This window comes from Lissotriton helveticus, chromosome 7, assembly GCF_964261635.1.
Source record: "Lissotriton helveticus chromosome 7, aLisHel1.1, whole genome shotgun sequence".
Lineage (NCBI taxonomy): Eukaryota > Metazoa > Chordata > Amphibia > Caudata > Salamandridae > Lissotriton > Lissotriton helveticus.
This window is the reverse complement of record NC_136068.1, coordinates 802500173-802572261: the sequence shown is the minus strand read 5'-3', so window position 1 is coordinate 802572261 and position 72089 is coordinate 802500173.

Genomic DNA, 72089 nt, shown 5'->3' with positions numbered 1-72089 from the left:
CAAGCATCCAGGCATCAAAACATTCCACTTAAGACGATCACACCAACATTACATGCCTCACATCCACACTGCTGAGCAGCTAGGGAGAAAGTAAAAGAAAGTAACCAGATGAAAATATAATACAGGTATTAATGATTTTATTTTACATGGAACTATGGAAAACATTTTAATAACAGTGTCCCATCTTCCCAGACTCAAATATTTTGTATAAGAGCTATTTTATATGCTGCAATAATCAGAAATTAAGCCTACATGTTCACACATCTTTTAATAAAAGGTGTGTCTCTTTTATTCTGAGTATCTTAGTTATGTTCCAGAAGTGGTCTTCAGTTTTGGGTTTAATCTGCGCTCACATTACCTACATTTTCAGGAGGCTATTTACATTAAGCAACAGGAGCTTGCAGTCCACCTCAAAGAGAACTGATGTCTTTTTATGATTTGTTTTTATGATGTTGTGTTCTCCTGATGTCTTTTCCTTACGGATTCATGTCTGCCTCAACTCAATTTTATTAGCTATTAGTTAAAGAGCATAATTTCCTCTGCTCACTAGGGTTACGCCTAACTTCATTGCACATAATGTTATCTGATTTTGTGTATCTATATTCTCTTCCTCCATGATTTAGTGGATTGTACAGTTTATTTATTTTTCAGAGATGCAATGTATAGATGTTTTTAACTTCATCATAATATTGTCTTTGTGTATTTTCCAACAGGAGAACAGTTGGGGAAAGTGGCCCAGGCAAGGCACTCACTTTCACAGGCAGATTTCGTCTTTCTCACTTCGAATATTCGTTTCACTGAGCACGCCTTCTGATGGGAATCTATGGCAAGTACCATGACATTACGGCAGTCCTTTGGGCTTTCTCAAGTAAGGATATTTCTCTATTTAACTGTGGACTCAAGTATTTTACTTGGTAACTGCATGTGCACTTTGGAGCACACGCGTCACTCGACAGAACAGTGTGTAAATTGAACAGCATCGACTCTCAACACACAGTTGCACCCAGTATTTTGCCATTTACTGCACTGTCCATTTGAGACTATCTGGCCTTGTCTGACATCGCAGACTATGACTAGTGGGGACTTTTTACCCTCGAGTTCAACCCTGGAGCCAGCTCATACATTTCGGCGGTTCCTCAGGATGATTATTTTTCAGGATGCAATAACTTTATTTAAACAGAAACTGTTGTCTTTGGTATGTGTGTTCATTCAACGCACACAATATCACTTAAGCAGCTATTTGGTATGCAGTAACTCCAGAACCTGTGTGATTATCAAAATGAACCAAGATGTCATCCATTAATTGCTGTTTAGTTATTTACTGGGTTCCTTAGCACAGCATGTGTTTCTTGTTTTGTTGCTGATGTTGCTCACTTGCGCCCAATTTTTAACCTCCTTACAAGATTGTTACATATGTATGCACCAATACGAACAATGACATTTTATTTCAGCCCTTGATAGTATGTGCCATTATACTTTTCCGAGATGTTGGCCATTTGGAGGTCGATATGTTGGTCCTCTGTCTATGTTCATGGCCTGCCTTAAACTTTATTAACACTGTTTATGCACACATTCACTTACGTGATCAAGGCTGTCATAGCCGAAACATGTTGTAGCTGTAAATAAACACCCTTGGACTTTGACTTTTGGCGTGGTGTTTGGTGGCTGAGAGCGTTGCGGATATTGGGATTTGTGCAACTTTTGTGGTTCTGGCGGTGCATATACCCTGTTGCAGTCTCCAATAAAAAGATGCAAAGGATTTCACCCGTGTGGGCCCCATCTCTTGAGGCAACTCTGTGTGGCAATGTTTAGAGGCGAGCCCAGCCGCGATGGAAGCCCTGCCACTGATGTGGACCCGGTTCATGCCATTGAGTGTGTACTGATGGGACGAGGTGTTGCCTTGGGGACTGGCTGAACCAACATCGTGTACTGCACCGAAAAGACAGCCACCCACTTGGGATTTGATTTATTTCACTGCATGAACTCACGCATATCTAATTGAAGGGCTCACTCACATGAGGAATATTCGGTAAAACTACCAGTACCAGGAAGCTGCAGGCGCGGCAACGCCCACTGGGGCCGGTACTTTAACTAAACGAGTGCTTACAGACAGCGTGTGCTCATTTGAGAAGTCAGCCTGAGACGAAGGGCGGGAGCCCGAAACGTGTCGGCGTTTTGACTTTTAAAAACGTTTGTGCTGCTGGCAGTGCATATACCCTGTTGCAGTCTCCAATAAAAAGATGCAAAGGATTTCACCCGTGTGGGCTCCATCTCTTGAGGCAACTCTGTGTGGCAATATATATATATATATATATATATATATATATATATATATATATATATATATATCCAGAAAGCTCCAATTTCCTGATGAAGTAATCTCCCAGGCAAAGAAGCGGATACGGACCACAGAATCGGTGCAGGTAAATTTATTTGGTGCAATAAGTCGCCATGACGCGTTTCGCGCTACAGAGAGCGCTTGATCACATGACACAGTGAAAAGTTTTTGCATTGGTTTAAATATACTGCAAGTTACTGACGTTTGCAAGTCACATGGTATAGCATACAAGTTGAACTGACATAGAAGAAATACTGCATGTATTGGAACTACAAATATGTCTTAAATTGTGTTTCATCCGATTAGACTATTTACAACAATTGCAATAAATAAACGCAGATTATATCACAGTTCACTCGACATAAAACCAAGTCACGATATAATTTTTCGTCAGTATAAAAAACCAATGACTCAAATAATTAATGTGCAAAAAAGTGCAAAATAGTGCAAAATTAAAATATTGAATTTAAGGGATAGCAGCAGTAAATTTACAATACATATATTCCTTCATTGGCAGATAACTGTCTGAATACATTCAAATAGCTGTATGGGGCCAAGAGTGAGATCAGTATCATAAAGACAACATTCGAGCCCCAATGTTGTCCAATTCAAGTTCTCTAATAGAGAGTAAAGTGCAAGTACTTGGTGGATCCATTGTTATGTTTTGTAACTAAGTAGACTGGATCTCATAGTTTGTAAGACTTTTGATTAATATATTGGTTTAAATACCCTGATAACATAAGAAGGGGAGACATAGTATTTACTATTGAAATATGATTATTGATGGCTGACAAGAAAGGGTCCCCTATCTGTCAAAGATGTATCTCAAGAAAGCTATTATATGTATAGTCAGCTATACATCTTAATTGTTACACAATAAATATAAATGAGCTATAAAATAAGATCGTATATTGGATATAATATTAGCTAAAAATATTATCATATAAAATTCTTCTGGTATAAAATTTGTACACAGAAAAGGTTACTTGATTCTTATAAATAATCAATAAATATAATATAAATAACATGTATAAAAAACATACAAAAAGTCCATTGTGTTTAACACCTATTGCTATTTGGTACTCATGTATAAAGGATCCCGCTAGAATTACAGAATACACCTCATTTTTGTTTGTATTTGTATATTGTTAGAGGCATGTAAACAGATCTTCTGTGACATTGAGACCTGACGGCTGTTTGGTATTTAATTCTAAAATATATCTGGTCTCAAGACGGTGTAGTTTCTCTTCTCTATTTCCGCCTCTCCTGCTTGCAGGGACACAATCAATGACAAAATATTTCAAGTCGCGGCTTTTGGAGTCATATTTGGATTTAAAATGTCTCGCCACAGTATATGTGTTGTCCTGAATATTTATTGCCCTGAGATGTTGCAATATTCTTTTGTGGACTTGGAGCTTAGTGCTCCCTACGTAAAGTAGATTGCAGGGGTAAGACAAGACATAAACCGCATATTCGGTTTTACATTTGAGCAGTCTGCCAATCTTGATCTCCCTTTGGTCAAATGGTGAAAAATATGTATTTTTGTTTTCACCCTGTTGGCAGGCTTTGCACGACTTACAATTAAAAAAGCCAGTATGCGTTTGTAGCCAGTTAGATGACTCAATAACTTCTGGGCTGGTTTTAACTAGCTCATCTTTCATTGATTGTCCTCTGCTGTAAGTTATTGATGGTCTTTTAGGTAGTTCTGAACCTATTACGGGATCACTTAGAACTAAGGGCCAGTTCTTCTTAATAATGGATTCAATCTATTTGTGTTGCTTACTGTATTGGACAATGATCCTGAATTCCTTATTAGTCTCAATAGTATTTGTTTCCATAGCCATGTTATTGGTATCTCCTCCAATGCCTAATTGATCTAACCTATTCTTTTGCATAGATTTGGTGATGGCAGCATTAATAATCTTGTCACAGTAACCCCTTTCTTGAAACCTCTTTTTACTCTCTTCTTGGGCTGTTATTAAATCACATTCTGTGCTGTGAATGTGTTTTAGCCTTAACATTTCCCCGTAGGGGATACTGCCTACCAAATGTTTTACATGTGAGCTATTGGCATGGAGTGTTGAGTTTCCTGCAGTTCATTTACGATGGAGTTTTGTTTCAATTTTGTTTTTCTCAATGAAAACTTCCGTATCTAAAAAGGTCACTGTTGTGGAGCTTATGCTAGTAGTGAAATGCAAGTTAAGACTGTTAACATTAGCCCCTTCGATGCTCATGACGGAACGGTTCCGTCATGAGCATCGGTCGAGCTGTGCTTATGACGGAACTGTTCCGTCATGACCACGCCCGTTTTAATCAGGGCTCAGCACCGGGGGGGAATCGGCGCCGCACGGATGCGGTTAATTGCCTGTACAAATTCCTCTGCTGTCTCCAAACTCCCGTCCCATATCACAAATAAATCATCTATGAAACGTAGGTATGTTTTGACCTTGGTAGTCATTGCCTCCATGTGTTCCGTCATAAGGACCAGCTCCTACCACCAACCCATGTGAAGACATGCGTAGCTGGGGAGAAGCTGGCCCCCATGGCAACACCTCGCAACTGCCTATACAAAGATTGTTAAACATAAACATGTTATTTTTTAAACAAAAATCAGCCATTTCCAACAGCATATGTTTATGTTTTGGCATATTGCCCAAAGACCTTTCCAAGTAGAAATCAAGCGCTCTTAGACCATCAGAATGTACAATACTATTATATAGTGAACTTACATCCAAGGCTATTATTAAGAAATTAGATTCCTAATTAATGTCCTTTATCTTGCGCAAAAAGTCACTTGTATCACTCACATTTGATGGGAGAGCTTTTACATGGTTTTGGAGAAATAAATCCACATATTGGGACGTGTGTTCAAGGCATCCATTTCTTGCAGAAATAACGGGCCGGCCCGGTGGATTTCTCAAGTCTTTGTTTATCTTTGGTAAAAAATAGATTGTTTGTACCACTGGAAAATTATTTTTAAGGAATTTGAATTCTTGTCCAGGAATAAGACCCTCCGATTTCCAATTTGATCGTTTTTGTTGAAATTTGAGTACATTGTTTTTAACTTATTCCCAGTACATTCTATAATTTAGCTGATTGTAGGCTTCCTTAGTGTACATATCCCTGTTCATTAAAACAACGATACCACCCTTGACTGAGGCTCGAATTATGACTTTGTTGTTTTTCTTCAATTTAGATATTAAGGTATTATAGTCAGTCTTATCTTTGTCATATTAAGATCTGCCTCTGCGGTGCTTAATATTGAGTTCCTTAAGTTGAATCGTCCCTTGATCATGGAAAAGATCAATCGAATCCTTTAGCATGACTGGGTTGAAAGTTGATGGGTTTAAATCCAGTTAGTGGGCAGGTAGTTAGGGTTAGTGGTGAACTGGAATCCATGTTTGATGCGGTTGTTTGTCCAGGTTGTGACCCAGAATTATTGTCAATTGAACCTGCGTCCCATAACTCTTGTATCTCATTAATGAGGGCTACTGTGGTTATGTGGGTATTTCCAATAGTGTTTTTACTCTCATTCATCCTTGATGGTATATGGTCATTTGGATTGTTGTTCAGTGCATAATATTTTTTCAATTTTAGTTTTTGCGTACTTTTAAATATGTCCAGTCTAGTTTTTACATAATTGAAGTCATGTGTAGGGCAGTATGTTAAGCCCAAGCTCAATATTTCAATGTCTCTATTGTTTAGTGTCACATGCAATAAGTTTACAATTGTTTTGTTTGGCTCTGGGGAGGTATTTATTTTCCTTTTCTCCAACATCCTCTCTTTTTGCGAGTTGCACCTGTTTCGTTTGGCCTTCCGCCGCTGTCCTCATTTCCAGTTTTTGTTTGGCCATAGTTTGTTCTTTGTGTGCGGGGGCGGAGAGTTTGTCTTCTGTCCTCACATAAAAAAGCCAGCTCCTCATCCAAGGTGTGTTTGGGCATTGTTTGTCGAGCAATTCCTTCCCAGTCAGAATCACTATCTGGGACGGAGCTCAGGTTAGATTGTGAGGTGCCTGATGAAACTGCATCTGTCCTCGCACCCTTAGTTTTTATGGTTACTGTTATACGATTGTCCTTATTTGCTCTGAACACTTCATATTTTTCAGAGAATGTAAAGATTTGGCCCATTTCATAGTCTGTTTTATCGCAAAAAAACGTATAGGTCTTACGTTCTTTAATTTTGTCTTCCTCCTTTTTCAGTCTTGCAATCATTTCCTGACGTAATTTTTGTTTTTCCTCCTCTTGGTCAATTGCATCTATTTCCTCATTTACTTTAGCAATTTCCTCCAATAGTGCTGCCCTATGAATGTCAGCATACTTTATTAAAATTTGCATTAGGCGTTTGGAGGAGTCCAAGTTGCACTCAGCCCATTCACGCATCATTAAAGGATTTGGTGCCTCATAGCTCGGTGCAAGGAGAATACGGAGTCCACGAGGGACTCTTTCTACATTTAAGTACATTTGTAAAGAGCGTGATTCTCACCGCTTACTTTGTTCTGCCCGACTTTTCTTCTCCAATAATCTGAACTTGTCCTTTAATGTAGTATTAGTGTCTTTGGTTTTGGTGTTGGTGTTATTCTCTTTGTTTAGTTCCACTCTGGCCCCTTTAAACATTAATAAAGCTGACGATTCCCGCTCTTTCACTATGTCAGACAACATTGCACTGCGTTTGTAAAGGAGGCTTAAACACACGAGACACTGCAGTCAGTTCCCAGATATCTTTTGCTTGCACACCACTCACCCTTTGATTCCCGCTGTTAAACACGTATCTGAGCAAACAACAGGATTGACCGCTTCCTCCGAATCAGTCGCGTCCCGGTCCGCTCTGGGCTCAGTGATTTCTCCGCGGTAATAGGGGGTTCCACAGCACTGCTCCTTCCGGAACACCTTGAAGTTTTCCTTTGGCTGAAAACGTGTCTCTCCAAGTGCCGTGGCCCAAAACGAGAGGGGGTCCATAGAATGACGGAGAGGGACTTGCGCCAAATTTTACAATATCCAGAAAGCTGCGATTTCCTGATGAAAAAATCTCCCAGGCAAAGAAGCGGATATGGACCACAGAATCGGTGCAGGTAAATTTATTTGGTGCAATAAGTCGCCATGACGCGTTTCGCACTACAGAGAGCGCTTGATCACATGACACAGTGAAAAGTTTTTGCATTGGTTTAAATATACTGCAAGTTACTGACATTTTCAAGTCACATGGTATAGCATACAAATTGAACTGACATAGAAGAAATACTGCATGTATTGGAACTCCAAATATGTCTTAAATTATGTTTCATCCGATTAGACTATTTACAACAATTGCAATAAATAAATGCAGATTATATCATAGTTCACTCGACATAAAATCAAGTCACAGTATAAAAAACCAATGACTCAAATAATTAATGTGCGAAAAAGGGCAAAATAGTGCAAAATTAAAAAATTGAATTTAAGGGATAGCAGCAGTAAATTTACAGTACATATATTCCTTCATTGGCAGATAACTGTCTGAATACATTCAAATATTTGTATGGGGCCAAGAGTGAGATCAGTATCATGAAAACAACATTGGAGCCCCAATGTTGTCTTATTCAAGTGGACAAGTTCACTAATAAAGAGTAAAGTGCAAGTACTTGGTGGATCCATAGTTATGTTTTGTAACTAAGTAGAATGGATCTCATATATATATATATTCACTGAAAAAACCATAGGTTATAGACCATATATAGTTAGGAATTAGCATTTAAAAAACCTTATTTTACTCACACAAAACCAATGAAATTCCATATATAGTTAGTTGCACTAACTATATATCGCGCACCCGCAATCCACTGCTGATCATGTCACATATTACATCATTCATGACATGGTCAGTGACATCACTGATGACATCACTGATGACAACATCCAGTGATTATGTGTTTCTGTAAAGTTTAAATATGTTTTACATATTGAAGAATGAGTGGATGTATAAGTGTCTGAATAAAGGTTTTAGTAGGTGCGTGATTGACTGTATGAGTGAGTGATTAAATGCGTCTTACTGAATGCACGGGTTAGTGACTAAACTGTCTAAAAGTGTGCATCAGTATGTCTGTTGTTGTGCAAGCTGCTGCACGTGTTAATCAGTAGCTATATAAGTAGCTATATGGGTTATTGATTGGTTGCACAAGTATTTGTATGGGAGACTGAGTGTGTGTATGGCTGGCTGGGAGGTGTGTGACTCTGTGCAGATCAATGTGTACTTGTATCAGTGATTCTATAAGAGAGTAACTATGTGTTAGTATATGTTTCAAAAATGTAAGGTGTTCTGTGTTTAACTGTATAGATGAGAAAATGGAAGTGTGATTGATTCTTTTCAGGACTGACTAGGTGTGTGAGTAACTCCATGGATGAGTGGCAGAGTGTGAGTGTCTGTATAGGTGTATGAGTGCATATGATAGTGTTGTAAAGATGAGTGATTGTATGTATGAATGATTGTATGAGTGAATGTGTGTGTAGACATAGGAATCAGTGAGTGCGTATGTAGTAACTAGTATTGGTGTGTCAATGGTTTCAAAAATGATACTCTCTATTTAACACTGGGTGTAACGGAGGTTATATTAGAGTGTGAGGAGATGCATTGTATTATCACATGAATGATATCATCAGTGATGTGATCATTGATGTCAAGTGAGATGTCATCAGTGATGTCATTTGAGATGTCATCAGTGATGTCATCAGTGATGTCACTGACCATGTCATGAATGATGTAATATGTGACATGATCAGCAGTGGATTGCGGGTGCGCGATATATAGTTAGTGCAACTAACTATATATGGAATTTCAATGGTTTTGTGTGAGTAAAATAAGGTTTTTTAAATGCTAATTCCTAACTATATATGGTCTATAACCTATGGTTTTTTCAGTGAATTTCATTGGTTTTTTAACAGCTAATATCTGTAGCTGTAAAATGTATTCTTCTTTAAATCCAAAAATATATTTTATATGTTTATTAATAACTTTTTTTTAAAATATTTTTTTTCTTCGTTCCCGCTTCGCGAATCGGGAAGCTTCCCGTTAGCTGACCTTGATGCCGCGAAATAGACCGCGAGCCGGTAAACGTTTCTTTACCGCAACTGCCGCGTTAGAAAACAACATCGTGACGCCTCCCGTCCGCATGACGTTTCGCGTTGTCGCGTGATACGTCATATGACGTGCTACGTTAGCGAACTCGTACGCTTACCGAGTCGCAAAGCACAGGTTTCTGGAAGCAAGGTCATGTGCCTTGGTAATAACACTTTTCATTGGTTCATTTCACTTTCGGTTTCCTAATGATGTAAGACTAGGTCATATGATCTAAAATGAACACTTTTCATTGGTTGAGAACTATTTTTTTTCCCAAATGGTGAAAATCCCTCCTTCTTTCCTCACTCTGACTTTCATCATTGTGAGAGAAAGACCCTTTGTTACCAGTGAGCAATGGCTTCTTTACTAGCTTCAGCTGGTGCTTCCCCACCACCTCCACCACATCCAAGGAAGAGTGGACCACCTGCTAAAGTTATAATTCAGCAAGAAGAGGAAGAAGAGGAACAGGACGACCTAGATAATCTCCCTATTATGGCCAGAAGATCTGTTGTACCGGAAGTAACGGGACCAGAGGGCAGGGAGATGGTGCCAAATATACAATCGAGATTTCGTGAAGTAAAACAAGTCTGCGTACATTGCAGTGGATTCATTTGCTACGCAGAAAGTAGCATCACTCTGATCAACAGAGCTATTGACAATCATGCTCATGTTTGTCCGAAACTCCCCAAACAATAAATTCTTTTTTTTTGTTTTCTTGCTCCTGTTGAGCCCTTTACAATGAATCGTTTTCGTTGCCCCCTCCGAAAAAAAAACAAAAAAAATATAAAACTGTTCAGAAAAATTCAAAAAAAGTAAAAAAATGTTCAGAAAAATAATAAAAAAAATATAAAACAACAAAAACAATTTAAAAAAAAGTTCTTTTCAGAACTACCTCCCCGTTATTAAAAAATTGGTACAATATTTGCAACTGTGCCAACCTCTATTTCTCTTAGTTCGCTTCCCAGTTCGCTCCCCGGTACGCGAACCGGAAGCGAACCCAACATTTTTTTTTTTTTAAAAAGAACAGTAAGTATAAGGGAAGGAAACAGACACTTATGTTAAAAGAAAGACAGCTATAAGGGAGTAAACTAGAGATACTATTACCCGTAATCCACTGCTGATGATGTCACATATTACATCATTCATGACATGCTCAGTGACATCATCAGCAGAGGATTGCGGGTAACAGTATCCCTAGTTTATTCCCTATAGCTGTGTTTCTTTTAACATAACTGTCTGTTTCCTTCCCTTATACTTACTGTTCTTTTAAAAAAAAATTTTTTAGATCAGTCAGAAACAGTGAAAGTAATGAAATATAAAAGACTACGTAGAATATGAGCACTGTATGCAACAACTTTGACACTTACAGAAGCCTCACCTTCTCCATGCCTCCTACACAGTTCTACATGTATATCATAAATGCAAACAGAACAGAATTAATTATACATGTTAAATGGTTTATTTTTGCTGTTCTCAGAATGTATCAAATTTCACTAAAACAGTGACTTGAAGGTATTCATCATATAACAGCGGGGAAAAAAAAACACAATCAAAATGATTGTGTTTAAAAAACCCATACAACATTAGAAATCAGAATTCAGAACTCCTTAAAGTTAACTTACTTTCCATGACGGCCAAGGATGTCCTATGAACAGCTTACACTCTGTTGTGCTGTTATTACTTTCAACCCGCCACTTTCTGAAAGAAAACCTCCATCGTTTTCAAAAACATGTTACATACAATAAATGACTTCTTGCTCTCTACCACAAGATTCCACAAGGCCAAATCTTGTCAGAGCCATGTATAACTCTTGGATTTCTTGTTAGCCAATCCCGTCTTTTCGCATTTCCACAACTTTCAGAATTAAAATGTTGAAGATCATTTACACAATCCTGGACTAGTAATATCTTCCCCTTCTTGCTCAATCATGTTCTACATTTCCTATCACACTGATACTGCTTACTATGAAGCAGACTTACACTACCTTTATGACTAGTACAATTATTTAATTCTCTACATCACTTTTAATCACAAAGCAATGTAAAACAGTAGACAGCATTGCAGACTTACATTCCCTCTACTCCATGTTTTGATTCGCTGCTTCAATTAGCTTATAAAAAGAAATAGTTTTTCTGAACTCATTCAAAGTGCACATATTTCTCAATAACGTCCAGTGTTATGGTAAAAAGTTATGTCTCTGTACTACACTTATCTTCAAGGCCAAATAGTGTAGGAGCCATGAGAACTTCTTGAAATTCCTCAGAGCACATCCCGAGATTCTTTCCCTAAAATTTTGGTTTTAAAAACACCAGGTAAGAGTTTTTAAGGTCATATGGCAATTTTTTTTTGAAAATTAAAACAGAATCATTGCAGAATGACCAGCCATTTCTACACTTTAAATAAGCTGTATAATGTCCTGATGTTATTGAAGAACCATCATGATATATAATTGCTACAGTTACAAAAGTCCTTCCTGATATTGACAACTGTGAAGCCACAAAATTTTTAATTAAAGTTGTCAATTTTGTTCCATCAGGCCTACATCGTTGGAACATTAAAATGACATACTGGCCATATGTTCGTATAAATAATGTGGACATCATTTCAGATTTACATTGCCTACACTCCATATTGTGATCAGCTGCTTTTACTAGCTTATTAAAAGAGACTGATTTACTGTCTGGCAAAGTTAAATATATAAATCTTTCTGAGTCTACACTAGTACTACTTGATACCCTACAGTTCTCCCAGTCATGCTGCCATTGATAAGAAAGCCCAAACAGATGATCTACATCTACACCTTCAGCATACAATACATCAAGCATATACATTAAAAACTCCTGACAATCTTGCTGACTATTTTGAGAGAATTGTGTTTGGCCTGAACATCTGTCTAACAGATTTCGAATTTCAGACACACTTTCTATGTTTGTTCTATCAGTGCTACATTTCTCTAACACAGAATTTAACAAACTGCAAAATCTTTGATCAGAATTGACCACAATCTCTTCTTTTACATTTTGTAGAGAAAACAAAACATTAATCACTACATTAGCATAGCAGTTGACACCAGAACTGTTTTCAAATTGAAAACCAACAACATCTTCAACAGAATCCTTTTTGTTTCTGCTTATAATTTCAGGTTCATCGACTTTTCGTCTTTTTGCTACAACCTCCCCAGTATTGGTCACATTTCTTCGTTTCCGGCCTACCACACGTTTCTCAAACAAAGGATACTGAGGCAAATGTGGCGCATACTCTCTTCTCAACCTATTGTATTCCCTAACACAATCTAGATCCGCACAAATGTTTGTGACATCACACTCAATCAAGTACAATCCCGATAAAGTCCTAACTCGTGACAATGCCACATATGCCATACCCTCCTTGAACACAGAACTGCCAATATTCACCAATGCACAGTCTACACTTAAACCTTGCGATTTATGGATTGTCACCGCATATGCCAAGCAAACAGGAAACTGCTTACGACGAACATATAAGTCTTTTACAAGCAAAAATCTAGCAGAACAACGAGCAATTAGCTGTACTTCCTCAATGCCATCAAATTTAATTTTTAAAAATTCAATTCCATCTCTATTTCTGTATTTCACAAAATCAACAACATTACCCATTGATCCATTTACCAGACCTCTTTCAACATGTAAATTCCTTCTTAAAATTATACGGCAGTTCAAGCACACATTCAGAGTCTTTTCAAAACCCGCAGTTTTAGATATACTCTTCTCTAATGAATCCAATTTTGTTTTCAGATTCTCAGACAAAATAATTGTTGATCCCATATGCTCTACTCTGTCAATAGCTTCCAATTTCACAATCTCTTGCTTTTCTAAATGCAACATTTTGTTGTTGAATTTGGCACATTCTGCAAGAGTTGGCATCAAACATATTCCAGATTTTTTCTCAGTAACTTTCTGAAAAATATTCTCAGGCACAACATCTTCGTCTGGATATAAATTTGTCAGTAATCGTGCATGTAAAGCTTCTTTCCCATGCTCGGTCACTTTTCCAATTCTAACATCTTGTAGAATAGTCTTGTAAACTTCATCCTTTGCCTGACGCATATTTTCATGCAGTTCAGCATAATTGAAGTTTAACCATATATTGACATTGCCAATACTCCCTAAGCACTTCCTGGTATCTTCATGCGTGAGCATTTTGAACACAGGTTGCCCTTTCACTGGTGTCAGCTGCAGAAGATCTCCGAAAACAATGATGTGTTTGCCACCAAATAACACATCATACTCTGTTTTGAGAACTTCTTGCATTCTCAAATGCACAAAGGCAAGCATGACATTGGAAACCATGCTTACTTCGTCAATGATAAGAAGTTTCATTTTCCTCAAGACTCTTGAAACTTCAAAACAAGCATCTCCAGATAGCTTGTGATATTCTTATTTGTTGTCATGCTCCACTGGCAGCATCAGTAAACGATGTAAATAATCCCTTTAATGTTATGTGCTGCCAGTCCAGTTGGAGCGGTGACAACACAAGACAGCGATGACTCTGTCCTTTCCTGCAAATAACATGAAATTGCTTTAATAAGGAAACTTTTTCCAGTTCCCGCTTCTCCACTCACGTACAGTCGGACAGGCTTCAACGACGTACATGAGCACTCTTTCTTGTCATGACTTAATCCATGATCAATTTGCATGGTAAGTTCGTCATATATTTTCCTCTGCTCAACGTTGAGTTGTCTTTCCAACTCTTCTAAGTTAACCGCATCCTCCTGAGCATGTGCCATGGCTCTTTCCACTTCATTCATAGCAGTGGCAGCTTCATTTTCGATAAGAGGTCCTCCTAGTGGATCCTGACTCAATGAAGCAGAACTCTGACTGTCCTGAGAACTGTCTCTGGCAATCTCGGCTGCAATCGTTGCTTCCTGCTCAATTTCCACATTCAACATTTCTACATATTTGGGAAAAGCAGGACATTCTATGGTCTCCTTGGCAGCATTGAATGAGTCTTCGTAACAAAGGAAATCTCCAAGCAGTTCCTCTTCTGCACGCCAAGGCTTAAAAAGTTGCAAAAGTGCTAAATAGAAAAACTCCTTTTTTTCAGGAGATTCGCCACTCAATTTTCGATGGTTTATCAAGTGGCATTTTCTTTGCTTGACCAGACATCCCTCACTTCCTATTACAGCATACACTCCTTTCTCAGTATCTTCTTTGATGTTCCTCTTGAATATGTAATTTTGCAGAACCTCATACAGACAAACATTCTCGAGGTGACTGCTTCGATTTGGATAATATGTATCCAACATGTTGCTCTTCAAAATGTCGGTACTGTTTGGCTCCTTTTCCGCCAAATACTCAATTTCCCGCACAGGTTTCAGAACTCGATTACGCGTTGCAGCAAGACCAACACTCGCCCAAACGATACTCCTGGACTTGGCATAGAGACTTGCTGAAGACAACCGGTCAGAACATTCGTAAGCTCCGATTTCTCGATGCGACAACATCTTCAGACTGAAACTGTACAACTTCTTGCTGAGGCTCTTTTCATGGGAAATGTCCTCCCACATATCCTTCAATTCTGTCTTCTCTTTTTGGTGATGTAAGATGTCACATACCGAGCCACAGCCATACAGTTATCAGCCACAAACTGTATATCCATGTTAGCATTCCACATGGACAAAATCACCGGGTTGTAGTCGTTAATGTACTTAGACTCTTCGTTCCTCTTCAAATTGTATGTGTTTTTAGGTGATTTCTTCATCACATTATGTCGCAGCAAAGACATCAAACTGTTCACTCTTCCTTTAGAAATCACCGATCGTGGAAAGCCGAAACGACATTTGGTGTAGAACTTGTCTTTGTTCCGGAATTTACGACGACAGTACTTTCCACATCGATGGCTTTGGAAACGTAGAACTTTTTCTCTTAGGCTTTTTTTCTCCTTTGCGTTTGGAACAGCACACGTAGAATACTGTTCTATGAAACTCATCACTGAGTCGTCTGCATCCGTTCCAAATTTAGGTGCATCCTTGATCCACAGCAACATATGTATATGAGGAGCACCTCTTGCTTGGTACTCCTTCCTCCAGAAGAAATCCAACACCTCTCCAAGAGGTGGATTCTTCTTATTCATGATGAAAGACATCATACCTTCAAATCTATGATTGAAGTACCTACATACATTGACTGGATCCAAAGAGCACAGTTCTCCGGGTGTCTTGAATTCGATGTTTTCTACGTTAGCATTTGCCTCTCGTAGAAATTCAAGTAAGTCTTCCCAGCCATACTCAGCACAGCTCAAAGTGAGGAACCATGTGGGAGTTCCTAAGTTCCTTAGCATACATTTTAAATCACCATGACGACGGTACCAGTACTCATTAGTACCACGCTGACACGCCATGAGATTAATCAGGTGAGAATCCAAAATACTGTCTTGGACATTGACTTTATCCATAAAGTCACTTGCCGAGATGTTTTGCATGTGTATACCACTTTTCAAGATGTGGTTCACTGCATATGACAGTCCAGACAGATCGCTTTCAAACAGGAGATGAAACAAATAAGGAATGCATTGTCGAAACCTAGGATCTCCTGCATACAATCGCAAAGTCCGGTATTCAGAAGCAGGAATTTGATGAGGTCGCTCATCATATCTTCCTCCCTGACCTGTTGGAAAAAGCTGTGGGAAACACCGAGCTTCCAAACTTTCCTCCCAAACACTAATGGGACTCCCTTTCGCTTGTTTCATTTGAAACAACTCAATAGCATTCCCCATGACTTCCTTGGAATGCAAAGGATGAACACTATAATGTTCATATATTTCTTCACTAGTACAGGGTTCTACTTTCTCAATTTGACCAGCACACAAATCGTTATCCTCTTCCTCACTTACTTCCTCTTCTGCAACATATACATTTTTATAGTACTTATTATATTTTTTCAAATACAATGTTGCCCTTTTGACTTTCCTAACATCTACTAAATCTTGCCATATTTTCTTATTCTATGTCGGAACCCCATTAACTAAGATAACAAGAGGTTCCTCTTCCACTTTTTCTACTCCAATTGTGTTAATGTTTTTCTTCAAATCTAGAGGCAAATAAACAACTCTTCCCTTTAATCCTCTCTGTAAATCTGATGGAGGCAATTTCCCTGTCTTTGGCTCCATTCTTACAATAGCCTGAAAGGGATGGATACTTTTAATCAAAATAGATTCATAAGTATTTAAATCCTTCAATTCAGAAGGAATCTCAACCAATTCCAGATTATTATGAACTGCTCTAGCAGGCATCTGGTTTTGATTTAATTTGTTACAACAATAAGTACACACACGTTGATCCAATCCCAAATCAAAACAATTTTCTACCATCAAGTATGTTGTAAAATCCTTCCATTCACTATTATTTTCCCTTTCACTTTTTCCATATAAATCCACTAACTTAGTCTGATTCTTATAATAAGTGCGTCGACAACACACACAAGTGAAATTTGGCCTCTCACTTGATTTCACCTCAAACGTCGCAATTTCCCTCTGGAAATTATCTGTACTGGAAACCTGTACACTATCTTCCACATTACTCTCTTCTTCTTGATCAATTTCAACATTCTCCTCTTTACTTCCAAAGTAACAAAACTCAATTTCTTCACATATATTCTTCACATCTATTTCAGAACCATGCAAAAGAGCAGCGCATAATTGTTTAAGCATAATTGCTGGACTCTTAGCATAATACAACATTCTAACTAATTTCCTCACTTTATTATGATGCACTGCTAGCATCCTGAAATGATGAAAAACACTCTGGCATACTCTCCTGGAAAGACAAGCCAGTGAATGACCATGCAAACCTATCACTTCTCTCACTCTGCAAGGATCTAATTCTTGCAACAACTTCATTTTCTGCTTCAAACTGTTCTTACTAAATGACCGTATAAAATCACAAAGCAAATTGATGGAATCCTGTCGTACACTGCAAATACTACTACACTTCCAGGTGTACACAGGACCCTTAGGACGTCTCCCTAAAACCTCATTACCTAACACCTCTTCTATCTCTGTTCTCACAAGTTTTTCTTGTTCAACTGGACAACCATCTTTCACTTCATAAGCTCGACCACTGGTGTCAACTGCATGCACCAAATCATTATCCTGGAAATAACTCTCCTCATTAAAAAATGCCTCAGAGCTTGAACTATGCATCCATTCTCCAGAAAAAACTTCACAAAAATTACTACGATTAACTATTCTCTTCCATCTACTATTTCTTTTGAAATCATAAATTACCTTGTTTAGCTTCCTAATTCTATTGATTGTCAAAATAAATAACTTACGTTTAATTTCAAATGCCTGATCAATAACTTTCTCAACTATTTTTTTTCTCTTATAAAAAACCACTTTCTGCTGACCTTTCTTAATATTTTTTAACAAATTCCCAATTATCCTGTTGCGGAACATTCGTTTACGAATATCCCTAAACTCTTGTTTCCTTCTACTTTCATGCATAGAGTTATCTCTTACTCTAGCAGTAACATTTCTCATTGGCCTTTCCTTACCATTTGAATTCTTTCTCCTTCTCTGGACTGAAACATTTTCTGTAGTAATATTTTTTTTACTACACATATTTCTTATGACTGTTTTTCGACTCTTACCCGGTGCTTTCTTGGTGACTTGACAAATCTTTTTGTTAGAGGACTGCTGCATTATTCCATTGTCCTGCTGTCTTTGACGTTTTGCAGCCTTTCTTACTCTTTCTTTGCTAGGCATCCTAAAATCTTGAAATAATCTGCAGTTGAATCTGTGGTAAAATATAATAAAAAATGTTATTAACCACTATTACCCAACAGTAAATTAATAACAGTCATCAAAAACTTAACACACTACTTAAGTATATAATATACTGAAGCCTATCTCCAATTTTTCACTGAACAAGACTCATCTCTTCTTAACCTTGGATAAACCTCACCTACTCTGTGTCCCCTGCACATAATTAAATGTAAAGGGGCAGATTTATATTAACTAGCACATCCCCAGGGATGCACCAGTTAACGTGCACCACTGCTCTGCCACCCACGGTGTGCCGCATTTACAATCAGATAGGACAAAGCTACATCAAAACCCTGCGCCTGCTTGAAGCAGGCATAGATCTTGACGCAGGTAGGCTGAAAGCTAAAGCAACAACTAAGTATCGTGTGCAGAAGTTACAAAAAAGGAAAAATGGCGTTTAAACCAGTAATGAGCCCATGCTAACGTAACACAGAGTAAAAATATCCAGGATCTACATCAGTTTGGGGTTCACGAACCTGGCAGGTACAAGGTACTGAGGCTTTCCACCGTGCATGTCTCATCCCAAATCATATGTTGTTTGTGAATGAAACAATTTCCCAGACCAAATGCTTTGGATTGGCTACTTCTAAAAAATTAAACACCCCTACTATCCCGGAGTTAGAGGAATATGATGGTTGGAGTAATTTTACTCGTTGTCCATTAAAGATTTACAGGCCCTACTCCGTAATTCTTCCTTTAACATTTCCAGTATAAATCCAAAAGGTTGACTGCTTTGGCAACGTGCCTTATCCACGGTTTAATAACGCTGCCTTTTCCTTTATATAAGTTTTCAAATTGTATGAAATATATACCAATAGGTCGTTATTAACCTTTAGGTAGTGGTTTTCTTCATGAGGTCTGATCGCTTCCATACACATACAGATTTTCAAAGATGATCAAGAACTTTATCTGAATGGAGAGGAATGCACTGAGACGCCAGATCATTCACTAATGTGTAGGCACATACAGTTACACGGTTCATGCAACAAACACCGACCAAATATGGCTTGCGTGTTGCAAGGCACACCAGTTCCTGCTATCATCCCCACATTCAAGTTCTTGGAAAATGGTAGTTATTTGATGCTCAATAATGAAGATTGTTCTGGGTTAATTAAAAGTATTCATTTTATCGTAACAGTAAATGAACGGGTTATTTGCTGCAGAAATGTTCTATTTCCTCCCACACATGAACATAGGGAGTTTTCAATCTGGCCACAAATACCAACCTTGGGAGCACATTTCAACGGCATGGCAAGAATAAGAGCTCTTTTGTCTTAGAGAGAGGTGGCCTTGAGTTCGGCCCGTGAAACTTTCGTGCTTCACATAGCGAACACCCGTACAGAGGTGCAGACCCTTTTAAATACAGATTCGACTTTGCATTTCAGCAAGATTACCCATTCATTTCCATGCAGCAGGAGGCCCATAGGAATGAAGGTGCAATTTGCGATTAGCAATTACCTCATCGCAAATTACGAATTTTTCCGACGGTGCAGGGGTGTCTCAAGAACACCCTGCTGCACCCCTGAAAAAGAAATTTGGGGTCATATGGCGCACATAAATTTTGAAAACATTCCTTTACCTCAAAAACGATTTTCAACTCATAATTTGAAAACACTGCACATGGGGAAATGACTTAAAATGTCCTTAAGACACATAAAAGCATTTTTTGATTGCCTTTGCAGCATATTTCAGTCACCTTTAACATGCCTATGTAACGGAAACTTTCAAAATCTAAATTTGCCATGCACAGGTGGGAGCATATTTACAAGCAATTTGCTCCACAGACAAACTTCTTACATTGAAATGGGAAAAATAACATCAGAGACTCTCAATTACCTTATAAAGAAGCAGACACCATTATGTCCTTCTCATCAATATTAAAACCATTGCTTTTTCTCAAAAACGATTTACAAGTCATAATTTGAAAACACTCCACAACTCCTATGCACATAAAAGCCCTGTCAGTACTAATACTTCACATTTTATCCAATTACAATTTCTCAAAGAAAAAAAATCTATTTGTGAAACACTTGAGACAAAGCAACATTTGAAAAACACAACTTTCTTCATAATTTTCTCCTTAAAGCACACTATTTTCTATCTAAATTAAAGAAATTTTTTCTCACCTTAGCAAATACTTTGAGTTTCAAAACAGTCTCAGAAACACACCAATTTGTCTTCAGCAGAGCAAAAGGTATGCACTCCAGAGTCTGCAGCTATCAAAAGCACAGAAATGCTGTAATTCCTCACACAGATCTCTCATGTCACCCAATCAAAACTCTTCCCTCACTTTTTTTCAAAGCAAAACCCTTCCCCCCTCTGCCCCCTCTCTGCTTTTTCTGCATAGCAACCACCTCTTGCAAGACCTCTCACACAACAATGTTGCAATTGAACTCTGAACTCTCAGTGCACCTGCATATCCAGAGCATTCTTTCATTTAATGATTTTTTCTTCGCCACTCAAAATACATCTTTCAACGAACTCATCCATGCACACTAACTTTCTGTTTTCAGCAATCAAAATCCACCAATCACTCTTACTGCTTCATTAACACAGAAACTCCTCAGTTTTTTTCATTTTACACTCTCATTTTTTCAACTGCCATTTCATTGCCACACTTCATCTGACTGCAGGAGAACCTTCTCTCGCCATGTTTTCTGTCTGGATTGTTGGACATAGCTACATCTATTGGGCTCAAAGGTACGCTGAAAACAGGAATTTACCTAACCTCAATTTACAAGATGTGGAAATTAAGTGGTTTGGCCACAGAGGATTAAAATGTCACCAATTGATACCATTGGTGAAAACCTTTATGCATTTGCCAAAACCTGACCTGTTAATTGTGCACTGTGGAGGTAATGATTTGGGCACTTTGACTGGGGTAGGTCTGGAAATGCTTTTAAAGGACACCTTTGAGCAATTGATGGCACTTTTTCCTCAGACTGCCTTGGTATATTCAAATATATGCCAAAGACAGAAATGGAGGTGGTCGAACCAATTTTGTCCACAAATTGAGAAATCGAGGAAGCATGTAAACAAATCTGTTTCAGCTTACTTGAGAGACCATGGAATGGGCTCCCTGTACAACAATAACTTGCGTTACTACATGCAAGATATCTACAGAGCAGATGGAGTTCACTTCTCAGATGAGGGCAACAGAGTTTTCACTCTGAATTTAAGACTGTGCATTGGTACCTACTTATAAGTACCTAAATGTACCATAAACCCAAAAGCTCTTCTCAGAGCTACCCTACATCTGATCACTCACAATTATTATTTTACTCTAACTTTTTTCACTAATTTTCAAGAAAGTACGCTCCCCAGACCGCTTCCCGGTTCGCGAACCGGGCGCACTCCACGCAAAAAAACTAAAAACTAAAAAAACGGTATATTTTTTTTTTGCCCTGCGAGACCCTTTCAAAGCCTCCACATCAAACCTAGGGGGTCAGGGAGGATCTACTATGCCCCCTTATGGTCATTTGCCCCTTCGCTTTGGCCTCCTCTTGTCTCTCGATCCTACCGAGAGACAAGATGGCGGCCGCTACGGACTGTTTGGAATGTTGACAGACGCCGGAGAACCAATCAGCTTCGCAAACCTCCGTAACGCGAAAAGTACGCGAAGCGGAGCGCTGTTACAGATATATATCTTTTTTTGAACGTTAATTTCTCAAAATCCACTAGAGCACATATATTGAGACCTAGCAAAGGCACATCGGGCTACCAGTCCCTACAATTTTACCAAGTTTCGTGCAAATCCATTCAGCCGTTCGATTATTATTGTTTTATTTTTTTTTGCCCCGCGGGGCCCTTTTAAAACCTCCACATCAAACGTAGGGGGTCACCGAGGATCTACTATTCCCCCTTATGGTCATTTGCCCCTTCGCTTTGGCCTCCTCTTGTCTCTCGATCCTACCGAGAGACAAGATGGCGGCCGCTACGGACTGTTTGGAATGTTGACAGACGCCGGAGAACCAATCAGCTTCGCTTCACAAAGCTCCGTTGCGCGAAAAGTACGCGTCCTGGGCCGCTGCCAGGTCCGCTGTTACAGATATATATCTTTTTTTAAACGTTAATTTCTCAAAATCCACTGGAGCACATATATTGAGACCTACAAAAGGCACATCGGGCTACCAGTCCCTACAATTTTGCCAAGTTTCGTGCAAATCCATTCAGCCGTTCGGGCTAAAAGTGAGGCCAACCGCCCTATGGAAATTAACATGGGAAAAACGCGTTTTGGGACCCCCCTTTTTTCTCGGCCCCCCCTTGACGAACCCCCCCAAAATTTTCAGGGGCTGCTCAGAAACAAAATGTGCCATTTTCCTGAAAATTTCAGCCAATTCCGTCCACAAACGCCAAAGTTATTAGACATAGAATTTTCAAAAATCCCATAGAGAAAAAATCCTAACTATATATACCTACTGGCGACCGCCAGTAGGTAATATATAATAACATATATATCTATATATATCTATATATCTATATATATATATATTCACTGAAAATAGGTTATAGACCATATATAGGGGCCGATTAGGATGGCGGTTTTTCCGCATCCTCCGGGCCGGCGGAAGTGTCCGCCGGCCTGGAGGATGCGGAAAAACCGCGGCGGAGACTCCAAAGACCCACCGCCAAATTAGGATGGCTGGTGGGTCTGATAATCTGTCCGCCGCTTTTCCGCCGCGGTCGGAAGGCGACCGCGGCGGAAAAGCACTAACATGTCTGGTGGTGTCTATCAGACACCGCCAGGCATATTAGGATGTCTGAAAATATATGCTTTTCCGCGGCGGCTTTACCGCCGTGGAAAAGCATACGGACCTTCACTTCGGGGGCCCGTTGCGGGCCCCCTGGGTGAAGGTGGGGTGGGGGGTGCACATGGGGGGTACCTATGGTACCCCCCTGCATTTGCGTGCACAATGCAGCAGGCACCGCGCGGTGCCTGCCGCTTTGTGCACGCAAATGCTGTGCATGGATTTTTTACATTGCGGCGGGTGCAGCTTGAAGCTGCACCCGCCGCAATGTTAGAGATAGAGGATTTGACCGCCACCCTGGCGGTCACATCCTAATTTGATCGGAGGGAACGCCGCAGCCCATGCGGACGTTCCCTCCTCCTCAGGGGTTGCGGACGGACTCAAGTCCGTCCGCGATCCTAATCGACCCCTTAGTTAGGAATTAGCATTTACAAAACCTTGAAAATTCACTGAAAATACCATAGGTTGTAGACCATATATAGTTAGGAATTAGCATTTACAAAACCTTATTTAACTCACACAAAACCATTGAAATTCCATATATAGTTAGTTGCACTAACTATATATCGCGCACCCGCAATCCACTGCTGATGATGTCACATATTACATCATTCATGACATGGTCAGTGACATCACTGATGACATCACTGATGACATCATCCATTGACTGTGTGTTTCTGTAAAGTTTAAATATGTTTTACATATTGAAGAATGAGTAGATGTATAAGTGTCTGGATGAAGGATTTAGTAGGTGCGTGACTGACTGTATGAGTGAGTGATTAAATGTGTCTCACTGAGTGCATGGGTTAGTGACTAAACTGTCTTAATTTGTGCATCATTATGTCTGTTGTTCTGTAAACTGCTGCATGTGTTGATCAGTAGCTATATGAGTAACTATATGGGTTATTGATTGATTGTCCAAGTATTTGTATGGGAGACTGAGTGTGTGTGTGGCTGGCTGGGAGATGTGTGACTCTGTGCAGATCAATGTGTACTTGTATCAATGATTGTATAAGAGAGTAAGTATGTGTTAGTATATGTTTGAAAATGTAAGGTACTCTATGTTTAAATGGAAAATGGAAAAAATAGAAAATGGAAGTGTGATTGATTCTTTACAGGACTGACTAGGTGTGTGAGTAACTCCATGGATGAGTGGCAGAGTGTGAGTGTCTGTATAGGTGTATGAGTGCATATGATAGTGTTGTAAAGATGAGTGATTGTATGTATGAATGATTGTATGGGTGAATGAGTGAATGTGTGTGTAGACGTAGGAATCAGTGAGTGCGTATGTAGTAACTAGTATTGGTGTGTCAATGGTTTCAAAAATTATACTCTGTATTTAACACTGGGTGTAACAGAGGTTATATTAAAATGTGAGGAGATGCATTGTATTGTCACATGAATGATATCATCAGTGATGTGGTCATTGATGTCAAATGAGATGTCATCAGTGATGTCATCAGTGATGTCATTTGAGATGTCATCAGTGATGTCATCAGTGATGTCACTGACCATGTCATGAATGATGTAATATGTGACATCATCAGCAGTGGATTGCGGGTGCGCGATATATAGTTAGTGCAACTAACTATATATGGAATTTCAATGGTTTTGCGTGAGTTAAATAAGGTTTTGTAAATGCTAATTCCCAACTATATATGGTCTATAACCTATGGTTTTTTCAGTGAATTTTCAAGGTTTTGTAAATGCTAATTCCTAACTATATATGGTCTATAACCTATGGTTTTTTCAGTGAATTTCAATGGTTTTTTAATAGCAAATATCAAAAGCTTTAAAATGTTTCCTCCTTTAATCGTAAAATTTATTTTATATGTTTTTAAAACAATTTTTTTATGTATTTTTTTAAAATATTTTTTTTGTTTCGCTCCCGATCCGCGAACCGGGTAGCTTCCCGTTAGCTCAATTTGGTGCCGCGACTCGTTCCGCGAACCGATAAACGTTCTGTTTGCGCAACTGCCGCGTTAGAAAACAACATCGTGACGCGTAATATGACGCGCCGCGTTAGCGCACCCGGAAGTGCTCCGGTGCACGAAGCGAGGCGCGAAGCGCAGCTTCCCGGAAGTGATCCGGGGCGCGGCGCCGAGCGCGTAACGTAAGCATAACAGGTCATGTGACTTGTTAATAAAACGTTTCATTGGTTCATTTCACTTTTGGGTTCCTAATGATGTAAGGCTAGGTCATGTGACCTAAAAATAACACTTTTCATTGGTTTAGAACTATTTCTTTTCCCAAATGATGAAAACCCCTCCTTGTTTCCTCACTCGGACTTTCATCTTTGTGAGAGGAAGACCTTTTTTCATCACTGAGCAATGGCAAGTGTTGTAGCTTCAGCTGGTGCATCCCCACCACCACCACCACCTTCTTGTTGCCTGATCCGGCCAGCTCAAACCCAGGGCCGTCCCGAAGTGCAGCAGGTCCGCGGCTACGCCCATCCGGAAGACGAGGCCCCCGGCACGTATAGGGCGGGGCCTTGCTGGCAGCCATCGGCCGAAAAGGTCGTTGGGTGGATGGCCCAGAAGCACCACGGCCACGATGTTGTTGTACTGGCCTTCCCATTCGTCCACCCTGAGGTGGCATCCAGCGAGCCACGGGTGGGGGGGTTGAATGCCTTGCTGATGACCCCCCCTCTTATTGCCTGGTCCGACCATCACATATACCTGCGCCAGGAGACGGCGTGGGGTGCACTGGGAGGGAGAGGCGGCGCGAACGAGCCTCCCCCACCTCCCCAGGTGGAGGTTCCTCAGCTGCACCCCAGCGCTTCACTCGGCCAGCTGAGTTGCGCCCGCTCTTGCGGCACAGTGCCTCGCTCGGCCAGCTGAGTTGCGCCCGCTCTTGCGGCACAGTGCCTCGCTCGGCCAGCTGAGTTGCGCCCGCTCTTGCGGCACAGTGCCTCACTCATCCGGTTGAGTTTCGCCTGCTCTTGCGGCTACAGCGTCTCACCCGCCATCCGGCTGAATTGCACCCACTCTTGCGGTACAGCGACAGGCGGCTGCCACGGAGCTCACGAAATGGCGGACGGCTCCACAGACTTGGGCCTGGCCTGCAAGGATGGCTCTGGGCAACCCTGGAACTCGGACGCTTGACTGCTAGGGCATGGGCCCCATTCCCGAAAGCGTCCCCTCAGCCTTGAAGATTCTACAAGAGTCACCGGGGCCCCCGACTCCCGCAGGCTTCCGGTGGGGAGCGACTGCCATGATTGCTCGCGGAATAGCCACGACGTAGCCACGGGATGGTGGTGCTCTCATGCTGACGCCAGCTTCAGTCTGAAACATTCAGAAACACTGTAGACTACCAATTCGATCAGTTCCGGTGGAGCCCCAACGTGACCCGGTAGGGAAGAACTTGCCCTCCCCTCTTTGACTGATGGTTCTTGTTGCCTGTCCCTTCTGTTGTCATTTTACGGAACTTTTTGGACTGCTGAAAGGGGTTCTGGTCCGACCGCTGGTTGGTGGAGACATTTTGACTATATTCTGGACCTGCCCGCCTCGCCCAAAATGGCGCCGGTATAAATGAGACTCGCAACTCCTTGATGTGTACTGGTTGCTCAGCCTTGATATCACGAGATATGTATGCAGTTTTGGAGCACATGGCGGGCGGGGACGGGTACTGATTGAACATTTGGACATCCCTATTGATATTAAGTTCTGATGTATTATTGATTACTGTACTATTGAAAGTTCGAATTAACTTGTTTTCTAGTGCTCGTAAAGCCAGGACTGTGGCAGAGCGTCCAAAATCTACAAAAAACACCACTGCCAACTATTCAATAACTTCCATCACCCAGCACCGCATTTCCAAAGAAACAGCATAGCAAGCTTTCGTGGCCTTTAGAGTTTTCGGAAGCAGTTTCCCAAGACCATCACTGCAGCCATTACAATCCAACAGAGGAACTTTTTCCAAGATCGGCATATTAACAGGGCTGCTGGTGTAATCTGAGCTCTTGCAGCCATTCAACTTAATTGAGGCTTTCACAATGACAGACCGCCCACTGAACTTCGTGCCATGACATTTACTTATAACATTCTGCTGGGTCTTCGCCAAACTGAAGTCTACAAATGCAAAGCATTTCATTCCGCTTTGACATTTCTTGACATGTAGTGAGTTGAAGTCTTTAAAGAGGTCCACAATTTGCTCCTCAGTCACATCACTTGAAAGATTCCCCAAGCCAGGCAAGTCCCACACCACTTGAAACGACCTGCCTGGCCTCGACTAAAATGGCGCCAGTATGGGAGCGACTTGCAACTCCTTAAGACGTTCTAGTTACTTAGCCTTGACGTTATGGGGGATGTATGCGGTCTTTGTGCACATGGCGGGCGGGGAAGGGTACTGACTGGGCATACGGACAACCCTATTGATGTCGGTTTTTCATTATTGATTATTGTATTATTAAAGCTTCGAAGTAATGTTACCCATGATACTCGCCCATGGTGTGCGTATGGACGATTTTATTGTAACTGATCCTGTTATACTTTCAATTATAAAATCAACCTTCACTGATCCTGCAACCGTTTGTCACGTTTATTTTTTTCAATTAAATGGCTCGCTTGTTACATACTGCTATACCCCTGGCTTTTGACCCTTTCCTACGCGCGGTCTGTACTACCGCCCTCGGGCGATCTATGTAATGAACAGACTACCATTGCTGAAACACAAGGGAATGCATCCCAGAGAGATAAGTCAAGTACGTGGTTGATAAAAACATTTTCGTGTTTATGCACGCTGATGTGCTTTGAACGCTGCCCCCCCCCCTCATCATTTAGATTACCACCGCCCATTGCACAAAAGCGTACCGGGCGCTCCCCACGCGGGGCCCTTTTAAAGCCTCCACATCAAACCTAGGGGGCCCCCTTATGGTCATTTCCCCCTTTGTTTTGGCCTCCTCTTGTCTCTCGATCCTACCGAGAGACAAGATGGCGGCCGCTCCGGACTGTTTAGAATGTTGACAGACACCGGAGAGCCAATCAGCTTCGCTTCGCGAAGTTCCGTTACGCGTCAAGTACGCGAACCGGAGCGCTACCCGGAGCGCTGTTACAGATATATATATTTTTTTGAACGTTAATTTATCAAAATCCACTGGAGCACATATATTGAGACCTAGCAAAGGCACATCGGGCTAACAGTCCCTACAATTTTGCCAAGTTTCATGCAAATCCATTCAGCCGTTCGGGCTAAAAGTGAGGCTAACCGCCCTATGGAAATTAACATGGGAAAAACGCGTTTTGGGACCCCCCTTTTTTCTCGGCCCCCCCTTGACGAAACCCCCCCAACTTTTCAGGGGCTGCTCGGAAACAAAATGTTCCATTTTCCTGAAAATTTCAGCCAATTCCGCCCACAAACGCCAAAGTTATTAGACATAGAATTTTTAAAAATCCCATAGAGAAAAAATCCTAACTATATATACCTACTGGCGACCGCCAGTAGGTAATATCTATATATATATATATATATATATATATTCACTGAAAAACCATAGGTTTCACACCAGTTATAGTTAGCTGAACATTTTACTCATACAAACCATTGAAATTCCCACGTTATAGTTACTTGGACTCACTATAACTCGCGCGCCCGCAATCCACTGCTGATGATGTCGCATATTACATCATTCATGACATGGTCAGTGACATCACTGATGACATCACTGATGACATCACTAATGACATCTCAAATGACATCACTGATGACATCATCCAGTAAATGTGTGTTCCTGTAAATTTAAAATTAAAAATGTGTTTAACATATTGTAGAATGAGTGTATGTATGAGTGATTGGATAATGGATTTAGTAGGTGCGTGACTGACTGTATGAGTGGGAGATTAAATGTGTCTTACTGAATTCATGGGTTATTGACTAAACTGTTAGAATGTGTGCGGCATTATGTCTGTTGTTGTGTAACCTGCTGCATGTATTGATTAGTAGCTATATGACTGGCTATATGGGTTAATGATTGATAACCCAAGTATTTGTATGTGAGGGTGAGTGTGAGTGGAGGTGGCAGGGAGGTGTGTGACTCTGTGGATAGATGTGTGAGCAGTTGATTCACTTGGTGTGTGGGTTCAAGAGTGCATGAGGAAATAGCTGTATAGGCGGTTTACTGTGTGCATGGGTGTGTTGGTGACTGAATGGATATCTCAGTGCTACATGTCCAAGTAAGTACATATGTAAAACACAGTGCATGTGAGAGTTGTCATATATAAATGACTATATATAACAGCCTGTGATTGCATAAGTGACTGTATCTATCAAGATGTACTTGTATCAGTGATTGTAAAAGACAGTAAGTATGTGTTAGTCTATGTTTAAATAAGCAAGGTTTTGTGTGTATAACTGTATAGTTGTGGAAATGGGAGTGTGATTGATTCTTTACATGACTGACTAGGTGTGTGAGTAACTCCATGGATGAGTGGCAGTGTGTGAGTCTCTGTATAGGTGTATGAGTGCATATGTTGGTCTTGTATTGATGAGTGACTGTATGTATGAAAGATTGTATGGGTGAATGAGTGGATGTGTGTTTGTAGACCTAGAAATCAGTGAGTGCGTATGTGGTAAGTGGTTTTACTGTGTCAATGGTTTCAGGAATGGTAGTTTGCATTTAACACTAGGTGTATCATAGGTTAGATTAGAGTGTGAGGAGGTGTATTGTATTATCACATGGATGATGTAATCAGTGATGTCATCAGTGATGTCATCAGTGATGTCATTCGAGATGTCATAAGTGATGTCATCAGTGATGTCACTGACCATGTCATGAATGATGTAATATGTGACATCATCAGCAGTGGATTGCGGGCGCGCGAGTTATAGTGAGTCCAACTAACTATAACGTGGGAATTTCAATGGTTTTGTATGAGTAAAATGTTCAGCTAACTATAACTGGTGTGAAACCTATGGTTTTTTCAGTGAATTTCAAAGGTTTTTTAAATGCTAATTCCTAACTATAACGATTGTGAAACCTATGGTTTTTTCAGTGAATTTTAAAGGTTTTTTTTAAAAACTAATTCCTTTATATATCGAGTTTGTAACCTACGATTTTTAAACAGTTTTTTTTTATTAGCTGTTTTTTATAACTATTAATTATTATTATTATTATTTTTTTAAATTATTTTTTCAATGTATTTTTCATGTTTTTTTTATCATTTTGTCCTTGGGCGCTCAGGGTGCGCGCACCGGTAAGCTCTCCCGAGAGCGCAGCGAGGGCGCTATTTCTGCGTTTGTAAAAAAAAATATCTAAGAAAACTAAATATTAATGCAAGACATTCAGTACCCTACTTATTAAAGTAGTATTTTTGATTTTTCGAATGAAAATAATTTTGCATTTCCGTAAAGCTACCAAAACGTCATTCAGGTGTGCCGCGTAAGCGCCCCCGTAAGCGCCTACGTTCGGGCCGCATAAGCGCCCCCGGAAGCGCTCCGGTGCGCGCAGCGTAAGTGTGTCAAGTCATGTGACCTTAAAATAACTCTTTTCATTGGTTGTTAACAGTTTTTTTTACAACTAATGAAAACCCCACCCTTTTCCTTCACTTCTTCTTTCACTTTGGAGACAGCAAGACCTGTTTTTTTCTGTCCTACCATTTTGTGTAAAGAATGGCTGCCAGAGCACCCAGCAGCAGTGAGGAGTCAGATGGTTTCATTGATGAAGAGCCTCCTCAGCCCAAGGTCAAGGAACATTTTATTTGGAAGTTTTTTCCAATACCTGAAGGATTAAAAAAGGTGAATGCTGCCAAAGTTGAATGCAAAATCTGCAAAACTGTGCTTTCCCGAGGAGACCCCAGAAGGAAGTACAGTTTTGGAAATTCAACAATGATTCGCCACGTTGAACGCAGGCATCCTCAGAACTATGCCCGGGAGAGTGTCCGAGACCTGGCACCTAATCCCCCAAGGGATGGTGCCTCTACATCTACAGGAGGAGCCACAACATCAGGGAGAGGACGTGCAGCGGAATTAGAGATGATTCCGAACATTCAACCTGTTTTTAGTGACCTTACTATAAAATGCAAGCAATGCGATGAATTGCTTTGCTATGGTGAGCACAGCATCAAGCTCATTGCACGCAAGAGGGAAGAACACCGCTGCCCTCCCCAACCCTAATTTTCCCCCTTTTTTTTGCCCCTGTTGAGCAGTTTTGCATTCCCTGTTTTTGTTTTTGTTGAGAAAAAACGTAAAAAAGAAGAAAAAAAACAGTTCTTTTTAGAACTACCTCCAATTCTCAAAAAAGAGCTGTATTCTTAACAAATTCAAAAGGAGTAACTGAAGTGGAGTGCAATGATAGAGGAAAGGAAAATGAGTGAGAAAGCAAAGAAAGGGACGAGAGGGGAAGGGAAGTGAAGTAGGGGGACTGAAAGAAGGTGAGTGTGGGAGGTGAGTGAGGAGAAGGGGAGTGAACAAGGGGAATGAGGATAAGTTAAGAAAATGTAGTAAAGGAACGGGGGGGTGGAAGGGTAAGAAAAGAGCAGTGATGTTGAGGAGATACAGACTGGATAAAGGCAAGTGAGTGTGAGACATGGGGAGTAAGGGAGTGAAGAGACAGAAAGTGAAAGAAAAAGTGAGAGTGGAGGACTGAGTGAATGAGGAAAGAAACATAAGTGAGGGAGTGTGGCTGAGTTATAGGTAGTGAGCGTGATAGAAGAGGAGTGACAGACTAAGGGGTCAGAGAGAATGAGGCTAACAGAGAGAATGAGGGAAGGGGAGTGTAGAACAAAGAGGACAGAGGAAGAAAGAGAAGGAGTTAGTGAAGTGGAGTAAGGAGAGTAAGAGAAGAGAAAAGAGTGAAGGAGCAAAAGAAGGAAAGAGGCAGGAAGGAAAGTAAAGGTTAAGGTCTGAAAGAAGGTGAGTGTGGGAGTATGGCTGAGTTATAGGGAGTGAGTGTAACAGAAGAGGTGTGAGGGACTAAGGGGCGGAGAGAATGAGGCTAACAGAGAAAGAATGAGGGAAGGGGAGTGTAGAAGTAAGAGGACAGAGGTAGTTAAAGAAGGAGTTAGTGAAGTGGACTAAGGAGAGTAGGGTAAATGAAAAGAGTAAAGGAATGAAGTAAGGGAAGAGAGAGGAAGGAAAGTAAAGGAGAAGGTTAGAAAAAAGGTGAGTGTGGGAGTATGGCTGAGTTAAACTGAGTGAGCGTGATAGAAGAGAAATGAGAGATTAAGGGGATGGAGAGAATGAGGCAAACAGAGAGAGAATGAGGGAAGTAGAGTGTAGAACTAAGAGGACAGAGGGAGTAAGAGAAGGAGTTAGTGAAGTGGAGTAACGAGAGTAAGGGAAGGGAAAAGAGTAAAGGAATGAAGTAAGCAAAGAGAGAGGACGGAAAGTAAAGGATAAGGTCTGAAAGAAGGTGAGTGTGGGAGTATGGCTGAGGTATTGGGAGTGAGTGTGACAGAAGAGGAGTGAGAGACTAAGGGGACGGAGAGAATGAGGCTAACAGAGAGAGAATGAAGGAAGGGGAGTGTAGAACTAAGAGGACAGAGGGAGTAAGAGAAGGAGTTAGTGAAGTGGAGTAAGGAAAGTAAGGGAAGGGAAAAGAGTGAAGGAACGAAAGAAGGGAAGGGACAGGAAGGAAAGTAAATGAGAAGGTCTGTAAGAAGGTGAGTGTTGGAGTGTTGCTGAGTTATAGGGAGTGAGCGTGATAGAAGAGGAGTGACAGACTAAGGGGACGGAGAGAATGAGGCTAACAGAGAGAAAATGAGGAGAAGGGGAGTGTAGAAGTAAGAGCACAGAGGGAGTAAGAGAAGGAGTTAGTGAAATGAAGTTAGGAGAGTAAGGGAAGGGAAAAGAGTGAAGGAGCCAAGGAAGGGAAGAGAGAGGAAGGAAAGTAAAGGAGAAGGTCTGAAAGAAGGTGAGTGTGGGAGTGTAGCTGAGTTATAGGGAGTGAATGAGACTAACAGAGAGAGAATGAGGGAAGAAGAATGTAGAAGAAAGAGGATACAGAGAGTTTGAGAAAGAGTTAGTGAAGTGGAGTAAGGAGAGTAAGGGAAGGAAAAAGAGTAAAGGAGCGAAGGAAGTGAAGAGAGAGGAGGGAAAGTAAAGGATAAGGTCTGAAAGAAGGTGAGTGTGGGAGTATGGCTGAGTTATAGGGAGTGAGTGTGACAGAAGAGGAGTGATAGACTAAGGGGACAGAGATAATGAGGCTAACAGAGAGAGAATGAGGGAAGGGGAGTGTAGAAGTAAGAGGTCAGAGGGAGTAAGAAAAGGAGTTAATGAAATGGAGTAAGAAGAGTAAGGGAAGGGAAAAGAGTGGAGGAGCGAAAGAAGGGAAAAGAGAGGAAAGAAAGTAAAGGAGAAGGTCTGAAAGAAGGTGAGTGTGAGATAGGAGTGAGGAAAAGGGGAGTAAACGTGGGGATTCAGAATAAGTGAGGCAAGGGCAATAAGGGAACAGAGGTGTGGGAGCATGAGAGAAGAGTAGTGAGGTTAAGGAAAAGAGTGTTGAGAAAGTACATTTTGTACATCAAACTTACTTTATAAGTAATGTAAACTTTATTACATATTTTCAGTAAATTTAATATCTGTGAAAGAGAAAAAAAGTAAGTTATAACATTTATAATATATATTTCAAACTACAAGAGACAAAGTAGGAGATTAAAAGTCATAAAAGGTGAGTAAGAGATGAAGTAGGAGTGAAGGACTCAGAAAGGAAAACAAAGGAATGGTGAAGGTCAGAGAGAGTTAAAAAGAAATAGAGGGAGAGCAATTTACTAAAAGGATAATGACATGAATACATTCAGTGACAGAGAAGAAGAGCAGGAGAGAGAAATGAAGTGAAGGTGAGTAAGATACTAAAGGCATGTGCATTAGGAAAAATAAAGGAAGAAAGGGGAGTGAGTGACAGAGAAGCAGGAGTGAATAACGGTGGATTAATGACAATGAGGCATGGAAGGTGAGTGAGGGTGAATGTAGGGTCGTAAGACAGTGAGGAGACAATGGGAGTGAAGGTAACAGAGAGGGAGTGAGGGAAGACAAGTGAGAATATGAGAGAACAGAGGGAGTGAGAGAAAGAGTGAGTAAAGGGCAGTAAGGCGAGTAAGGGAAGGAGAATGACTGAGGGAGCAAAGGAAGGAAAGAAAGGGAAGAGAAGTAAAGCAAAGGGACTGGGAAAAGGTGAGTGCATGAGGAGAGAAAGAGGAAGGGGACTTAAGGATGATGAATGAGGATAACTGAGGGAACCGGAGTAAGGGAACAAGGGTGAGGGAGGGTGAGTGAAGGGCAGTGAGGTTGAGGAAAAAGGGAAGATAGAGAGAGGATAATAACAAGGAAGTGAAGGAGTGAGAACATAGAGGTAGTGTAGGAAAGAGTGGCAGAAAGGAACTGAGTAAGAGAGCAAACAAAGGTAAGTAAGGGAGTGTGGGTGAGTTTTAGGGAGTAAGCATCACGGAAGAGGAGTGAGAGAGTGAGAGGATCAGGAGACTGAAGATAAGAGACAGGGAGTGAGGGAAAGGGAGTGAGGATGTGAGAGGACAGAGGAAGTGAGAGAAGGAGTGAGTGAAGTGTAATAAGGTGAGTGAGAGAAGGGGAATTATTGAGGGAACAAAGAAAGGATACAAGGGGAAGGGGAGTGAAGTAGAGTGACTGACAGCTGGAAAGTAGTGGATGGGAGAGAGGGAAAGGGCCGTGAAGGAGTGGTTAATGAGAATAAGTAAGGAAAGTGGAATAAGGGCAGGGAGGTGAGGGAGAGTGAAAAAAGGCCAGTGAGGGTGAGTTAAGAGGAGTGATAGAAGGTGGAAATAGGTAAGTGAGCATAAGAGAATGGGAAAACAATATATATTTGATAATAGAAAATACAAAATAATTTCAACAACATGTTACATGGTTTATTTTTGCTGTTCTCAGAATATATTGAATTTCACTTAAAACAGTGACTCCAATAGTACTCATCATATAACAGCGGGCAAAAAAAAACACAATCAAAATGATTGTGTTTAAAAAACCCATACAATCTTTTCTTAAATAATGTAAAATTTTGAAAAAACATGTCTAAACTCACTTTTGATCCATCCACTTTTCCACGAGGCCAAATAGTATATGGAAAGTCCTTTTGTTTGGAAATTAGTCCAGAGTATTCTTAATTTCTCATTTACCCGACTTTCTGAAAGAAAAGCTCCAACATCTTTTACATTATGAATCAAGAGTTTTTTTTCCACCTCTAGCTTACTTTTTATAAATATTTTGTATAATACTCACAGCACACACTATATGATATACATATACTATCTCTATGAGAACTACATGTTTTCTATTATCTTCATCACTCTCATTCAGAAAGTAATTTTGAACAGCAAACTAAGTTATATTAACTGCTGCAATATTCATAGGCCAATTACCCTTCCCTAAAATTTCGGTTGTAAGAACACTAGGTAAGACTTTTGTATGTCAGAAGGCAAACGTTGTTTGAAAGTCAATTGAGTATCATTACAGTGATTCCAGTGAAGTGAAGTGAAGTAGTGTGGCTCACTGGTGAGAGGCGGCAGACCCGAGAGCAGAGGACGGCCCGGGACCAGGGTTCGATTCCCGGCGCGGCAGGTTTCTGGACCAGGGTCAGCGGACTCGATAATTCTCTCGCCTCGGCGCCCACTCTGATCAGCGTTCACACTCGGCAACTCTGGGCATTAGCTTGCCTCATCTTCACTAACGGCCCCACCAGACCGCCGGGGATGCCTGGTCTCACCCTGGAGATACCCATTAAGGGACCATCTCTCAGGGAAGCCAGGAAGGGTTTCGCAGCGGTCGAAGCGCCTTGGGACCCTACGGGTAAGTAGTGCGCTATATAAATGCCTACACATTTACATTTACATCCTTTATGACACTTTAAATAAGTTGTGTAATGTCCTGATGTTGTTGAAGGACCATCATGGTAAATAATTGCTGCAGTTGTAAAGGTTCTTCCTGAAATTGATAATTGAGAAGCCACAATTTTTTTTATTAAAGTTGTCAATTTAGTTCCATCAGGTCTACATCGTTGGAACATTAAAATTACATACTGTCCATATCTTTGTATGAATAATGTTGATAGCATTGCAGATTTACATTGAGTACAGACCATGCTTTGATTTGCTTGTCTAACTAGATTATTAAATGACACTGATTTGCAGTCTGGTAAAGTCAAATATATAAATCTTTAAGTGTCTATTGTAGTACTACTTGAAAAGGAGCAATTGTCACAGTCATGCTGCCATTTATAAGAAAGGCCAAAAAGATTTTCTACATCTACACCTTCATCTTGTAAAACAACCAGCATATACATTAGAAATTCCTGACAATCTTGATGAATATTCTGTGAAAATTGTTTTTGACCAGAACATATGTCTAAAACATTTTGAATTTCAAAAACACTTTGTATTTTTGTTCTATCGCTGCTACATTTGTCAAACACAGCATTTAATAAACAACAAAATGTTTTATCACGATTTTCAGCAATCTGTTCTTGTACATTTTGGAGAAAAAAAACAACGTTAACCACTGCATTAGCATAGCAGTTGACACCAGAACTGTTTTCAAACTGAAATCCAGCAACATCTTTACCTGAATCCTTTTCCTCCTCCGTTTACAATTACTGGTTCATCTACTTTTTTTCTTTTTGGTACAACTTCACTTCAATTTTTATCATTTCTTCTTTTTAGGCCTACCACACGCTTTTCAAATAGAGGGTATTGAGGTCAATTTGGAGCATACTCTCTTCTTAACCTATTATATTCTTTTACACAATTTAGATCTGCATTTATCTTTGTCTCATCAAAATCAATCAAGTACAATCCAGATAAAGTTCTGACTCGAGATAAAGCAACATATGCCATACCCTCCTTGAACACAGAACTTCCAATATTCACCAAAGCAGTATCCACACTTAAACCTTGAGATTTATGAATAGTTACTGCATATGCCAAAGAAACAGGAAACTATTTTCGGCGAACATATAAATCTTTCACAAGCAAAAATCGAGCAGAACAATGACTGATTTGTTGTACTTCTTCAATACCATCAAATTTAATTTTTATAAATTCAATTCCATCTCTATTTTGGTAATTCACAAAATCAACAACATGACCCATTGCTCCATTTACTAAACCTCTTTCCACATGTAAATGATGTCGTAAAATTATACGACAATTTAAAGATGCATACAGAGTCTTTTCTAATCCAGCAGTTTTAGATATTGTCTTCTCTAAAGAATCCAATTTTGATTTCAACTTTTCAGACAAAACAATAGTTGCTCCTTCATGTTCTATTTTATCAATAGCTTCCAGTTTCACAATCTCTTGATTTTCCAACTTTAACATTTTGTTGTTGAAGATTGAACATTATTTTAGAGTTGGCATCAAGCATATAACAGATTTGTTTTCAGGAATTTTCATAAAAATATTCTCTGGGAGAATGTTTTCTTTTGGAAACAAATTTGAAATTAATCATCAATGTAAAGCTTCTTTGCCATGCTCAGTTAGTTTTCCAATTCTTACATCTTGTAGAATATTTTTATAATCTTCATCCTTTGCCTGTCGCATATTTTGAAGCAGTTCTGCATATTTGAAATGTAACCATATGTTAACATTTCCAATGCTTCCTAGGCACTTCCTGGTATCTTCATGCGTAAGCATTTTAAACACTGGCTGTCCTTTCACTGGAGTAAGTTGCAGTAAATCTCCAAAAACGATGATGTGTTTGCCTCCAAATAACACATCATACTCTGTATTAAGAATTTCTTGCATTCTTAAATACACAAAAGCAAGCATTACATTTGATACCATACTTACTTCTTCAATGATAAGAAGTTTCATTTTATTTAGGACTCTTGAAACTTCACAACAAGCTTCTCCAGATAGCTTGTGGTATTGTAATTTGTTATCATGCTCCACTGGCAGCATCAATAAGCGATGTAAAGTAATCCCTTTAATGTTGTGTGCTGCCAACCCAGTTGGAGCAGTAACAACACAAGAGAGCGATGACTCCGTTGTTTTCTGCAAATATGTTGCAATTGCTTTAATTAGGAAACTTTTTCCAGTTCCTGCTTCTCCACTCACATACAGTCGGACAGGTATAAATGATGTACATGAGCACTCTTTTTTGTCATGAGATAAACCATGCTCAATGTGTTTTGTGACTTCCTCATATATTTGTCTCTGCTCAACGTTTAGTTCTTTTTCCAAATCTTCTAAGTGAACTCCATCCTCCTGAGCTTGTTTCATGGCTCTTTCAACTTCATCCATGGCAGTGGCAGCTTCAATTTATATAATTGGTCCTCCTAGTGGATCCTGACTCAATGAAGCAGAACTCTGACTATCTTGAGAACTGTCTCTAGCAATCTCTGCTGCAATTGTAGCTTCTTGCTGTATTTCCTCGTTCAACATTTGCAGATAATTTGAAAAAAACAGGACATTCTATGGTATCCTTGGTTGCATTGAACGAATCTTCATAAGTAAGAAAATCTCCAAGTAGTTCCTCTTCTGTACGCCAAGGCTTAAAGAGTTGCAAAAGAGCTAAGTAATAAAATTCCCTTTTGCCTGGAGATTCACAACTCAATTTTCGATGATTAATCAAATGGCCTTTTCTTTGTTTCACTAGACAGCCTTCACGACCAATTACTGCATATACAGTATGTCGCAGAGAAGACATAAAATTGTTGACTCTTCCTTTCGATGTTACTGGACGTGGAAATGCAAAACGACATTTCGTGTAGAACTTGTCCTTGGATTTGTATTTTTGACGACAGTATTTCCCACATCGATGGGTTTGAAAGCATAAAACTTGATGTCTTAAATTGTTTTCTTCTGTACTTTTCGGAACAGCACATGTAGAATACTGCTCAATGAAACTCATCACTTTCTCATCTGAATCTGTTCCACATTTTGGTGCATCTTTAATCCATAGCAGCATATGTATATGAGGAGCACCTCTTGCTTGATACTCCTTTCTCCAAAAGAAATCCAACACCTCTCCAAGCGGAGGATTTTTTTTGTTTGTAATAAAATACATCATAGCTTCAAACCTATGATTGAAATACCTGCATACATTACCTGGATCCAAAGAGCACAGTTCTCCAGGTGTCTTGTATTCAATATTTTTTTTTTTTTTTAAAGATTTTTTAACCCATTTTTACAATGTACACCAATATAGCACATAAGACAATCCGTATACGGAGAGAAAAGAAGAGTAATAAACAAAAAGAAGGAGAAAAAACAATGCAGAGCAACCTCATAAAATATTAAGCGAAAAAAGAACCAAAAGTAATACAAATAATCATATTCATATGTGTTTTGATATTATCTACATACCATAATACAACTTGGAGCAAACCTATCGTAACCATTATTTTCTGGCTTCTTACCCATTTCTACTCGCTCCCGCCATGAGTCTTACTCTGCTTCCAGCGAGTTAGTGGTTGCCAAATTCTTTCCCCCATCACTCTCGCCCTCCTACCCTTTCTTTCATAAATAGCTTTTTCCAGATTGTAAGTAGAAATCAGCCTTGCTATCCAGAGTTCAAAAGTGGGGGGAGCCTTGTCAAGCCATGCTCTCGCGATTCCAATTCGATACACCGCCGTTACCATAAACATAAATTCTATGTGGTACTCCTCTGTTTCGCCCGCGATTCCTAAGATTATAATATCATCTGTCAATTTTCGTGTGATTCCCAACGAGTTTGCCAAGAAGTTCTCAATTGCCCCTTTTAATGTATGTAGTTGTGGACATTGGGCAAACATGTGGACAATATCCGCCTCTGATGAGTTGCATCGTGGGCATGTGATTCCATTGCCCCCCCCCCATTGTGCAATTCTTGCTGGCGTGTGGTATAAAGAGTATATTGTTTTGTAGTGCTGCGATTGTAGTGTTGCAGAAGATAAAACTGTATGGCCTAACTTCAAAGATGTCTGTAAGTCCTCCATGGAGGCACCCACCTTTTCCACCCATTTCGTGGCAAACTTATCTATATCGTCGGTTTTTAATGTATACAATTCGGCATAAAGCTGTCTAATTGTGCATCTATCCGCCTTCTCTATGTACTCCATAATCGTACTGAATTCGAACCCTATTGGTCCTCCTCTTTTATCTGCTAGATAACTTCTTAGCTGTAAGTATTTAAAAAAATTGTTCCCTCTTATGTCATATTTCCTCCGTAAGTCCTGAAATTGTCTAATTGTCCCCTCCATGTCCATAAGATCTCCTATCTTTCTAATCCCCTTGTTATCCCATTCCTTCATAATTGAATCGCTGAATATTTCTCCTGGTAATGAATGATTGTTATATAGTCGTGTGTAATGATTACATCGGCAGAACCCCAGCTTCTTTGCCACCCCTCTCCAAACTTTATAAGCCGCTTGTAAAGTCTTAAACTTAGTATGTTTAAAATAGTTATAATCCACTGTTTTCAGCAGGCCATTCTCGGCTTCATCCCCAATAAGTGCTCTATATACATTTGTATCCTGTTCCTCAATACTCCCACCACCTAACAACCCTTGTGCGTATTGCAATGTTGCTGCCCAATAGTAAAGTCTAAAATCCGGGGCTCCCCAACCTCCCTTCTCCCTTGGGAGAACCATGTACCGATACGCTCTTCTCGTCTTCCCTTGGGCCCAGATTAGCCTATTAAGTATTACTTCCAGTTTCCGGAACCATGATTGTTCAAAAAATAATGGGATCGCTCTGAAAATGTATCAGAATTTTGGGAAGGTAATCATCTTAATGACGTTTATTGTCCCCATTAGCGTCAGGTGTAGGTTGTGAATCCTTTCGGTGTTCCTTTTAACTTTATCTAGTAATGGGGTCATATTAATTTCTACTAATTTATCTAAGTCAGTGGTCACCTTTATCCCTAGATATGTAGCTACGGGAACAATTCTATTGTCTTGGTGTATTGTGTATTTATTTTGAACGATCTGGGTTTTGCCTTTATTAATTGAATATCCTGCAATCGTTCCAAATTTCCAAGCCTCCTGCTCTATTTCAACTAACGCCCTCCCTGGTATTGGTGTTATAATGGCCACGTCGTCTGCATAGGCGAATAGTTTATACTCCCTCCCGTGCAGTATCACTGGGTGGATAATCCTATTAGCCTCAAGTTTTCTAAGCAGGGGATCTAGATATAAAGCAAACAGCAGCGGCGACGCTGGGCAGCCCTGCCTGGTCCCTCGTTTGATCTGAACTTCCTTTGTATAGTTTCTATTTATTCTTATCCTGGCTATTGGGTTTTCATAGAGAGCCTGGATTGCCTTAATGTATCCCTCGCCTATCCCGAACCATTTCATAACCCTCCATAAATAGTCCCACGAGACCCTGTCGAAGGCCTTTTCAGCATCGAGAAATATGACTGCGACAGGATCTCGCAATACCTCAACTGCATCCAGAATAGTTATCATCTGCCTAGTATGTTGGGTCGTGCCTTTTCCAGGAATGAAGCCATGCTGTGAAGTACTAACTAATCCTTCAATGATTTTACTAAGTCTTTGAGCTAATGATTTTGAGAAGATTTTTGTGTCTGCATTTAGGAGTGTAATTGGTCTATAGGACCCTGGCTCCATCGGAGGCTTGTCTTTTTTAAGAATCACTATTATGTCTGCGCCTGCCCATGACCGTGGTATCGAACTCCCGTCCTGTGCCTGTCTAAGGGTTTCTAACATGTCCCCCCCCAGTTGCTCCCAAAAGATTTTATAAAATTCTGCCGGGATCTGATCTGGTCCTGTGGCTTTCCCCCCCGGTAAATAACTTACGGCCTCCCTTATCTCCTGTAGTGTTAGTGGTAGATCTAATTCTTCCTTAGCTGTAGTGTCTAATATATCATGCTGTATTCCCGCCAAATAATCTGTAATTTCTCCATCCACGTTTCCTATGCTTGAATCGTATAGGTTGCCATAATAGCTTCTAAACACCTCCTGTATCTCCTCTGGAGTGGTAACCACGTTGCCTAGCCTATCTTTAATTTCTTTTATATCCCCTGCTGATAAATTTTGTCGGGTGCGTATTGCTAATAAGTGTCCCACCCTTTCATTGAACTCATAGCACTTTTCCCTCTTTGCTAGATAGTTCCCTGCCGCCTTCTGGGCCAGGCTTGTCCCTGCCTCTGCTTTATTTATTTCTATTTCTAGAAGTATTTCCTCCAGTGGGTCTCGCTTGTGGATTGCTGTAATTAGTCTTTCTTCTAGGACCTCCAGTTCCCTCATCCTTTCCTCTGTCTTAATCCTCTCTTTCTTAGTTCTTTGCAGTGTATAGCTTAATGTTTCTCCCCTGATTCCAGCTTTAAATGCGTCCCAAATCATATTAGTAGTAGCTGTATTCCTATTCTCAGCCCAATATTGGGGTATCCATTCCTGCATATGTCTTATATAACCTGGGTCGCTCAATAATCCTCTCTCAAATATCCAAGTGCTATTTTTACTCACACTCTTATTGATCATTGGTATACTCAGCACTAGTGGATTGTGGTCCGAGACCACTCTGGGGAGTTTTATTAATTTAGCATCTTTTATAATCGATCTAGAAATAAAAAAGTAGTCTAGTCTGGCTACCATCTTATGCGGGGCTGAATAAAATGTACTCCCCGTCCCTATTGGATTATTTTCCGCCCAGACGTCAACTAATGCATTATGCCTCGCCATATAGTGTATGGCCTTGCACGTTTTTTTCTTTCTACCATTATACCCTCCCCTGTTCAGCAAGCTCATCCCATTTAGTCCATTAATGTTAAAATCTCCACAGCATATTATTGGTTCCGCCCACAATGCCAGTTCTCCATCCAACATTTCAAAGATATCTGGTTCATCATCGTTTGAGGCATAAACTGACACTATTGTATAACACCTCCCCTGTACATCCACCTCCACAATTACCCATCTTCCCTCTTGATCTTCTTTTTTCCTTTTGAGTTTTGCGACCCCTTTTTTAGCTAATATTACCACTCCTCTTGTCTTTGTCTCTTGCTTTGAATAGGCAAGGATATCAAACCCCATTTGTCCCAGCAAGAGAATTTCTTTTCCTGCAATATGTGTTTCCTGTAAGCATATTATCTCTGATCTAAGCGATCTCAGCAAAGCAGCGACTTTTTGTCTTTTATCCGCATTGTTCAACCCGCATACGTTCATGGAAATCACCCTTAACGCCATTTATAAATCACAAGAATATCCCTACTACAATGACATACTCTTCTACAGTGACATACTCTTTTAGTACTTGCCAACCAATTGTTTACTGGTACTTTTTCCTCTCTAGTACATTCTTTTCTCCCTTTTCTCGCTATTTGTGCTCTTATCCTACAACTTACAACCTCCCTTTTACTCACCCTCCCTCCCAGCACCCCACCCTCAGGACTCCCGCCCCCCCCCCTCACCCCTTCCACAGGCAGATAGGTCACACATGACCTATATGTGGCTGCTGTGTGCTGTAGAGTCGCTTCCGTCTCCCTCCCAATTTTCATATCTTGCCTTCATCGCCCCGTACCCTGTGTTGCAACCCTGTCTTAGCACTGCCACTTAAAACTTTATCTATTTCCCCCTCTTCCCTTATTTTTCTCTGTCAGCTCTGTTAAGTATTCCCCGGCCTTTACCTCCGAGAAAAACATCCTCACATAACCCCCCACGATGGTCTTCAATTTTGCAGGAAACATTAAGTAAGCCTCTGCTCCTTGCTGTTGGAAAGGTGTTATCATCTGCCTAAGTCGCCACCGTCTCTCTACCGTTACGTGGCAAAAATCGGGGCGAGCAAAGAAAGTTACTCCCTGAGCCGTTTTCTTGGCATCTGGTCTGGCTTTTTCCATTATTTCTTGCCTTGCCAAATAATTGCCGCAGAAGACCAGCATAGCCCTAGGCTTGTTATCCTGTCTATCATCTTTCCTCTTTTTGTTAACCAGCGGGAACCTGTGCGCTCGTTGTACTTCTAGTTCCCATTGCCATGGTACTTCAGGGAAGGCCTCTTTCAGCAATTTAATGACGAAACCCCTGGGATCCTGCCCCTCCACCCCTTCCTCCAGTCCAAGAAGTCTCACATTACTCCGTCTTTGCCGATTCTCAAAATCTTCAATTTTCCATTGCAGGTCCTCTGCCACTTTAGTCTGTTCCATTTTAAATGCTTGCCAGTCAGTAATCTCGTCCTCGACTCTGCTAGTCCGTTCCTCAACAAGTCCCACTCTTTCTTCCACTTCCTCGTATTTTTTATTCATTTTCCTAATTGAGGTTTGAATTTTCATAGTGTCATGCCTGGCTCTTCTGCTCTCTGCTCTTGCCTCAGCCTGCATTTGTTTAAGAGTACCAAACAACATGTCCATCGTGACATTTTGTGAGATTTCCGGGACCCCGCCTCCTGCTGCCCCACTTCCCCCTATTGAGGTTTCTTGAAAGGCGCTTGCAGTTCCTGAATAGTCCCACAGCAGGTTTTTATTTGCTTTATCAGGGGAACCCCCACGCTTCACGGTGTGTTTCCTTTTTTTTTTTGTATTTCTCTCCCCGCTCTCTTCAGTTTCAGAGCTAATTTCTGTTGTGGATTTACCTATAGATTTGCCCGCATCATCACTCGAAGTAGTGTCTGAGCCTTCATTCACCGAGAAGAATTTATCCCCCTCTCTCTCTCTCGACTCAACACTTGCCAGGCTTCCCCACATAGCACAATTACTCTGTCCCAGCTTACTGGACCATTCTTCTTCAACTTGTATCAGTGCGTCTAGCATCCTTTCATTGTTGAGGTTCCTTACCTCCTCTGACTCTGCTACTGACGCCGGCCCATGGCCCTCCTGTTTGTTTGAGCTACAGTCAGTCTCCTTAAGCTCCAGTGCTGTTCCCGCTGACGCGCAGCCATCGCCTGCATTCGCTCGTTGCTTGGTTACCATGGCGTCCATGAAGTCGGCGTCCGGCTCCCTCGCGTCTCCTCCAGCAATCGCCTGGATATCGCCCATCTCCCTCGCTTCTCCGCTACCGGCCATGGGAGTGCCGTCTGGCTTTCTCCCTTCTCTGCTAGCATTCGCGGGGGCACTCACTGAGGCTGCGCTCCCTGGTTGCCTGGATACTGAGCCGCTGGCGTCCGCGAGGACGGCGCCCGTCTCCCTCATTCCTCCGGTGGCGTTCTCGCTGCCGGATACTTGCTCCTCCGCTGGCTTCGCCCCTGATGCACTCCCTGCTGGCTTTGCACAAAAGGATTCCGGCAAGGTAGGCTGCCTGAAAGTTGCTTCTTTGCCCTCTTTTGCCACCATAATCCTGTTTCTTTGCTCGAGTGCATCTTTATTTAGCCCGGCAGCAGCAGTCTGTGTCTCGTCCCTCATAGTCATGGATCTGACTCCAATCTTCTTGTCTTTCTCGGCTTTTTCGATTTTGCGTTGCAGGGTTTTCTGGACCAAGGTAGAGTTTAAGGCCGGTGCAGGCGTCCCTCGTTTGCCGGGACAGGGTGTTTTGGGGATCGCGCCTGTGCCCTGTAGCTTAGTCACACTACCGGCCATGGACGCTACTTTCTCCTTGTGTTTGTCCTTCTCAATCTTCTCTCTCTTCCCTTTCTGGGACATCACGCTGACAATCTCTTCCCAGTACCTTCGTGTAGTTATAAGCGCTGTTCTGGCTGTTAGCAGGACGCTTTCTCTAAGATTTCTTTTTAAGCACCTCTGTTCGCTGCTCACCGCCCTGCTAAACCACCAGAGCAGTCTCATGTCCAGTGCCTCGAACTCCTCCGGGCATCAACCATACCGTCCTGGTCGGGAGAGGGAGTAGATGCGACTATTCGCTACACCACACTGGCGGCCATCTTGCCCCGCAATGCAAGGCTCTACATTCCTCTTGTATTCAATATTTTCAATGTTTTTATTTGCCTCTTGTAGAAATTCAAGTAAGTCTTCCCAAGCATACTCAGCACAGCTAGGAGTGAGGAACCATGTAGGAGTTCCTAAGTTTCTTAGCATACATTTCAATTCCCCATGACGACGGTACCAATACTCGTTAGTACCACGCTGACATGCCATGAGATTAATTAGATGATATTCCAAAACACTGTCTTGCAGTTTCACTTTATCCATAAAATCCCTTGCCGAAACATTTTAAAGATGTGTTCCACTTTTCAGTATATGGTTTACTGCATATGAAAGTCCAGACAAATCACTCTCAAACAGTAGAGGGAACAAATATGGAATGCATTGACAAAACCTTGGATCTTCTGCATATAATCTTGAAGTCCGGTATTCAGATGCAGGAATTTGAACAGCTCAGTCGTCATATCGTCCACCTTCACCTGTTGGAAATAACTGTGGAAAACAACGAGCTTCTAAACTTTCTTCCCATACACTAATGGGACTTCCTTTGGCTTTTTTCATCTGAAACAAGTCAATAGCATTCCCCATTACTTCTTTGGAATGCAATGGATGAACACTATAATGTTCATACATTTCTTCAATTCTAGAGACATCAACTTTTTCTATTTGCCCTCAGAGACACCAGTGTCGTCTTGTACAGTTGTTTCCTCTTCTCCCACATACACATTTTTATAGTACTGATTATTTTTTACCAGATACAACGTTTTTTGACTTTCCTAACATCCACTAATTCTTGCCAGATTTTCTTACTTTTTGTCGGAACACCATTAACTAGAATAACCAAAGGTTCCTCTTTTACTTTTTCGACACCAATTGTATCAATATTTTTCTTAAAATCTAGAGGCAAATAAAAAACTCTTCCCTTTAATCCTCTCTGTAAATCTGAAGGAGGCAATTTCCCTGTCTTAGGCTCCATGCGAACAATAGCCTGAAAAGGATGTACACATTGAATCAGAATAGACTCATAGGTATTTAAATCCATCAATTCAGAAGGAATGTCTACCAACTCCAGATTATTATGAACAGCTCTAGCAGGCATTCTGTTTTCATTTAATTTATTATAACAATATGTACAAATACGTTGATCAGAACCCAAATCAAAACAATTTTCAACCAACAAATACGTTGCAAAATCCTTCCACTCATTATTATTTATCTTTTCGCTTTTTACATATAAATCAACTAATCTAGTCTTATGCTTATAATGAGTTCGTCGACAACACACACAAGTAAAATTAGGCCTTTCACTTTAATTGACCTTAAACTTTGTAATTTCATTTTCAAATTTTTCTGTACTTGAAATCTCTACATTCTCTTCTATATTACCTTCTATTACTGTATCAATTTCTGCACTGACCTCTTTTTCACCAAAGTAACAAAACTCAATTTCATCACAAATATTTTTGACATCTAATTCAGTTCCATGCAAAAGAGCACTGTTTAATTGTTTTGGTTTAAGTGCTGGACTTTTTGCATAATACAACCTTATCACTAATTTCCTCACTTTATTATGATGCACTGCTAACATCCTAAAATGGTGAAAACACTCTGACATACTTTTCTCGAAAGACAAGCCAGTGAATGCCCTTGCAAACCTGTTTTTTCTCTGACTCTACAAGGATCTAACTCTTGCAATTTTTTTTTTTTTTTAGACTTTTCTTAGTATATTTCCGTAAGAAACTGCTAAACAAATCAATTGAATCCTGTCGCACACTACAAATACTACTACGATTCCAACTATACACTGGAGCCTTAGGACATCTCCCTAAAACTTCATCAGTTAACACATCTTCTGTATTTCTAGGCACAATCTTTTCTTTTTCAACCGGACAACCATCCTTCATCTCATATGCTCGACCACTGGTGTCAACTGCATGCACCAAATCATTATCCTGAAAGTAGCTTTCTTCAATAAAAAATGACTCATAACTTGAATTATGCTTCCATTCTCCAGAAAAAACATCACAAAAATTAGTCTGATTAATTACTCTCTTCCACTTACATTTTGATTTGAACACATTGATTACTTTATTTAGTATACAAATTCTAATCATTACTAATCCATATAACTTATTTTTCACTTTAAATGCTTCATCCACAATCTTAACTATGTTTTTTTTCTTGTAAAAAGCGTTTTTTTATACCTTCTTACATTTTTTTATAAATTAGATAAAATTCTGTTATAAAGCATTTGTCTACGAATTTCAATAAATTGTTTTCTACGTCTATTGTCATAGACAATATCATCTCCTTCTAGAGATCTAACATTTTTGGAGGGACATACTTTCTTCTTTGTAATTAAAGGTGTCTTACTTTTGTTTGAAGCCACATTTTTTGTTTTTTGACATTTCAATAAGTTCCCGAGAACATTTTTAGTTTGCTTACCAGAAGCATTATTTTTTTTCACTGAAGATTTTGTTTTAGATGAGTCTTGTATTTTTCTTTCCTTAGACCTTAAAGTCTTTTTGTATTGCTTTTCACGTCTTTGTTTAGACGGCATATTATGTTTCCTTTGTAGAGATGATTATAATCTGTGGTAAAGAAAAAATAACATATTATAGACCACTATAAACATATTACATAGCAATTACAATAAGTAAACGATGTAAACACTAGTATAGAACAAAAAGCTGATTTACATTACATGTGCTTTGCTTTGTGTCAAAAATGATTTACTGTGTAAAAAGTTTTCTGGTAAAATGTCTGGCTTTAAAAAAAATTTGACAAAGATCACACTGAGTTTCTGTGTGAAATAAGGAATTACATTTTCACATTTTTCAATAATATCACCTGTGCCTTCGAACAGTTTGTCTCTTTTAGCTTAAAATGTACTCTGTGTCTGTATCTCATGTCACTATGCATATGCATAATCTCGCTTTTTATGTGTGTCATTTCTCTCTTTCTATATCTGTCATTACATGTGTGTCATGTGTCTAAGATCACACTGTGAGTGAAGCTTGATTCACCCATCAGTGTGATCTTAGACAGAGACACACATACTGTTTGCAGAAACAGACATGGTACATTATATGTAACATTCTGATCATGTGCCAAAGATCACACTGTGAGTGAAGCTTGATTCACCCATCAGTGTGATCTTAGGCAGAGACACACATACTGTTGGCAGAGACAGACATGGTACATTATATGTAACATTCTGATCATGTGCCTAAGATCACACTGTGAGTGAAGCTTGATTCACCCATCAGTGTGATCTTAGGCAGAGACACACATACTGTTGGCAGAGACAGACATGGTACATTACATGTAACATTCTGATCATGTGCCTAAGATCACACTGTGAGTGAAGCTTGATTCACCCATCAGAGTAATCTTAGGCAGAGACACACATACTGTTGGCAAAGACAGACATGGTACATTATATGTAACATTCAGATCATGTGCCTAAGATCACACTGTGAGTGAAGCTTGATTCACCCATCAGTGTGATCTTAGGCAGAGACACGCATACTGTTGGCAGAGACAGACATGGTAGATTATATGTAACATTCTGATCATGTGCCTAAGATCACACTGTGAGTGAAGCTTGATTCACCCATCAGTGTGATCTTTGGCAGAGACACACATACTGTTGGCAGAGACAGACATGGTACATTATGTCTAACATTCTGATCATATGCCTAAGATCACACTGTGAGTGAAGCTTGATTCACCCATCAGTGTGATCTTAGGCAGAGACACACATACTGTTGGCAGAGACAGACATGGTACATTATATGTAACATTCTGATCATGCGCCTAAGATCACACTGTGAGTGAAGCTTGATTTATCCATAAGTGTGATCAAAGGCAGAGACACACATACTGTTGGCAGAGACAGACATGGTATATTATATGTAACATTCTGATCATGTGCCTAAGATCACACTGTGAGCTAAACTTGATTCACCCATCAGTGTGATTTTAGGCAGAGACACACATACTGTTGGCAGAGACAGACATGGTACATGATATGTAACATTCTGATCATGTGCCTAAGATCACACTGTGAGTGAAGCTTAATTAACCCATCAGTGTAATCTTAGGCAGAGACACACATACTGTTGGCAGAGACAGACATGATACATTATATGTAACATTCTGATCATCTGCCTAAGATCACACTGTGAGTGAAGCTTCATTCACCCATCAGTGTGATCTTAGGCAGAGATACCCATACTGTTCGCAGAGACAGACATGGTACGTTTTATGTAACATTCTGATCATGTACCTAAGATCACACTGTGAGTGAAGTTTGATTCACCCATCAGTGTGATCTTAGGCAGAGACACACATACTGTTGGCAGAGACAGACATGGTACATTATATGTAACATTCTGATCATGTGCCTAAGATCACACTGTGAGTGAAGCTTGATTCACCCATCAGTGTAATCTTAAGCAGAGACACACATACTGTTGGCAGAGACAGACATGGTACATTATATGTAACATTCTGATCATGTACCTAAGATCACACTGTGAGTGAAGCTTGATTCACCCATCAGTGTGATCTTAGGCAGAGACACACATACTGTTGGAAAGACAGACATGGTACATTATATGTAACATTCAGATCATGTGCCTAAGATCACACTGCTAGTGAAGCTTGATTCACCCATCAGTGTGATCTTAGGCAGAGACACACATACTGTTGGCAGAGACAGACATGGCACATTATATGTAACATTCTGATCATGTGCCTAAGATCACACTGTGAGTGAAGCTTGATTCACCCATCAGTGTGGTCTTAGGCAGAGACACACATACTGTTAGCAGAGACAGACATGGTACATTATATGTAACATTCTGATCATGTGCCAAAGATCACACTGTGAGTGAAGCTTGATTCACCCATCAGTGTGATCTTAGGCAGAGACACACATACTGTTTGCAGAGACAGACATGGTAGATTATATGTAACATTCTGATCATGTGCCTAAGATCACACTGTGAGCGAAGCTTGATTCACCCATCAGTGTGATCTTAGGCAGAGACACACATACTGTTGGCAGATACAGACATGGTACATTATGTCTAACATTCTGATCATATGCCTAAGATCACACTGTGAGTGAAGCTTGATTCTCCCATCAGTGTGATCTTAGGCAGAGACACACATACTGTTGGCAGAGACAGGCATGGTATATTATATGTAAACATTCTGATCATGGGCCTAAGATCACACTGTGAGCGAAGCTTGATTCATCCATCATTGTGATCTTAGGCACATCACCAGGATGTTACATGTAATATACCATGACTTTAAAAAACATGTACTTCATTATTTCTAAAGACATCAACCAAGCATACCTTTTTACCAGAAAACATTTTCTATAGTAAATTGTTTTTCACACAAAGCACAGCCCATTTCAATGACCACTACAAAGCAAAGCAGAAACCTAACTTATTTCCAAAATACATTTCCAATATGCAGTATACAATTTTTAAACAGCATTACAAAAAAAATAACACACAATGCAAGAATAAAGAAGCACAATATGCTTCTTAATCTTCCCTATACTGCATACAGCAGTGTATGTTCATTAAATAAATCATATATCAGATAACGCACAGGCACGGAGTAAAGTGAGACACAAGCAAAGAATACTCTTTAAGCTGATTAAGGCAAATGTTACAAGCACAGGTGACATTTTTGAAAAATGTGAAAATGTTTTCACTTATTTCAAACAGCAAGGCAGTGTGATAGTTCACCAAAATTTAAAAAGCAGACTTTTTCTCGGAAAATATTTTCCATACTAAATCGTTTTTGACACATAACACAGCTCATTTAAATGACCACTACAGAAACAAAGCAGAAACCTAACTCATTTTCAAAATACATTTCCAATACGCACCATTCTATTTTTAAACAGCATTACAAAAAAACACGACAAAAAAGGCAAGAATAAAGAAGCACAATATGCTTCTTATTCTTCCCCATAGTGAATACAGCACTCTATCTTTTATGAAAGAATCATTACTCACCTTTAAAAATGCTTTGGAAGATATAGAACAGTGTCAGCCACACTCAACAGATTTTCTTAAGCAGAATCTCTGAATAATGATTCTTTCACTGGAGCCTGAGAATAATGGCACAGATTATTTCTCATTTCAGACGCATATTCTTGTACATAACCAATAAAAATTCTTCCCACACAAATTCAAAACCAAACTGCACATTTTAATTGGTTGTACATTTGAACACTTTGAAACTCACATAACATTCACCCATCCCCCCAGTGCTCATTCCCCTGTAACCATGGTAACTCCCTCCTAACCCAGCACACAGTTCAGAAGTCCGTCATACTATGTTGCAAAAGAATCCATCAAGGGTGTTTGGCCTCTCAATGTACTAGCTAATCAATTGCAATGTTTCTTTAAATGACTTTTTCTCAACCATTGAAATTACTTCTTTAAAAAAAAGCATGCACCCTAATTTTCAGTGGAGATTTCTAAGAAAGCACCAATCATTTCTGTTTTTTCAAGTGCACCAAATCTCACCCACTTTTTTTTATCATAATCAAACTGCCATTTCATTTCCACAACTCATCTGAATACAAGCACATCTACCTTCAAGATGCCAAAAGTCTGGTTTGTGGGTCATAGCTTTGTCTTCTGGAGTGAAAAATTTGCAAGCAACAGAGGAATTTACAACCTTGATTTACCAAATGTGGACATTGTGTGGATTGGACAGAGAGGATTAAGATGCCACCAATTGATACCATTGATAAAATTATTTATGCATCTTCCACACCCTGACCTTGTAATTGTGCACTGTGGTGGAAATGACCTAGGCACTTTGACTGGGGTAGGTCTGGAAATGGTTTTAAAGGACATCTTTGGGCAATTGATGTCACTTTTTCCAAAAACTGGCTTGGTATTTTCTAATATATGCCAAAGGCAAAAATGGAACTGGTCCAACCAATTTTGTCCACAGATTGAGAAAGTAAGGAAACATGTAAATAAATCTGTTTCTGCTTTCCTCAGAGACTATGGTATGGGTTCCATTTACCACAACAACTTGCATTACAACATGCAAGGCATCTATAGGAGAGATGGTGTACATTTTACAGATGAGGGGAATAGAGTTTTCCTCTTGAATGTAAGACTCTGCATTGGTACCTACTTGTAGGTACAAAAAACACCCACATAACACAACAGCTCTTTTAAGAGCTACCCTACTTCTAAGCACTCAAAATTATTTTTTTACTCTATTTTCTTGCACTATTTCTCCCCGTGGTGCGCTCAGGGTGCGCGTACCGGAGAGCGCACCTGGGAACGCACCCAGCGCTTACCCCGCGAAAATTTCAAAACAAAAAAAAGTTTTTTTGCCCTTCAGGGTCCTTCTAGGCCCCCCTCAGAAAATCTAGGGGGTCAGGGGGTGTCTACTCTGCCCCCTTTTAATTATTTCCCCCTTTCTTTTTCACCTCTTGTGTCTCGATTCTACCGAGAAACTGCAAACACAACAATGATGGACAGAATGTGGATCAATGTCACACATTCACCCCAGTCCAAAGATCTGGGCCCAAATCCATTGTTTTTCCACTCCACACCACCCTGGGTTAGACAATGGCGATATGCAAATCAGCGCTGACCCTGTGCCCCATGGGAACAGTCCAGTCCGAACTACAAAAGCCATGTCCTTCCCAGAACGGAAACAAGCATCCAAGGACCGGCCCGGTTTCGAGGTAACACCTCTCTTCAGCCCGGCTAGCTTGATTCCAGTGGTGTGGAGTGCCTGGGACTCACGTCTGAGCATCCCCAGTACACTTAGAGCGGTAACTGCAAACACAACAATGATGGACAGAATGTGGATCAATGTCACACATTCACCCCAGTCCAAAGATCTAGGCCCAAATCCATCGTTTTTCCACTCCACACCACCCTGGGTTAGACAATGGCGATATGCAAATCAGCGCTGACCCTGTGCCCCATGGGAACAGTCCAGTCCGAACTACAAAAGCCATGTCCTTCCCAGAACGGAAACAAGCATCCGAGGACCGGCCCGGTTTCGAGGTAACACCTCTCTTCAGCCCGGCTAGCTTGATTCCAGTGGTGTGGAGTGCCTGGGACTCACGTCTGAGCATCCCCAGTAAACTTAGAGCGGTAACTGCAAACACAACAATGATGGACAGAATGTGGATCAATGTCACACATTCACCCCAGTCCAAAGATCTGGGCCCAAATCCATCGTTTTTCCACTCCACACCACCCTGGGTTTGACAATGGCGATATGCAAATCAGCGCTGACCCTGTGCCCCATGGGAACAGTCCAGTCCGAACTACAAAAGCCATGTCCTTCCCAGCACGGAAACAAGCATCCGAGGACCGGCCCGGTTTCGAGGTAACACCTCTCTTCAGCCCGGCTAGCTTGATTCCAGTGGTGTGTAGTGCCTGGGACTCACGTCTGAGCATCCCCAGTACACTTAGAGCGGTAACTGCAAACACAACAATGATGGACAGAATGTGGATCAATGTCACACATTCACCCTAGTCCAAAGATCTGGGCCCAAATCCATCGTTTTTCCACTCCACACCACCCTGGGTTAGACAATGGCGATATGCAAATCAGCGCTGACCCTGTGCCCCATGGGAACAGTCCAGTCCGAACTACAAAAGCCATGTCCTTCCCAGAACGGAAACAAGCATCCGAGGACCGGCCCGGTTTCGAGGTAACACCTCTCTTCAGCCCGGCTAGCTTGATTCCAGTGGTGTGGAGTGCCTGGGACTCACGTCTGAGCATCCCCAGCACACTTAGAGCGGTAACTGCAAACACAACAATGATGGACAGAATGTGGATCAATGTCACACATTCACCCCAGTCCAAAGATCTGGGCCCAAATCCATCGTTTTTCCACTCCACACCACCCTGGGTTAGACAATGGCGATATGCAAATCAGCGCTGACCCTGTGCCCCATGGGAACAGTCCAGTCCGAACTACAAAAGCCATGTCCTTCCAAGAACGGAAACAAGCATCCGAGGACCGGCCCGGTTTCGAGGTAACACCTCTCTTCAGCCCGGCTAGCTTGATTCCAGTGGTGTGGAGTGCCTGGGACTCACGTCTGAGCATCCCCAGTACACTTAGAGCGGTAACTGCAAACACAACAATGATGCACAGAATGTGGATCAATGTCACACATTCACCCCAGTCCAAAGATCTGGGCCCAAATCCATCGTTTTCCCACTCCACACCACCCTGGGTTAGACAATGGCGATATGCAAATCAGCGCTGACCCTGTGCCCCATGGGAACAGTCCAGTCCGAACTACAAAAGCCATGTCCTTCCCAGAACGGAAACAAGCATCCGAGGACTGGCCCGGTTTCGAGGTAACACCTCTCTTCAGCCCGGCTAGCTTGATTCCAGTGGTGTGGAGTGCCTGGGACTCACGTCTGAGCATCCCCAGTACACTTAGAGCGGTTACTGCAAACACAACAATGATGGACAGAATGTGGATCAATGTCACACATTCACCCCAGTCCAAAGATCTGGGCCCAAATCCATCGTTTTTCCACTCCACACCACCCTGGGTTAGACAATGGCGATATGCAAATCAGCGCTGACCCTGTGCCCCATGGGAACAGTCCAGTCCGAACTACAAAAGCCATGTCCTTCCCAGAACGGAAACAAGCATCCGAGGACCGGCCCGGTTTCGAGGTAACACCTCTCTTCAGCCCGGCTAGCTTGATTCCAGTGGTGTGTAGTGCCTGGGACTCACGTCTGAGCATCCCCAGTACACTTAGAGCGGTAACTGCAAACACAACAATGATGGACAGAATGTGGATCAATGTCACACATTCACCCCAGTCCAAAGATCTGGGCCCAAATCCATCGTTTTTCCACTCCACACCACCCTGGGTTAGACAATGGCGATATGCAAATCAGCGCTGACCCTGTGCCCCATGGGAACAGTCCAGTCCGAACTACAAAAGCCATGTCCTTCCCAGAACGGAAACAAGCATCCGAGGACCGTCCCGGTTTCGAGGTAACACCTCTCTTCAGCCCGGCTAGCTTGATTCCAGTGGTGTGGAGTGCCTGGGACTCACGTCTGAGCATCCCCAGCACACTTAGAGCGGTAACTGCAAACACAACAATGATGGACAGAATGTGGATCAATGTCACACATTCACCCCAGTCCAAAAATCTGGCCCCAAATCCATCGTTTTTCCACTCCACACCACCCTGGGTTAGACAATGGCGATATGCAAATCAGCGCTGACCCTGTGCCCCATGGGAACAGTCCAATCCGAACTACAAAAGCCATGTCCTTCCAAGAACGGAAACAAGCATCCGAGGACCGGCCCGGTTTCGAGGTAACACCTCTCTTCAGCCCGGCTAGCTTGATTCCAGTGGTGTGGAGTGCCTGGGACTCACGTCTGAGCATCCCCAGTACACTTAGAGCGGTAACTGCAAACACAACAATGATGGACAGAATGTGGATCAATGTCACACATTCACCCCAGTCCAAAGATCTGGGCCCAAATCCATCGTTTTTCCACTCCACACCACCCTGGGTTAGACAATGGCGATATGCAAATCAGCGCTGACCCTGTGCCCCATGGGAACAGTCCAGTCTGAACTACAAAAGCCATGTCCTTCCCAGAACGGAAACAAGCATCCGAGGACCGGCCCGGTTTTGAGGTAACACCTCTCTTCAGCCCGGCTAGCTTGATTCCAGTGGTGTGGAGTGCCTGGGACTCACGTCTGAGCATCCCCAGTACACTTAGAGCGGTAACTGCAAACACAACAATTATGGACAGAATGTGGATCAATGTCACACATTCACCCCAGTCCAAAGATCTGGGCCCAAATCCATCGTTTTTCCACTCCACACCACCCTGGGTTAGACAATGGCGATATGCAAATCAGCGCTGACCCTGTGCCCCATGGGAACAGTCCAGTCCGAACTACAAAAGCCATGTCCTTCCCAGAAAGGAAACAAGCATCCGAGGACTGGCCCGGTTTCGAGGTAACACCTCTCTTCAGCCCGGCTAGCTTGATTCCAGTGGTGTGGCGTGCCTGGGACTCACGTCTGAGCATCCCCAGTACACTTAGAGCGGTAACTGCAAACACAACAATGATGGACAGAATGTGGATCAATGTCACACATTCACCCCAGTCCAAAGATCTGGGCCCAAATCCATCGTTTTTCCACTCCACACCACCCTGGGTTAGACAATGGCGATATGTAAATCAGCGCTGACCCTGTGCCCCATGGGAACAGTCCAGTCCTACGATTCTACCGAGACACAAGATGGCGGACTCTCCGGACTGTTTAGAATGTTGACAGACACCCGACAGCCAATCAGCTTTCCGCTTGCGCACTCCCGTAGCGCACCGGGTGCGCTCCCCGGTACGCATACCGGTGAGCGCTCGGAGCGCGCCTATAGATATATATGTGTTTTTGAAGTTAATTTTCAAAAGAAACACTGGAGCCATTTTCAACAAATATAGCAAAGGCACATCTGCATACCAGTCCCTACAATTTTGCAAAATGTCTCGTAATTCTGTTCAGCCGTTCGGGCTGTAGACTTGTCAGACCGTCCTGTGGAGAAGTGTGGCTCAGGGGTTAGAGGCGGCAGACCCGGAAGCTGAGATCGGTCCTGGACCAGGGTTCAATTCCCCGCCTCGGCGGGTCTTGGGCTAAAAATTCCACGGACTCGATAATTCTCTCCCCGGTGCCTCCTCGACTCACGGGTTCACACTCTGCTACTCTGGGCAATAGCTTGCTTAATCTCCACAACGGCCCCTCGCGGCGGGATGCCTGACTTTCACCTTGTGGACACCCTGCCGGGGTTTCTCACAGGGGAATACCAGGACGGGTTCCCTAAGCAAGCGCCAGGATGCCCTTTGGGTGACAGGTTTGCGCTATATAAGTACACCTACATTTACATTTACATTTACATTTCTATGGAAATTAACATGGGGAAAACACGTTTTGGGACCCCCCTTTTTTCTCAGCCCCCACTTCACGAATCCACCTTTCAGGGAAGGAGCAGAGCAGAGCTGGCCAAAATTTTGGAAAATTACACGCAAATTGCTCAACCGGCGCCAAAGTTATTCCCAATAGAATGTTGCGGATTTCCTATGGTAGCTAGGCCCTAACTATAACTACCTACTGGCGACCGCCAGTAGGTAATATATATATATATATATATTGAGAGAGAGGAAGAGAGAGAAAGAGTGAGAGAGAGAGGAAGAGAGAGAAAGAGAGAGAAAGAAAGGGTAAGATTCAAGGAAAAGAGAGAGAGAAACAGTGTGAGGAATAGAGAGAGAGAAAGAGTGAGAGAGGAAGAAAGAGAGAAAGAGTGAGAAAGAAGAAGAGAGAGAAAGAAGGAATATGAGAGAGAGGAAGAGACAGAGAAAGAGAGAAAGTGTGAAAGAGGAGAGGGAGTGTTGACACTGGAGACTCAGCTCACCTTGGTGCCACCAGTGTGTCTCCAACCACATGCCAGGATATAGTGCACCTTCAAGTTTAGTCATCTGAAAGATAGTATAGAATTAGTAATTGCAGAGTACATACAACTGCAAATGCATAATTCTCTGCTTCTCCAATGCACACTCAGGCTGCTGCACCCTATCCACTCCCACTCCCACTGCTCTGAGGTGTCTGTGCGCTCTTGTATGCCCAGGCTGCGGCACACTATCCACTCCCACCAGCCAGAGGTGACTGCCTGCCGCTGCAGAAAGAAGCCTGCAAAAAGAACAGTTGATGGACAGAATGCAGAACAAAGTTGTACATTCACCCCAGTACAGAGATCTGGGCCTAAATCCATCGTTTTTTTGCTCACCAAGCCACCCCAGTTCAGACATGGCCATATGCAAGTCAGCCTTGACCCTGTGCCTCATGGTAACAGTCAAGCCCGAACTGCCAAGCCATGTCTTCCCTGGACTGGAATCAAGCATTCTAGGACCGGTTTCTGGCTATCAGCGTCATCAGCCAGAATAGCTTGACTCCAGTGGCATGGAGAGCACGGGACTCACGTCCGAGCATACCCGTCCCACTCGCGGTGACAAATGCAAAAATAACAGTTGATGGACAGAATGCAGAACAATGTCATACATTCACCCCAGTACAGAGATCTGGGCCTAAATCCATCGTTTTTTTGCTCCACACCACCCTGGGTTAGACAATGGCGATATGCAAATCAGCGCTGACCCTGTGCCCCATGGGAACAGTCCAATCCGAACTACAAAAGCCATGTCCTTCCAAGAACGGAAACAAGCATCCGAGGACCGGCCCGGTTTCGAGGTAACACCTCTCTTCAGCCCGGCTAGCTTGATTCCAGTGGTGTGGAGTGCCTGGGACTCACGTCTGAGCATCCCCAGTACACTTAGAGCGGTAACTGCAAACACAACAATGATGGACAGAATGTGGATCAATGTCACACATTCACCCCAGTCCAAAGATCTGGGCCCAAATCCATCGTTTTTCCACTCCACACCACCCTGGGTTAGACAATGGCGATATGCAAATCAGCGCTGACCCTGTGCCCCATGGGAACAGTCCAGTCTGAACTACAAAAGCCATGTCCTTCCCAGAACGGAAACAAGCATCCGAGGACCGGCCCGGTTTTGAGGTAACACCTCTCTTCAGCCCGGCTAGCTTGATTCCAGTGGTGTGGAGTGCCTGGGACTCACGTCTGAGCATCCCCAGTACACTTAGAGCGGTAACTGCAAACACAACAATGATGGACAGAATGTGGATCAATGTCACACATTCACCCCAGTCCAAAGATCTGGGCCCAAATCCATCGTTTTTCCACTCCACACCACCCTGGGTTAGACAATGGCGATATGCAAATCATCGCTGACCCTGTGCCCCATGGGAACAGTCCAGTCCGAACTACAAAAGCCATGTCCTTCCCAGAAAGGAAACAAGCATCCGAGGACTGGCCCGGTTTCGAGGTAACACCTCTCTTCAGCCCGGCTAGCTTGATTCCAGTGGTGTGGCGTGCCTGGGACTCACGTCTGAGCATCCCCAGTACACTTAGAGCGGTAACTGCAAACACAACAATGATGGACAGAATGTGGATCAATGTCACACATTCACCCCAGTCCAAAGATCTGGGCCCAAATCCATCGTTTTTCCACTCCACACCACCCTGGGTTAGACAATGGCGATATGCAAATCAGCGCTGACCCTGTGCCCCATGGGAACAGTCCAGTCCGAACTACAAAAGCCATGTCCTTCCCAGAAAGGAAACAAGCATCCGAGGACTGGCCCGGTTTCGAGGTAACACCTCTCTTCAGCCCGGCTAGCTTGATTCCAGTGGTGTGGCGTGCCTGGGACTCACGTCTGAGCATCCCCAGTACACTTAGAGCGGTAACTGCAAACACAACAATGATGGACAGAATGTGGATCAATGTCACACATTCACCCCAGTCCAAAGATCTGGGCCCAAATCCATCGTTTTTCCACTCCACACCACCCTGGGTTAGACAATGGCGATATGTAAATCAGCGCTGACCCTGTGCCCCATGGGAACAGTCCAGTCCTACGATTCTACCGAGACACAAGATGGCGGACTCTCCGGACTGTTTAGAATGTTGACAGACACCCGACAGCCAATCAGCTTTCCGCTTGCGCACTCCCGTAGCGCACCGGGTGCGCTCCCCGGTACGCATACCGGTGAGCGCTCGGAGCGCGCCTATAGATATATATGTGTTTTTGAAGTTCATTTTCAAAAGAAACACTGGAGCCATTTTCAACAAATATAGCAAAGGCACATCTGCATACCAGTCCCTACAATTTTGCAAAATGTCTCGTAATTCCGTTCAGCCGTTCGGGCTGTAGACTTGTCAGACCGTCCTGTGGAGAAGTGTGGCTCAGGGGTTAGAGGCGGCAGACCCGGAAGCTGAGATCGGTCCTGGACCAGGGTTCAATTCCCCGCCTCGGCGGGTCTTGGGCTAAAAATTCCACGGACTCGATAATTCTCTCCCCGGTGCCTCCTCGACTCACGGGTTCACACTCTGCGACTCTGGGCAATAGCTTGCTTAATCTCCACAACGGCCCCTCGCGGCGGGATGCCTGACTTTCACCTTGTGGACACCCTGCCGGGGTTTCTCACAGGGGAATACCAGGACGGGTTCCCTAAGCAAGCGCCAGGATGCCCTTTGGGTGACAGGTTTGCGCTATATAAGTACACCTACATTTACATTTACATTTACATTTCTATGGAAATTAACATGGGGAAAACACGTTTTGGGACCCCCCTTTTTTCTCAGCCCCCACTTCACGAATCCACCTTTCAGGGAAGGAGCAGAGCAGAGCTGGCCAAAATTTTGGAAAATTACACGCAAATTGCTCAACCGGCGCCAAAGTTATTCCCAATAGAATGTTGCGGATTTCCTATGGTAGCTAGGCCCTAACTATAACTACCTACTGGCGACCGCCAGTAGGTAATATATATATATATATATATTGAGAGAGAGGAAGAGAGAGAAAGAGTGAGAGAGAGAGGAAGAGAGAGAAAGAGAGAGAAAGAAAGGGTAAGATTCAAGGAAAAGAGAGAGAGAAACAGTGTGAGGAATAGAGAGAGAGAAAGAGTGAGAGAGGAAGAAAGAGAGAAAGAGTGAGAAAGAAGAAGAGAGAGAAAGAAGGAATATGAGAGAGAGGAAGAGACAGAGAAAGAGAGAAAGTGTGAAAGAGGAGAGGGAGTGTTGACACTGGAGACTCAGCTCACCTTGGTGCCACCAGTGTGTCTCCAACCACATGCCAGGATATAGTGCACCTTCAAGTTTAGTCATCTGAAAGATAGTATAGAATTAGTAATTGCAGAGTACATACAACTGCAAATGCATAATTCTCTGCTTCTCCAATGCACACTCAGGCTGCTGCACCCTATCCACTCCCACTCCCACTGCTCTGAGGTGTCTGTGCGCTCTTGTATGCCCAGGCTGCGGCACACTATCCACTCCCACCAGCCAGAGGTGACTGCCTGCCGCTGCAGAAAGAAGCCTGCAAAAAGAACAGTTGATGGACAGAATGCAGAACAAAGTTGTACATTCACCCCAGTACAGAGATCTGGGCCTAAATCCATCGTTTTTTTGCTCACCAAGCCACCCCAGTTCAGACATGGCCATATGCAAGTCAGCCTTGACCCTGTGCCTCATGGTAACAGTCAAGCCCGAACTGCCAAGCCATGTCTTCCCTGGACTGGAATCAAGCATTCTAGGACCGGTTTCTGGCTATCAGCGTCATCAGCCAGAATAGCTTGACTCCAGTGGCATGGAGAGCACGGGACTCACGTCCGAGCATACCCGTCCCACTCGCGGTGACAAATGCAAAAATAACAGTTGATGGACAGAATGCAGAACAATGTCATACATTCACCCCAGTACAGAGATCTGGGCCTAAATCCATCGTTTTTTTGCTCCACACCACCCTGGGTTAGACAATGGCGATATGCAAATCAGCGCTGACCCTGTGCCCCATGGGAAAAGTCCAATCCGAACTACAAAAGCCATGTCCTTCCAAGAACGGAAACAAGCATCCGAGGACCGGCCCGGTTTCGAGGTAACACCTCTCTTCAGCCCGGCTAGCTTGATTCCAGTGGTGTGGAGTGCCTGGGACTCACGTCTGAGCATCCCCAGTACACTTAGAGCGGTAACTGCAAACACAACAATGATGGACAGAATGTGGATCAATGTCACACATTCACCCCAGTCCAAAGATCTGGGCCCAAATCCATCGTTTTTCCACTCCACACCACCCTGGGTTAGACAATGGCGATATGCAAATCAGCGCTGACCCTGTGCCCCATGGGAACAGTCCAGTCTGAACTACAAAAGCCATGTCCTTCCCAGAACGGAAACAAGCATCCGAGGACCGGCCCGGTTTTGAGGTAACACCTCTCTTCAGCCCGGCTAGCTTGATTCCAGTGGTGTGGAGTGCCTGGGACTCACGTCTGAGCATCCCCAGTACACTTAGAGCGGTAACTGCAAACACAACAATGATGGACAGAATGTGGATCAATGTCACACATTCACCCCAGTCCAAAGATCTGGGCCCAAATCCATCGTTTTTCCACTCCACACCACCCTGGGTTAGACAATGGCGATATGCAAATCAGCGCTGACCCTGTGCCCCATGGGAACAGTCCAGTCCGAACTACAAAAGCCATGTCCTTCCCAGAAAGGAAACAAGCATCCGAGGACTGGCCCGGTTTCGAGGTAACACCTCTCTTCAGCCCGGCTAGCTTGATTCCAGTGGTGTGGCGTGCCTGGGACTCACGTCTGAGCATCCCCAGTACACTTAGAGCGGTAACTGCAAACACAACAATGATGGACAGAATGTGGATCAATGTCACACATTCACCCCAGTCCAAAGATCTGGGCCCAAATCCATCGTTTTTCCACTCCACACCACCCTGGGTTAGACAATGGCGATATGTAAATCAGCGCTGACCCTGTGCCCCATGGGAACAGTCCAGTCCTACGATTCTACCGAGACACAAGATGGCGGACTCTCCGGACTGTTTAGAATGTTGACAGACACCCGACAGCCAATCAGCTTTCCGCTTGCGCACTCCCGTAGCGCACCGGGTGCGCTCCCCGGTACGCATACCGGTGAGCGCTCGGAGCGCGCCTATAGATATATATGTGTTTTTGAAGTTAATTTTCAAAAGAAACACTGGAGCCATTTTCAACAAATATAGCAAAGGCACATCTGCATACCAGTCCCTACAATTTTGCAAAATGTCTCGTAATTCCGTTCAGCCGTTCGGGCTGTAGACTTGTCAGACCGTCCTGTGGAGAAGTGTGGCTCAGGGGTTAGAGGCGGCAGACCCGGAAGCTGAGATCGGTCCTGGACCAGGGTTCAATTCCCCGCCTCGGCGGGTCTTGGGCTAAAAATTCCACGGACTCGATAATTCTCTCCCCGGTGCCTCCTCGACTCACGGGTTCACACTCTGCGACTCTGGGCAATAGCTTGCTTAATCTCCACAACGGCCCCTCGCGGCGGGATGCCTGACTTTCACCTTGTGGACACCCTGCCGGGGTTTCTCACAGGGGAATACCAGGACGGGTTCCCTAAGCAAGCGCCAGGATGCCCTTTGGGTGACAGGTTTGCGCTATATAAGTACACCTACATTTACATTTACATTTACATTTCTATGGAAATTAACATGGGGAAAACACGTTTTGGGACCCCCCTTTTTTCTCAGCCCCCACTTCACGAATCCACCTTTCAGGGAAGGAGCAGAGCAGAGCTGGCCAAAATTTTGGAAAATTACACGCAAATTGCTCAACCGGCGCCAAAGTTATTCCCAATAGAATGTTGCGGATTTCCTATGGTAGCTAGGCCCTAACTATAACTACCTACTGGCGACCGCCAGTAGGTAATATATATATATATATATATTGAGAGAGAGGAAGAGAGAGAAAGAGTGAGAGAGAGAGGAAGAGAGAGAAAGAGAGAGAAAGAAAGGGTAAGATTCAAGGAAAAGAGAGAGAGAAACAGTGTGAGGAATAGAGAGAGAGAAAGAGTGAGAGAGGAAGAAAGAGAGAAAGAGTGAGAAAGAAGAAGAGAGAGAAAGAAGGAATATGAGAGAGAGGAAGAGACAGAGAAAGAGAGAAAGTGTGAAAGAGGAGAGGGAGTGTTGACACTGGAGACTCAGCTCACCTTGGTGCCACCAGTGTGTCTCCAACCACATGCCAGGATATAGTGCACCTTCAAGTTTAGTCATCTGAAAGATAGTATAGAATTAGTAATTGCAGAGTACATACAACTGCAAATGCATAATTCTCTGCTTCTCCAATGCACACTCAGGCTGCTGCACCCTATCCACTCCCACTCCCACTGCTCTGAGGTGTCTGTGCGCTCTTGTATGCCCAGGCTGCGGCACACTATCCACTCCCACCAGCCAGAGGTGACTGCCTGCCGCTGCAGAAAGAAGCCTGCAAAAAGAACAGTTGATGGACAGAATGCAGAACAAAGTTGTACATTCACCCCAGTACAGAGATCTGGGCCTAAATCCATCGTTTTTTTGCTCACCAAGCCACCCCAGTTCAGACATGGCCATATGCAAGTCAGCCTTGACCCTGTGCCTCATGGTAACAGTCAAGCCCGAACTGCCAAGCCATGTCTTCCCTGGACTGGAATCAAGCATTCTAGGACCGGTTTCTGGCTATCAGCGTCATCAGCAAGAATAGCTTGACTCCAGTGGCATGGAGAGCACGGGACTCACGTCCGAGCATACCCGTCCCACTCGCGGTGACAAATGCAAAAATAACAGTTGATGGACAGAATGCAGAACAATGTCATACATTCACCCCAGTACAGAGATCTGGGCCTAAATCCATCGTTTTTTTGCTCACGTCTGATCATACCCGTCCCAGAAGCCTGTCTGCTTACCTTCCGCCACCGGAGTGTGTAAGAGGGTTCACCACGTGCCAAAGCAACTTTCTCAGGCGTTGTCAGGATCGCCACGCATTATCGCAGGTTATGAACCTGTTCAGCTGTGGTGGTGTTGGGGGGCATCGATTCGTGAATCACAGCCTGTTAGATAAAAAGCAAGATAAGATTGTGCGTCATATGTCCATCAAAGGAGAGAGAAAGAAAGAGTGAGAGTAAGACAGAGAGAAAAAAGAAAGAAAGAGTGAGTGAGAGAAAGACAGAGAAAAATGGAGAAACAGTGAGAGTGAGAGGAAGAGACAGAGAATAAGAAAGAAAGAGTGAGAGGAAGAGAGAGAGAGAAAGAGGGAGAGAAGAAGAGAGAGAGAGAAAGAGTGAGAGAGAGGAAGAGAGAGAGAAAGAGTGAGAGAGAGTAGGAGAGAAAGAGTGAGAGAGAGGAAGACCGAGAAAGAGTGAGAGAGAGAGGAAGCCAGAGAAAGAGAGAAAGAGTAAGAGAGAAAGAGTAAGAGAGAGAGAGAGAAAGAGTAAGATACAAAGAAAGTATGAGAGAGAAAGGAAGAGACAAGGAAAGAGAAAGTATGAGAGAGTAAGGAAGAGATGGAGAGAGAGAGGGAATGTTGACACTGGAGAAAATGTTTGCAGCTCACCTAGGTGCCACGGGTGTGTCTCCAACCCCGTACCGGGATATAGTGCACCATCAAGTTTAGTCATCTGAAAGATAGTATAAAATTAGTAATTGCAAAGTACATACAAGTGCACACGCCAAATTCTCTGTTTCGCCAATCCACACTCAGGCTGCTGCACCCCATCCCCTCCCACTGCTCGGAGGTGTCTGTGCGCTCCTGTGCGCCCAGGGTGCTGCACACTATCCACTCCCACCGCCCAGAGGTGACTGCCCGCTGCTGTGGAAAGAAGACTCTCTGCTTACCTTCTGTTACCACTGTTTGTGTAAGAGGGTCCACCACATGCCAAAGCAACTTTCTGAGGCGTTGTCAGGATGGCCATGCATAATCGCAGGTTCTAAACCCTTTCAGCTGTGGTGGTGTTGGGGGGATGTAGATTTGTGAATTACAGCCTGTTAGATAAAAAGCCAGATACGTTTGTGCGTCATGCGTCCATCAAAGGAGAGAGGAAGAGAGAGAAAGAGAAAGAAAGACTGAGAGAGAAAAAGAAAGAAAGAGTGAGTGAGTGGAAGATAGAGAGAAAGATAGAAACAGTGAGAGGAAGAAAGAGAGAGAATAAGAAAGAAAGAGTGAGTGAGAGGAAGGGAGAGAAAGAGAGAAACAGTGTGAAAGGAAGAGAGAGAGAAAGAGTGTGAGGGAAAGGAAGAGATGAGGAGGGACACTGAGTGCCCACACTGTGGACAAAATCATCCCAGCTCACCTTTATGCCACCGCTGTGTCTCCAACCACGTGCTGGGAACTAGTGGAACTCTCAAGCTCCCACATCTGAAGCATAGTACAGAATTAGTAATGGCAGAGTATATACGACTGCGTACGCCTAAATCGCTGTGCCGTCTTTGTGCATCCAGCCTGCTGCACCCCATGCACTCCCGCTGCCAAGAGGTTTGCACCTGCCGCTGCACACCAAGGCCTCACTGCCCCCCATTTCGCGGACAGGGCACCCTCCACATCATGCAGCCCTGCTCTGCAAGCCAACAAGTCTTACATTTGGTGCTGCGTCTTGATTTCACAATGGCAAAGGACATACTAGTGCACCCATCTTCATCGCAGGTTGCACACCCGCTTAGTCCTTGCAGTGCTACTAACTCAGTCTTCAGTAAGGCCCGCACGTGGCAGTAGGCCCCTCTGTTGCATGGCTTAGGCCTACACTGCGGTCCAGCAGGGCACACAAAACATGAGATGTCCAGACCACCGGGACGGGCCATCACCGAGGTGGTGTGCGTCTGCTGGCTGTAGTGCATGCGGTGCTAGCAACTCTAAAATGGCATAAAGCACGTGCGCTCAGTGTTTTTCATTAGTAGGGTCATCTGTCTTCTGATGGATGGGTGTGGTGTGGGTATATACCAGCCGTGAGGGAGTAGCTGCGGCATACTGACAACTAGACCTGTGACCAGCAGACAGTGTTGCCAGATTGGGCTAGATCATGCACTATTGGGCTATATTTTTCCTGGTTGTGCGGTACATTTTTGGTTTGTGCTAGTTGCGAGATTATAAATATATATACAGGTTAAAGCAAAGTAGTATGCTTAAGCACTTTATTAGACAAATATTTACTTGCCATCCTCCTGCAACATCGATTCCAATGCATTCACCGCCTGCTTGAGGCTGTCCCTGCCCCTCCTTTCTTAAAGTAGCAATATTGAGCTACTTTGGGCTTCTTTTTGGTTGGCTTTGGGCTAGAGAATGCTTTAAAAATCTGGCAACACTGCCAGCAGAGGACTACAATGCAAATCTGGGCCATGTAGCGTTGTTGTTCTTCCCTGTAAGCATAAGGGTAGTGGGCTAGCATGGCGTATGCCAGTCCTGCGTGAGGCTGTGAAGAAGGACTCCGGAGTTCTGGGCGTGGCTCCGTTGTGAGCTCTATGAGGAATCAACTGATCCGTGTTGTAGTGCTGCCGTCACCCGGGTCGCAAGCGCCAATGTGTCACTCTGTGAGCCAAGTCCCACAACCTGGCCAACATGGTAGGGGGAATCACTGGCCCTACATTCCTCCATAGTTCCACACAAGATAGAAGGTGGATATTACACATCTGTGTGGATATGAATGTTTATTACACCTTCAGTGGAGTGTTGCAGCTGTAGCAATACAGGGCCATGGAAAGTTCAAGTTTCAGTTTTTGGCACATGGATGGCAACCATTCAGAGACAAGCTCATTGTCGGAGTTAGGCTGGGCCAACATATGTACTTATACAATCACTCCACCAATCCCCACGGACTTATACATTCACTCTAGACTCTGCTTGCAGTACTGTAATGATCCAGTCTCTACGTAGGTACTTGTACAATGACCGAGACAAAGTTACATAACCAAAGTTTTCCCCCACTGTCAATGGTAAGTTGGTTGCATACGCTGTCCAGAGCACAATATAATGTGGTAGGGCCCAGGGGCAGCATGTTGCATACATAATGAACACACGGACACAGATAGATAGTGGAAGTGGATACGGGCACGTGCGCTGGTCTCCTTTTTATTACCAGGGTCACATGTTCAGTGAGTGTGGGGTGAGTGTAAGCCAGCTCTCCGGGAATGGTTGGTGCTGGCAACAAGTACAACAGTAATCAATACATCTGACACAGAGATTCAATCATAAAGGGTCAATGATTTGTGCTGCAGTAAAGTATGGGCACCAGATGTGAAATAATACACAAAAGATTCTATCGTAAAGGGTCTATGACTTGTGGTACACTGAGGTAGGGGCACCAGGTGTGAAATTATACATAAAATATTCTATCATAAAGGGTCCATGAGTTGTGCTGCACTGTGATAGAGTCATCAGAAGCATTTAGTGTCTGCACAGCCAGGGATGATGCGTGTTGGGGCGAGCCGCACTGGGAGCAATGTGTGTTGCCTACTGGACTGCGTCATCTGCAATCGCGAGTCGATGTGAATTGTGAGCCCTGCTATCCGCAGTGTACATCCAAGGCAGTAGTCAGCACAGACATCGAAGAATGCTTTTAGTCACTTCCTCTTGACAAAATTTGAGGACATGGAGTACAATTCTCTCTGCAATAAATAAATCATGTCTCAATATAAATTGTGAGCTCTGCTGACCACAGTGTAGGTGTATGGAACAAAAGATGAAACATTTATGGAATACACTGACAAAATCTTGGTTCTTCCAAGTAGAGTTGTAAAGTATGGTATTCTGGAGATGGAATCTGAACTGGTCGATCATCCTATTGTCCACCCTTTCCAGTCGGGAACAGCTTTGGAAAAGATCGAACTGCCATACTTTTTTCACACACACTCATGGGAGTTCCTTTTGCTTTTTTCATCTGGAACAATTCAATAGTATCTCCTATCAGTTCTTTTGAATGTAAATGGTGTTTAGTATACATCATACATTTTTTCTTTTCTTGAATTCTCCACTTTTTCTATTTGTGTACTTGAAATATGTGTTTCATCTTCTAAAGTAATTTCTTCTTCTAAATTTACAGTTTTATAGTAAATATTGTTTTGCACAAGATATAATGTAGCCTTTTGGACTGTCCTCAGTTGGCGGCTCGTTTTGTTAAGTTTATTTTAGAAATTAAATCCCCAAAACCTGCTTTAGACCCAGCATGAGTTCCTTTCCTGGTGACATTACTGCACGTTTTTCTTTTTTTTAAATTTTCAATTTTTCTGTTTTAATTGTTTTGTGCACCCTTTTACTCTTAATGTGTAACGTCTATTTCAATGCATGTACATTGCAATGATTTTAATTAATTGTGCAATAAAAACTTTTACTTTTACTTTACTTAGCCTTTTGGACTTTCCTGACATCTACTAACTCTTGCCATATTTTCCGACACTTTGTGGGTACACAAGAATAACTACAGGTTTAGTATCCTCTCTTTCTACAACAACAGTTTCAACATTTTTCTTCTGGGAGGCAGAACTTGGGCGTAGTCTCACTGACAAAGAATGGGGATATATATTCTACTGGACGCACCACATGGCATGTAGCGTAGGAAATACCGAAACAGCATATATAATCAGCTCATATTGGGACTATACCCCTGCACCCATTCACAAATGGAATGCGCCATGCGATGGTCAGTGATGGAGAGGTTGTGGCTACCCCGGGACTCTTATACATCTCCTGTGGAATGGCCCCAAACTCACAACATTTTGGGAACCAATTCTGACTGATATAGGTAGGACTTTCAATACTGGGCTCTCCAATTCCCCACGTACCTACTCTTGGGGCTCCCCATGCTCTCACGTATCCACTCTGGTCCACTAGAGGCCAATAGATAGCTTTGGCCCTTAATGCTGTGCACAGGTTACTTTTGGTAAACTGGGGTTCATACAAAATTCATGATCATTGACAATGGCTCCATCAGCTTTGGTCCTTGTTGGGTATGGAAAGATTATTGATGGCCTCGAATGCTGACTCCACAACACACGTGAAAATATGGTCCCCATTTATTAACATCCGGTCCAAAGAGTTCAGGGAATTGACCTGTATGGCATACTTGCGTATTCTTAGACTATTGCCTCTCGAACAGGGAGAAGTCAAGGCTCCATAATCCCAATGTTCCTGTCCCACAGCAATTCTAATCAGGTAACTTGCAAACTTATCATGGTCTTGTTGGAAGGGGAGAGGGTGGGGTAGGGGTGTTTTTTTTTTTTAACTTTAAATGTTCCTTCTCCTTGTTTTATTGTTTTTCTTGACATACAAAGCCTCCCAACGCACCAGCAATACTGTACTATGGTCTTTGTTATTCTCCTCTGTCTCTGACCATTCAGGCAATTTTACTGAACCTAAATAACCTCTATCTCTTGTTCCCCTTACGCAGCTGCCCCATCTTTAGTTGTAGGCGAAAACGCTGTGTTTTATCTTGCTCTCTCTGTGATTGCTACTCTGATGTGTCAGGCTCTGCTCTTAGGTAAGCATCAGATCTTCACGGCCTACCCATATTGGGTTGTAGGCTGCTTGCTGTGTAGGTGATTTTCTTAGTTGTTTGCCAATAAAAAGTTTTTTTGTGTTGTTTTGAACAGTTGCTGAGGTGTTATGAGCCTTCACATACACCCTGCAGAGAAATGTGATGGGGTTGTCAGGCTTCTGCTGTTAACGCTTATGCCTACCAGTAAGAGCTTGTTGTACTGCAGGTTTGTGCTCTGTACTCACTGGACACCTAGTAACAGTGTGTGGTAATCCAGATTTATTCTGCTGATTTTCATCACAAGTAATATTAACCTATTGTATTGAATGCATGAGCATTTCCTGCTGCTGTCTAGTGTTGCTCACTCTCTGGAAACTACCATTGGCTAAGTCACTAAGGGTCTGATTTAGATCTATGCGGATGGGTTATTCTGTCATAATGGTGATGGACATCCTGTATGTTGTAACATAAATGCCATTATTTCCTATGGGATTTATATTTTGGCTGGCAGGATATCTCACACCTTTTTGATGGAGTTATCCATCCGCTAAGATCTAATACAGGCCCTAAGTCTGGCTTTAATTTTCTAACTTCTGCAAATAGGATTTGTACATGCTTGCGCTACCATGTATTAGCACATTTACTGGAGTGGCTGTGCTCATAATAATGCAACTCATTGATGGCTAAGCTTTGCAGTGTAGTTCATCTTAAATTCCTTTTGATCTACACTTTGGCAATATGGTATTTTATGCTTATTACACTTCATATAATATTATCTGCAATTGTTTAACAAACTGGTATTGCATACCTCTTGGTATTTCCCCTGTTACATTTTTCTTAAATGTCAACCCACAAGCTGTGTACAACATTCGACCACCACTAACAAACTACTCTTCAGGGTGTGTTTCGCAATTTCCCTGCTTTATTGCTATGTGGCAGCATTTACTATTCTACATTCCTTGCACGTCTGTTTTTATTCACTTAACAGCATTTTTCTAACATTCATTGATGTTTATTAGCCTTTCTTACACAATTTTACTAACCCACATTTAAAGGAAAGCATTCTGCATAAGTTTCGTATTCTAAAATTGCTACCACATTGCTTCCAATATCCTTCATAAACGTTTTCCATTTTTTTTAAAGCTAGATGGGGTTTGTCATATTTCATCTACATCATGGGATAGAATAATAAAATACCAACCCTCCTCTATCCCTCTTTGTCTACACCAGACTCCTCGAGAGATACTACTTTTGTTTGAAAAGGAGAGTAGCTGGTAAGTCAGGAATCACTTCAGAGAGTTGAACACCCTTGCAAAGATACAATTGCATTCTGCTGTGAACTCACATTTTTCACTTCCTCTGGCTCTTTTTAGGTCTGGCTATAGACAACTTGAGTTGCATTGCTAGAGCTCATGTCATTGACATCAAAAATTT